General features: G+C 42.4%; 1 protein-coding gene across 2 annotated transcripts; it reads right to left on the reverse strand.

The window, feature by feature from the left end:
- Positions 1 to 45,067: 45,067 nt before the first annotated feature.
- Positions 45,068 to 59,539, reverse strand: fbxo42.L (F-box protein 42 L homeolog). Of its 2 annotated transcripts, none has more exons than XM_018224569.2 (10): positions 59,321 to 59,539; positions 56,599 to 56,859; positions 52,107 to 52,223; positions 51,530 to 51,664; positions 49,508 to 49,661; positions 48,913 to 49,023; positions 47,044 to 47,140; positions 46,606 to 46,662; positions 46,413 to 46,529; positions 45,068 to 46,253 (listed from the first exon to the last, which is right to left on the reverse strand). In XM_018224569.2, exons 2-10 carry the CDS (start codon positions 56,840 to 56,842, stop codon positions 45,213 to 45,215), a joined length of 2,073 nt encoding a protein of 690 aa, XP_018080058.1. In that variant the 5' UTR covers positions 56,843 to 56,859; positions 59,321 to 59,539; the 3' UTR covers positions 45,068 to 45,212.
- Between the last annotated feature and the right edge of the window lie 12,550 nt (positions 59,540 to 72,089).

Raw genomic sequence — 72,089 nt, forward strand, 5'->3', positions numbered from 1 at the left:
AAAAGTATTGCCCAAGGCAGGCCCTGCACTCCCTCCTAGTTTTAGTGCAGCTCTAACCCTCCTGAAATTTCCCTCCAAAGGAGAGCCGTGCACGTGAGCTGAATAAAATTTCTCCCCCCTTCCAAATAGTGAGCCTGCTGGGGGCCTATACAGGTTCCCAGCAGCCTCACTAGCCAATTCCCATAAAATAAAATTTAGGTAGTAGAGAAAAAAACTAGTCTCTTAGAGTCCTAGATGGAGTCTGTCCCAAAGCCCTAGTGTTCTCTCCCCCCTCCCACACAGTTACAGTCCATGACACACAGTTTGGTTGCAGATTTAACAAACAATTCACTGAGTAAAAGTCATTACGTTCCAGGGCAAAACAGGGGTACACTGTGAATACACCACATGGTAACCGTGAAAAAAATTGGAATGTAACCTGAACCCACAGGATTTAGGGAAGATATTTCAGGGCAGCCATCATCAATCCCCTCTCCTCCATCTGGGTTATCCAGTAAATGTCACAGTTCTGGCCTCCAGGACAATAAAGGGGCCTTCCAGGGAGAAGGGGACATTCAAAGGTGAAACAGTCTGTTATCCCCTCCCCAGCAGTCAGGCCAGGTGACTCATTTTCAGGGAACCCCAGTAACAAGTGGACCCTAGAGAGCATTCCTAAAGTTTTTCCCCCCCCGGCCTTTTCTTTAGTTCCACATTAACCCCAACCTTTCTAGGGGCCCTAGCCCATGAAACATCACACTGTTTGGGATCCCACCACCTGGGGAATGTTGAGGGGATGACACTGGGACTCACTAAACATGCACTTTTCTGTGGGGTGTTCATCTGATCCTCTTTAACCAACAGCTGCTCCTTTGGTGATGGGATATCTTTCTCTTTCTCCTCCATGCAATCTTTTCCCAATTCTTCCAGTCCGGAGATCACACAGCCACTGGACTCCACACACACAGGGTTTTCACTTGGGGATATCCCAGACTCTGCCAAGCCTTTAGATATGCAGCAACCAAGCTCAGGTTCTGCCAGTCCAGGGATCACACAGCCACTGGACTCCACACAGACAGGGTTTTCACTTGGGGAAGCCACAGCCTCTGCCAAGCCTTTAAACGGGCAGCAGCCAAGCTCAGGTTCTGAAAGCATTTCTTCCCTATGACGATCTTCAAATTGTAGGATCCCCAAATAGTCTCTTATAATATCCAGCTCCCGATAAACCCGTTCAGCTAACCAGTCCATCCTTTCCTCTGTATTATTCATGCCAATGTATCTAAACCGGCAAGGGAATTTTCAAAGTAAAAAAATTCAAAATTCGAAGTAATTTTTTTGGAGACTTCGACCATCGAATAGGATACTACGACTTCAAATTTACTTTGAGTTCGATTCAAAGTAAAATAGTTTGAATATTCGAATATTCGATAATCGAAGTACTGTCTCTTTTAAAAAACTTCTACTTCAATAGTTCGCCAAAATACACCTGCAGAAGTGTTATGTTAGCCTATGGGGACTGTCACGGTCGGCACCCAACACCAGAACAAACACAAGGCACCCTGGTCTCGGCTCGTGCTTCACCAGTAGTGTGACCGTCGTTGGCCTCGGGAGGAGCCCTCGGCTTACTTGGATGCCACCAGGACTTAAACGAGAGGTGCAAGATGAGGGTTCTGGATAGGCAGAGGGGGACGACAGTAAGGCAAAGTCTTTGGACAGAAGATCGCAGTACAAGGCGTTTAGGCAAAGGAGTAGTCAGAACAGGCCGGGTCGAGGCAGGCACAGAGTAAACGTTATCAGACAGGCAAAGGTCAAACCAGGAAGTCAATCAGAGGGTTAATCAGAAGCGGTAGTCAGTAATCAGGCAAGGGTCAGAATAGTCAAATAGCCAGGCAGGGGTCACAACAGGAATCAAACAGGATACAGAATATAGCAACAAGCTCAAAAGCACCAGGAACAAATCCTATCACGGGCAATGGTAAACTATAGGAATGCCCTTTAAATACACTTTTGAATTTGGCGCCTCTCGCGCTGACGTCATTACGTCAGCACGCCTGCGCCTTTAAATCAGAGTGCGCATGCGCGCACGCGTGCTAGGGAGCCGGCGCAGGAGCAGCGCATCGTGACAGGCGTCCCCGTCGAGGGGGGCTACAGGCGTCCCTGTCGTCCCCCCACTAGACCACCAGGTAAGTTCCTTACAGGGACTTTCTACATCCATTTTCTAAGTCTTTACACATCGAAGTAAAATCGTTTCATCGTATGCTAAAATCGCTCAATTGACCGATTTTACTTTGATCATTCGATGGCCAAATTCGGTGAAAAATACTTCGACTTCGATATTCGAATTCGAAGTATTTTAATTTGATGGTCGAATTTCAAAGTATTTTACACTTGATAAATCTGCTCCTTATTGTCCTAAATGCGAGTCAAAGAATGCTTCTCTGTTTCACTATATGTGGGAATGGCCTTTCATTTCTGAACTATGGAGTAAGCTTGCAAATTTCTTAACTACAAAATTGAACATTGACCTTGATCTCCTGAATTTGCACTGCTTGATTATCAAGTAACACCTTCTGCTATTTGTATTCCAAAGATAAAATATTGGAACAAGTATAAATATTTTGTACCTCTGCCCATTGTAGATTCCCGTAAATCTATTTTTTTCATTGGATTCAGGAAACTTCCCCAGATTTAAAGGTTATTTTATCTTATCTTAGGTCTCTTTGCATGGATAAAGCAATAGGTTTTAGAGAAAATTTCTACAGCTTAGGTCTCCCTATTTTAAAATTCTGGAGTCTGAGGATAGAGTCTTTATGGAGAAGTTTATGTATAATTATTATGAAGACTCTTCTTTACATACTCATTGAAGTTCCAAAATTAACTGATGATGTGATAACTCTGTCCTTTAATTTGGTAAATATTTTGTTTGTTTGGTCGGTAGAGAGGAAGATCTTATTTCATATAATTTCATTTCTCTTGATGAATTTTTGTTAAATTTGTTATTTAATGTTCTATTTGTAATGGATTGTTATGTAATAATTCTTTTCTTTTACTATGTAAATTGACAAACGCTATGGTGAGCTTTTGCTTTGCTGTTTTTGCTCTTACTGTCTATGCAAAATACCAATAAATATAATTGGAAAAGAAAAGAAGCAAATCCCAGAGTGACTCATTATTAAACCTAATTTGAGTCTGCTAGTGATGGGCGAATTTATTCGCCAGGCGCGAATTCGCGCGATTCGCGGCAGGCGAATAAATTCGCGAAACGCCCACGAAAATTCGCAGAAAAAATTCGCCAGCGTCAAAATTTTTTTTTCGAAAAAACGGACGCCGGCGTCAAAAACGGGCGCCGGCGTCCAAAAAAAACGGGCGCCGGCGTCAAAAACGGGCGCCGGCGTCAAAAACGAGACGCCGGCGCCGTTTCGCAAATTTTTCGCCGTTTTGCGAATTTCGCGCGAAATTCGTGAATTTTTCGGCGAAGCGAAACGGCGCAAATTCGCCCATCACTAACAGCTGCTACTAAGAGACTTTTATTCCTGAATTGGCTGAATCCACTCCTTCTCTATCTGATATTCTGTCCCTCCTAAATCAACTTTGTTGGCAAGAAGCAATTAGAATTAAATCATCAGAATTACATCTTAAACAAATATTTACTGAAACTTGGTCATTATTCTGGGATCAAATGTATTCTAGCTTCAAATCGCTTTATAATCTCTCCTTTATGGTTTATCTGGCAAACCAACATATTTCAGTTTTCACTCCTTGTTGTAGGATTGTACCTTTTAAGATCCTTGTAATATATTCACTGAGCGTTGTTTGGTAGAAAGGTTGTTTGATTTGGTTTGAATTCATTTGTTTTACCATGTTGAACAGTTCAGGTGGCATCACCAATTAAAGATTCAAATTTATATTTTATTTTTAGTTGTATTGATGTGCCTCATTGTACAACTTTGATATTTTGTTACAATCCTGCTTGTTTGAAAATAAAAAAACATTTTGAAATAAAAAAAATCTTCAACTTTTGTTATGTCTGGTACTGGCTCATATTAGATGAAAAAGATTTTTTGTTACGGAAAATTGTGTTTGAAAATGAATTGAAATGAGTTTGCTAAATCTATGTATTTAACCCTATTGGAATTGTAGGTACTGAAACAACTCTCCACGTGTGCCATTCCCCTTCCAATACACCAACCAAAGTGCACTTGATTTAATCACCCCAGCAGGGCCGGAACTAGGGGTAGGCAGAGTAGGCGCCCGCCTAGGGCGCAGTCATAGGGGGGCGCAATTTTATTTTTTACATTTTTTTTTTATTTTATTTCTTTAATTTTTACCTCCCTTTTCCCCAATGCGGCTGCCCCAGGCCCCCAGCAGAGTTCCGCTCTGCTTTCCACCCTCCTCGACTGCCCGAGACCCAGCCAGTTTCATACATGCCCTGCTGGCTGGATCCGTCGGATCCTTCTTCAGTGTCAGGGCCCGAAGACTCCGATGTAGTGCGGACCAAGGAGGAGGCAATAACACAAAGTTCGCGGTACAAAAGGATTTATCAAGAGGATGGTCGAAAACAGGCAAATGGTCAAATACAGGCAGCAAGGATCAGAGTCGTAAAACAGGCAAGAAGTCGGTACACAGATAATCAGAAAGCAGTAAATCACACCCAGGAACTATGCAAGATAGACCTATAATTGGGCAAGGAGGTAAAGGGCAGTCAGGAATAAATAGTCCAAAGTTGGCGCCAAAACTTGACGCGATGACGTCATGACGCTGACGCCGGCGTCCTCACGTTAGCGTCCTGACGCCGACGCACATTCTGACGCCGGCGTCCATTCCGTCACCGGCGACCAATCCGGAAGTGACTCATTTCTGACGCAGTCACATTGCGACCAGGAAGAACCGCATGGTGGAGCAGGAGGTCGCCATCTTGGACATCACGTGGGGTAAGTTCACCATCTTCCATTACATTCAGAGGCAGCAGCGCACATAATGCGCAATTGCGCATCCAATCATGCGCCTGCACGCTGCAGCAAGAGGAGTGCCGGCTGGCGCGGTGACATCAGGAGGGTGCTGTGCGCGACAGTGCGCCTGTGTGGTCACGGTGACCAGGTCAGTTGACCAGGCCTGGCGCGTCGTGCGGGTGGTGCGGCATTCTTTGCTCTCCTGAGGCCTGAGCTAAGCTCCTCTGACTCCTCCTGAGACTGAGTCCTGACTAAAACTATGGGTGGCTGCCTGGTGACTATTCTGCTGACTGCTGCTGCTGGTTTTGGAGTTGGAGCTGTTTGGCACACAACAGGTACAGACTTGGGGGGTGGCTGGGGGGGCAATGCATTTTTTGGCACAACAGGTACAGACTTGGGGGGCTGGGGGGAAATGCATTTTTTGGCATAACAGGTACAGACTTCAGGGGGGCAAATTTTGGGTGCTGCTGGCTGGCACAGGTACAGATTGGGGCAATATTTTGGGTGCTGCTGGCTGGCAAGTACAGTATTATTTATTTTTGTTTGTTAACATTACATATTTATAAAAAAAGAAAATTTTAATTAATTAATATGTTGTAAGGTTTCTTTATTAAAAAAAACTGTAAGTGATTAGGTGGGAAATGGTCCTACAGAACGGAGGGGGCGCTGATTGAAGTCCTTGCCTAGGGTGCCAAACTACCTTGGCCCGGCTCTGCACCCCAGTTATATGGAAGCAATGCACTATGTTGTGTTCCTGTTATTCCCTTGGTATCTGGGAGACCCTAATGAGGTGCTGATATTGGGTTATATCATGTACCCCCTGTCTCTCCCCCAAGCCAAGGCAACAAAAAAGCATTTCACTTGGTTCCTGCCTGACCCCGGGGGAAACAGTTATGAGAGAAAGACGTTGTGGGAGTTACAAAATTGTGGTTTTTGATTCTTATGAAGAAGGTGATTGTAACATGTTTACAAAGAAACCTTCTAAAGAAAAGAAAGGTAGGGGCCCCGGGTACACAGAGAGGTCAGTGTCTGCATGAATCTAGTGTCAGTGTCAGTCCAATTAGCCAATATTGTGGCCCCTGTGGCTATAGATAGAGCCCCAATGACTGTGAGTTCAGCATACACATTTTAATTAAGTGTGAGTCACCTGAAGCTACATCTTCATCTCTCACTCCTATGTCTGTCCTATACTGAATCCCCATCCAGACACCCACTGAATGAACAGCAAAAATTTGCTGCAACAAAAAAATTGACGCACATCAAAATCATTGCGACGCCCATTGACGTTAATGCATTTGGACAAAAGAGTAGCGAGTATAAAAATTGCCACAGGTGTCAAATCAGATCCAGCTCTCGTGCTGTCATGTACTTCATCATCCCCCTGTATATTTCAACTTGCGCCCAGTTATGCACTTGATGCACCAAATTGTGCCCTTGATAAAGGCAGCGCCCCCACAAACTCCTCTCTCTCCTCCGCTTCTAATCCAAGATGGTGATAGAAGCTGTTCAGTGAGTGAGTTCCACAACCTTCAGTCTCTCACTGTATTCACACACTAATGAACAAATTCTACACTTCTTGTTAGTCAAATGTTATTATTATAGAACCTTAAGTGGCATTAACTACTGTTTACTGCACAATTTTTATTTAAACTGTTCTTTATAGACAGACCAGAGGGACAACAATGGACACTAGTTTTGCCCCAAGCTATGCTGGGTTATTTATGGGCCTTTGGGAGGAACATTGCCTGTTGGCTGACTCTATACATCGCCCCCACATATTTCTCTGGAGGTGCTATATATATATATATATATATATGATATTGGGCTCCCCCTCTTGTTGGAGCCCAATAGCTGCTCATTAGATAAACTAACACTAGTGATTGATAAAGTGATAAAGTCCCCAAATGCATTGGAGTCAATGGGTCTCAATCCACCCAACAATCTGTTAGGCCGTGTGACATTTATTTTTACTTTCCACTATAGTCTATAGGTGTATTTTATAGGAAAATCCCTACCACTAACTCATTCCTAGCGAAATTATTACAGACATCTTCTATCACTAGCTAAAACTATCCCTAACTTAGCACATGCTCAAACCCAGTCCTGTACCCACCTCCCACCCACAAACAGTTGCTGGAATTCATCTAGTGGAATCTTTCTGGGAGAGCAGGGGATTTTATAGCCAAAAAGAAAGTGACAACTTCATATTAATAATCCCCTTGTGTTGGGAATGAGATGTTAGACAGGCAGGTGTGTGGGCCCCTCTGTTTATTTACCTCCCAACTGTCATTTTTTTGTGGGCCAGTCCCAATTTTGACAGCTCAACCCGGATTGTTACTGAAATGCCCCAAGTTTCTCTTTGATCTCCTGCACTGAACAGCCAGATACAAAGTTTCTAACTTAATTGGCTTTTGGCAGAGAGCCCAGAATAGATACTTAAACACTTTTGTAACAATTTAAGATAAGCAAAGAAACAATTGTATCAAGAGAGAAATTAGACTCACAGCTTAAAGGAGAAGGAAAGCTACGGAGGCATTTTATTGCCAATAGATTAGCTGCAATAGTGCAAGCTAGAATGCTATATTTATTCTGTAAAATGTTTTACCATACCCGAGCAAAAAGTTCTATAAACTCTCTGTTTGTTTAGAATAGCAGCTGCCATATTAGCTTGGTGTGACATCACTTCCTGCCTGAGTCTCTCCCTGCTCTGGGCTCAGATTACAGCAGAGAAGGGAGGGGAGGAGCAAACTGAGTATAAGGGAGGTAGAGCTGTGGGGCATCATTAAACTCCAATATTCAGATATTCTGCACTTTTCAATAAGGAAAGGGACCTGAAATGTTACCTCTGACCCTCCCCACATTATAAAGCCGAGGAGTTTAAGTTTAGTCCCTTTCCCCAGACCATAACAATGTTAAATGAGTATTTTCTGTGTATAATTTATATTTCTATAGTTCTGCACACACTTTACATATCGCACACAAGCGCAATTCTGTGTAAAATATAACTTCAGTGCCTCAGTAATGCAGAAATGTGACTCACAATATTACCCCCAGTCTGAAAAAAATTAATATTTTGCTGAAATGTCCCCAAACAAAACAATCCCCCTCTGCCTAAGGTGCCAGGCCTGGGTCTGGATGTTGGAACATAACCAGATTGGCTGCCCAGACTGAAACTAATACATTGTATTCCATCAGTTACTTGTCACAGAACAAACTCTCCCTCCTGCTGCTATAAAGGTACTTCTCACAATTATCTCCCCTATATCTCTAATTTCTGCACCCCAACCCCCCTGAGAGCCCATCCCACAGTTTGCTAATGCCTACTTTAAAGGCAAAATACTCACAAGTTATTTCATAAACATAATCTGACCTGTCAGAAATCACTTCCCAATGGAACAAAGTCAGGGAGGGGTTACATTAAAGTGGAGCTTAAAGGGATTCATGTCATGTTACAAAATGCATCAGTTCTTCTCCAGCGGCATTCTGCAATGAAATCTGTTTTTGAAAAACACAAACATATTACTTTATATTTAACTTTGAAATCTGACAAGGGGCTAGACATGTTTTAATTTCCATGGTGCCCTCATTCATGGGACGTGATTTGATGAACTTCAGTCACACTTTATGCTTACTGTTGGAGTGATTTCACCCCCTCACTTCGCCCCATAGCAGCCCATCAACAGAACAAGGGGAAGGTAACCAGATAACAGGAGAGAGTGCAAAGACTAAGTGCAACTAAACTGGTTAGAGTGAGGTTAGAGTTAAATTATGAGGGGAGACTGAATCTCCTGCCCCAATTTGCCTCGTCCCTCACAGTCATTGGGGCTCTATCTATAGCCACAGGGGCCACAATATTGGCTAATTGGACATTCTTAACTGACATTAGATGTGCCCCCTTTCCATGCAGACATTTCTTTTCTTTAGAAGGTTTCTTTGTAAACATGTTACAATCACCTTCTTCATAAGAACCAAAAACCACAATTTTGTAACTCCCACAACGTCTTTCTCTCATAACTGTTTCCCCCGGGGTCAGGCAGGAACCATGTGAAATGCTTTTTTGCTGCCTTGGCTTGGGGGAGAGACAGGGGGTACATGATATAACCCAATCTCAGCACCTCATTAGGGTCTCCCAGATACCAAGGGAATAACAGGAACACAACATAGTGCATTGCTTCCACATAACTGGGGTGATTAAATCAAGTGCACTTTGGTTGGTGTATTGGAAGGGGAATGGCACACGTGGAGAGTTGTTTCAGTACCTACAATTCCGATAGGGTTTAATAAATATTTAGCAAACTCATTTCAATTCATTTTCACAATTTTCTGTAACAAAAAAGCTTTTTCATCTAATATAAGCCAATACCAGACGTAACAGAAGTTGAAGATTTTTTTTATTTCAAAATGTTTTTTTATTTTCAAATTAAACAAGCAGGATTGTAACAAAATATCAAAGTTGTACAATGAGGCACATCGATACAACTAAAAATAAAATATAAATTTGAATCTTTAATTGGTGATGCCGCCTGAACCAAATCAAACAACCTTTCTACCAAACAACGCTCAGTGAATATATTACAAGGATCTTAAAAGGTACAATCCTACAACAAGGAGTGAAAACTGAAATATGTTGGTTTGCCAGATAAACCATAAAGGAGAGATTATAAAGCGATTTGAAGCTAGAATACATTTGATCCCAGAATAATGACCAAGTTTCAGTAAATATTTGTTTAAGATGTAATTCTGATGATTTAATTCTAATTGCTTCTTGCCAACAAAGTTGATTTAGGAGGGACAGAATATCAGATAGTGAAGGAGTGGATTCAGCCAATTTAGGAATAAAAGTCTCTTAGTAGCAGCTGTAAAGAACAAATTAGGTTTAATAATGAGTCACTCTGGGATTTGCTTCTTTTCTTTTCCAATTATATTTATTGGTATTTTGCATAGACAGTAAGACCAAATACAGCAAAGCAAAAGCTCACCATAGCGTTTGTCAATTTACATAGTAAAAGAAAAGAATTATTACATAACAATCCATTACAAATAGAACATTAAATAACAAATTTAACAAAAATTCATCAAGAGAAATGAAATTATATGAAATAAGATCTTCCTCTCTACCGACCAAACAAACAAAATATTTACCAAATTAATGGACAGAGTTATCACATCATCAGTTAATTTTGGAACTTCAATGAGTATGTAAAGAAGAGTCTTCATAATAATTATACATAAACTTCTCCATAAAGACTCTATCCTCAGACTCCAGAATTTTAAAATATGGAGACCTAAGCTGTAGAAATTTTCTCTAAAACCTATTGCTTTATCCATGCAAAGAGACCTAAGATAAGATAAAATAACCTTTAAATCTGGGGAAGTTTCCTGAATCCAATGAAAAAAATAGATTACGGGAATCTACAATGGGCAGATGTACAAAATATTTATACTTGTTCCAATATTTTATCTTTGGAATACAAATAGCAGAAGGTGTTACTAGATAATCAAGCAGTGCAAATTCAGGAGATCAAGGTCAATGTTCAATTTATTATTTTAAAAAATTTGCAAGCTTACTCCATAGTTCAGAAATGAAAGGCCATTCCCACATATAGTGAAACAGAGAAGCATTCTTTGACTCGCATTTAGGACAATAAGAAAATGTAATGCCATCTGAGTTTTTCAAAATAATTTTTAACTTAGATGGATCAATCAAAAATGCTGAACTCTCCAAACTTCACACCTAATGTTTTTATTAAAATTCTTAATAGAGAATAATAGGTGATGGGAAGTGATATTAACTTTTAATAGGGATGGCCATTTTGTAAAGAATTAAAATTATCAGGTGAGGATTGAAGACAAAAGTCACTAATATATGATATTCTATTAAAGGCAGGTTCATCTAGGACTTTCAGGATCCTTTTGCATAGAGGAAGTTGGTCCACAGCAACACTATTTTTATCTACGAGGAGGTCTAAACCACACAGGAACCTCAAATTGACTAATCGGTCACATTAAGATCAAATTTAAATTTCAAATCCTTCCACAATATAGGTGAGCCAGAGACACTATTAACTAAGTGTATCAGTTGGGACATACCTTTTTTTCTCCAGTATGGAATAAAAGATTTTCTCTCTGCTTTAGTAAATAAACACAGATAAACAAATCCCTCCATTTCTTGAAAATTTCCATAACCTTTTTAAGTTTCTTAGCATTATGGGAAAATTCTTAAAATTAAGATATGCTTTTTCTTGTTGTTTGATTAACGTATTCACCTTTTTTAAGAAAGTGATTTTAAAAGAAGTGATTTCACCTCTAATGACATATTTCCAAGTATCTCATAGTAAAAGAAAATATTATCTTTCAAGAAAGAGTCCCATCTATTTGATATCATATTAACAAAATCAGGTTTCTCAGATTAAGCAACCGGAAAGGACCAAGGAATATAAGATCTATGAGCAGAGTTTATCTTAAATTCTGCCCAAACATGTGCATGGTCAGATAAGCCAATTATCCCTATATCAGCCAATTGGACAATATTCAAAATGTCTGTAGAAGTAAAAATAAAATCTATTCTGGAATAGATTGAGGAAAAAAAGTAAACCTCAGTAGGTTCTCCAAATAATAGTTAATCTAGTATTCTTTAAAAAATTAGATATCAATGGAGATTTATTAAAGGAAGGTTTGGATTTTGGGCCACACTTATCCATAGAAGCAACATGTGCCTCATTAAAATCCCACCTACAATCAGACTATTTCTGGGTCAACATTTTATAAAATTAAATTTTGAAAGCCTATCTGTTAAAATCTTGGATAACAATTTGATGTCTTGGTTTACTAATGAAATTAGTAATATAAGATGTAGGTAACGCCAGATCTTTTCCTTCCTTAGGTTAGATAACATACTAGTTGGGAGCATCTTGCCTGATAGCAATATATCATTGAAAACTCTGTGAGAAAAGGAGAAATTTGAGTTTTAATTATTTATAAAATAACAGGGGGAAGATTATCAGGCCCACCTGCTTTTTTTTGGGTGGAGTAATCTCCAAATATCTGTAAGGCTGGATGTATTCAAAATTTTATTCATCCATTGAGACTTTTACCTAGGGTGTTTAAATTTGGGTCAGTTCTATCTAAAAAGTGAAAATGAGTTTCGTTAAAGTCCCCTCCTAGAATTAAGCTGGATTGGGGGAGAGCTGAGATTCTATGATTTAAATCAACAAAATAACTTTCTTTTGAATGATTTTGAATGATTTGGGGCATATATAAAGACAAAATGCCATTTTCTGTCATTAATCAAAACCTCTGTATACACAAATCTGCCATGTTCATCTTTATGTACCGTCAAAATTTGGGCATTTAATTTATGATGAAATAGAATAGCAACCCCTCCTTTCTTTTTAATAGCTGGGGAGAAGGCTATTTTGTCCACCCAGTCTCTGAGCATAGTATCATTGTCTACAGCATTTAGATGCATCTCCTGGAGGAGAGCTATGTCGCATTGTAATCTTTTAAGATGTTGAAGGACTTTTCTCCTTTTTATGTAGTGGTTCAAACCATTTATGTTCCAAGATATGATATTTTGTGACACGTAGTTACTTGATTAACAAGGGCATATAGATGAGTATGTTTGCAGAAACTTTAAGGGCAATTTTAAAGGTTACCTTCACTGAGCATATAATAAAACCTGTAAACCTGTAAAACCTGTAATAGTAAGAAATGTAAGTATAAGGGGCAGATGTATGAAGGGTCGAATATCGAGGGTTAATTAACCCTCGATATTCGACTAGGAACTAAAATTGTTTGACTTCGAACATCGAAGTCAAACGATTTAGCGCAAATCCTGCGATCGAACGATCAAAGGATTATTCCTTCGATCGAACGATTAAATCCTTCGAATCGAACGATTCGAAGGATTTTAATTGAACGATTCGAAGGATTTTAATCCAACGATCGAAGGAATAGCCTTCGATCAAAAAAAACTTAGGCAAGCCTATGGGGACCTTCCCCATAGGCTAACATTGACTTCGGTAGCTTTTAGCTGCCGAAGTAGGGGGTCGAAGTTTTTCTTAAAGAGACAGTACTTCGACTATCGAATGGTCGAATAGTCGAACGTTTTTTTAGTTCGAATCGTTCGATTCGAATTCGAAGTAGTAGTCGAAGGTCGAAGTAGCCCATTCGATGGTCGAAGTAGCCCAAAAAACACTTCGAAATTCGAAGTTTTTTTAATTCGAATCCTTCACTCGAGCTTCATGAATCGGCCCCTAAGTGTTTAAGTCTAAGTATACATTTCTTAACATAAAGCCTAACACAACCCATGGTTAAATACCAAACTATACAAAGTATATCAAGAAAATAATAAACCTAGTAATAGAGGTCTTTAAACCCTCAACTAAAGAGGAGTTATCGGATTAAAGAACACCACCAACCAACATATCTTATTTTGCCTATTAAGTGTCAAACACTATGTTGTCCTTGCTAGAAAGTGATGGAGAAATCTTTTTAGATGAGAAAGGTGATCTGGACCTTTGCTCTTTGAGTACCACCTAGGTCTTGTCTAGTCTCTTTTGAAGAACTTTGAGTTTGGTGACGTAACCTCTCATGTTTCTGCTCTCTTTGGTCCCTTTGAGTAATGGAGCTAGATCCTTGAGAGTTGGATGCAGACTGAGAGGATTTTAAACTATTCTGATTTTTGTTCTGCAGGTGATAAACAAAATATGTAGCTTCTTTGGGATCACTGAAGATTCGTATTCCGGAAGGTATTTTTTAGTTTTGCAGGATATAACAGAGAAAAAATTATTTTTAATGACAGCAACGATTGGCAACTTTGGGAAATGATTTCCTCTTCTGGGAATGATAAAGTGAATAATCTTTAAAGATAAGGATTTTATTCCCTTCTAGTTCCAGTCCTTTGGACTTTTAATATGCTTGAAAAAGGCAATTCTTGTCCGAATAATCCAGGAATTTGGCAATTACCACTTTCGGTCCGGTAAGGTGAGCTTCCTTGAAGGGTCTGTTCCTGTTTCCAGTGAAGTTCCCAACTTTGAGGTATAGTATTTGATACTAGTATAGCTAGAGAGTCAATTCTATGGGATTCCAAGATGCCAACAAATCGTAAGTTGTTACGACGAGATCTGTTTTCCAGATCATCCACTTTCAGGAACAGTTCTTGTGATCTTTTTTCTAAGCATTCAATTTTCTTTTGCACTTTATTAGAATCATCCTAGATAAAAGAGATGTCGGATTCCAACTCTCTTGTCATGGTCTCCCAATTGCGGGGAGATTTTGCCAATTTCCACTTGTAATTTGTAAATGGCTTCGTTAATTGACATCTCTATAACAGGATTTATTAGTCTAGCTCTATCTCTTTGGTAATCAGTGTAGTCTACACCAGAATCCGTTTTTTGTGTAAAGGATGGATGAATGGATGAACAGACAAGTAGATAGATAGATATATAGATATATAGAGACAGACAGATAGATAGATATTCAATATGCATAACTTCTGGCTCTGTGTATTATAAGCTACAGACGAACTCAGATTCATAATCAAACATATGTAGTAATACAAAAATCAGTTCAATAACACTGTGAGGTCTATTCACAAAGCCATTGTAGATAAAATAGGTTGTTTATGACATAGAAGGAAGGGAGCAAAGTGCTAAAAACTGGCGTAATGTCCCTGGTTATACACGTTGCTCTGTGCCATGTTGGATGAATTGCTGCAGGTTCTGATCTCCATCTCACAGCCCAGAGACCTGCACATGTCACCATGAATACAGAGTTCCTTGTGTTCTACAGCAATGTATTCATGATAGAGGCCCCAGGTGCCCCCCTGCCTCTTACTCATCTCTTTACTTGTGTTTCATTGTGAAGTAGCAGTTGGGGGGTGTCAGAGAGTGAGGGAGCCTGGTACTGCCCTATGGGAAGAGATAAGGTCTGGCTTGTGCCACTGACAATACTCTGTGCCCCTCATACTGGATAAATAACCAGACCCCGGACAGAAGTGATTTCTGCTTGACTTCCATCAGTCAATCTGCCTCCAACCTGCCCCTTTCTCACACTCACTGAGGACTCTTCTGTAGCCATGAGAGCAATATTGGTAGCCAACATATGGGCTTGTCATGCACTTTCATTTGTGCCCATTGGCATAATCACATGCTCAGTGATGTCTCTTCATGTTTCCTGTAAAGTAACAGTTTGTGGTTTCTTTCTTTCAAATGATTTTATCTCTGTGTGAAACTAAAGCCAAAGCAGAGATAGTGTAACCCCCATAGTGTCCCAGTGATAAACATTTCTTCCTCTGAACAAACAAACGGCCTTTGTCTCATCTCTTGTTGTGTCACTGTCTGTACCTGAAATACACCGACCCCCCGACCCTTCACTTACTGACACATCTTTCTGGGGTGTCACATGTATTTATATCACTGGTGTAACTACCTATACAGTAGCCCCCGCGGCCATGGGGTCGGCTGCATCATAGTCCCCCATCCTGACCCATCTTTTACCTTTAAAATTGTGTTTTAGTGCCGGCCCAGGAGTTGTGGCGTGAGCAGGTCGGGGCCAGGATTTATGTTTATGGGGTAATTTATTGTAAGAATAAAATCCTGAAAACAGAGACATGCCCTCCCCCCATACTATAACTCTCTCTAGAGGCACCTGCTGCTTTAAGGCTTTTGGGAGTAAGTAGGTACCAACTTTGCACTGGTAGGGGTTTTTGGGGGGGGATTTGGGTCCGTTTTTTTTCACCAGAAATTTGTGATATGTACATGTTTTTGCCCCAGGTTCTTTGGGAAGTCAGAATCTGATCTAAATCTAATAAAGTTGCAAATCATAATTAAACTGTAATGAGTGCACATGGAGTAAAATGAATGCAAAATAATTTTTAATAAAAAAAATGTTTTAATATTTTTTTACAATTCAGATAGTATAAAATGAAGCTGGAAGGTGTAGAGGGGGGTATACAAAAAATTACCAAACACTCGAAGGCTTGTGAAGCGGGGCGAACCCCTGCGTGTTTATTCACGTCAGTGATGTAATGTTTCGGGGGCGGACCCCTTCTTCGGACATACAGCTTTGCATGCTCCTCCTTAATTAACCAATTAGTGGCAATCAATGTGCAAATTTCAAAACATAACAAATATTTAAATCGTATATTTCAAATATTTTCTATTATTCTTGTATGAGTCTCATTCTTTATATAGTCCATATGAAAAAAATCAATAAGACAAAAGAGTGAAAAAGGCATAAAAATCACGTGAATTCCTTACTCGTACATAAAATATAGCAATGTCCATTCACTTTGTGGAAACCATCCGGATAATGTTCCTAGTTTGGTTAGATCCTAAAATCAGTGTATAAATTAGTGAATAATTAATAACTTTATAAATACATGAACAAAACCAAATGGCTTTACCGAACAACTTTAAATAGTTAAAATCTACAGCTTATTGTAACTGGGTTAAATATAGGAAATTCTACCTTACCCTGGTTCAAAGCTTTCCCTGGGTAGCTGCTCATTCATTGATAGAATCTATAGGAAAAGAATATGATACATATAGATGGCCTAAAGAGAAACAATATTGTTACATTTATCAGTTTATAGATAACAGTTCATATTAAACTCTTCGTTTAACCCTCTAGGTTGTTTTGTTTGTAATAACCATATCCATAAACATTCGGAAAAACAATAACCAAATACTGGGGTATTCTAAAGTCTGACCCAAAATACTGTAAACTATACAGCCAATTGCCACTGTTCTCCTATAAGAGAGGGGGAAATGTAGGGGATTATTTAAAATATAATCGACAGGGTAATAAGGAAAAACATAAGGAAGCCCCAAAAGTAAATGGCACATTTCCATGCACAAACTGCAGACATTGTAATGGTATTATCCAGGTGGAGTACGTTCAACATCCCCTTAAAGGAACGGAACACACGGTAAAAGGCTTACATGCGACAGTACCAATATAATATATTGCATTAAGTGTCCTTGTGGGCTAGCCTATATAGGCCAGACAAGTAGATGTCTAAAAACAAGATTAAATGAGCACAAATCAGTAATCCGTAACTATGCACCCACAAAGGAGGAAGAGAAATTAAGCACAGAAAGGAAAAAGAAAGAAACGACCCTGGCACGGCATTTCCACAAACAGGGACATAGAATTAGCCAACTGAGGTGGCAAATACTAGAGAAAGTACATGGGAGTAGCGAAAAGCGAACAAAAAAAAATTGTTGCAAAGGGAATGTTTCTGGATATGGTTATTACAAACAAAACAACCTAGAGGGTTAAATGAAGAGTTTAAAGGGATACTGTCATGGTAAAAATTTCAAAATGAATCAGTTAATAGTGCACAGAATTCTGCACTGAAATCCATTTTTCAAAAGAGCAAACTGATTTTTTTTATATTTAATTTTGAAATCTGACATGGGGCTAGACATTTTGTCAGTTTCCCAGCTGCCCCATATCATGTGACTTGTGCCTGCACTTCAGGAGAGAAATGCTTTCTGTCAGGCTGCTGTTTTTCCTTCTCAATGTAACTGAATGTGTCTCAGTGGGACCTGGATTTTACTATTGAGTGTTGTTCTTAGATCTACCAGGCAGCTGTTATCTTGTGTTAGGGAGCTGTTATCTGGTTACCTTCCCATTGTTCTGTTGTTTGGCTGCTGAGGGAAGGGAGGGGGTGATATCAGTCCAACTTGCAGTACAGCAGTAAAGAGTGACTGAAGTTTATCAGAGCACAAGTCACATGACATGGGGCAGCTGGGAAATTGATAATATGTCTAGCCCCACCCCATGTCAGATTTCAAAATTGAATATAAAAAATCTGTTTGCTCTTTTGAGAAATGGATTTCAGTGCAGAATTCTGCTGGAGCAGCGCTATTAACTGATTCATTTTGAAAAAATGTTTTTTTCCCATGACAGTATCCCTTTAGTATGAACTGTTATCTATAAACTGATAAATGTAACAATATTGTTTCTCTTTAGGCCATCTATATGTATCATATTCTTTTCCTATAGATTCTATCAATGAATGAGCAGCTACCCAGGGAAAGCTTTGAACCAGGGTAAGGTAGAATTTCCTATATTTAACCCAGTTACAATAAGCTGTAGATTTTAACAATTTAAAGTTGTTCGGTAAAGCCATTTGGTTTTGTTCATGTATTTATAAAGTTATTAATTATTCACTAATTTATACACTGATTTTAGGATCTAACCAAACTAGGAACATTATCCGGATGGTTTCCACAAAGTGAATGGACATTGCTATATTTTGGGGCCGATTCACTAAGCTCGAGTGAAGGATTCGAATGAAAAATACTTTGAATTTCGAAGTATTTTTTGGGTACTTCGACCATCGAATGGGCTACTTCGACCTTCGACTACGACCTTCGACTTCGATTCGAACGATTCGAAGTAAAAATCGTTCGACTATTCGACCATTCGATAGTCGAAGTACTTTACCTTTAAAAAAAACTTCGACCCCCTACTTCGGCAGATAAAACCTACCGAAGTCAATGTTAGCCTATGGGGAAGGTCCCCATAGGCTTGCTAAACTTTTTTTGATCGAAGGATTTTCCTTCGATCGTTGGATTAAAATCCTTCGAATCGATCGATTCGAAGGATTTAATCGTTCGATCGAATGAAAAATCCGTCGATCGATCGATCGCAGGATTTGCACTAAATCCTTCGACTTCGATATTCGAAGTCGAAGGATTTCAATTCGAGGGTCGAATTTCGAAGTATTTTTTACTTCGAAATTCGACCCTTAGTGAATCTGCCCCTTAATGTACGAGTAAGGAATTCACGTGATTTTTATGCCTTTTTCACTCTTTTGTCTTATTGATTTTTTTCATATGGACTATATAAAGAATGAGACTCATACAAGAATAATAGAAAATATTTGAAATATACGATTTAAATATTTGTAATGTTTTGAAATTTGCACATTGATTGCCACTAATTGGTTAATTAAGGAGGAGCATGCTAATCTGTATGTCCGAAGAAGGGGTCCGCCCCCGAAATGTTACATCACTGACGTGAATAAACACGCAGGGGTTCGCCCCGCTTCACAAGCCTTCGAGTGTTTGGTAATTTTTTGTATACTGTATTATCGGAGAGGTGCCGACCTCTTTTCCAAACACCAGGCAGGACACTTGGAGAGGCTGGGAAGATATGTATCGTATTTGCATGAGGTGTAGAGGGGGGGTCAGTTGGTTGATGGGAACAAGGAGACAGCAGAGATTCTGAATTGTTGTTTTTCATCTGTCTACAAAAATAAGGAACCAGTTAATGAAGGTTTCCTTCTAAATAGTCCGTATTGTAGTAATACAACTAATTATGCATGGTTCAAACTAGTGATGAGCGAATCTGCAAAAAAAATGTTTGCAAAACTGCAAAAATAATTTGTGAACTAAGAAATTTCACAAAATGCATTGAAGTCAATGTACATTTTTACGTGCAACAATTTTCTAAAATTTTTCTCACTCCAAATGCATTGGTCAATGGGCATTTTTTCTTATGGCGACTTTTTTGTCCTAATGCATTAAAGTCAATGGGCATTTTTACTTATGGGCATTTTTTTCTCTGCAAATTTTCGCTGCAGTTTTGTGAAAAAATTTGCACACGAGGAAATTCGGAATTTCTAAGCAAATTCATAGATGGGGAATAAATTCACTCATCACTACTAGTTCACACATGAGGAAATTCAAAAGAGACTTGAACATGTTAAGATTTAACAAAGGTCCATGGCCAGATGGTATTCATCCCAGGGTAATTAGCGAGCTTAGCTCTGTGATTGCCAAACCTCTTTACTTAATTTTTCAGGATTCATTGAGGTCTGGCATAGTGCAGAGAGACTGGCGAATTGCTAATTCAAAAAGGGATCCCGTTCTCAGCTTTAAAACTATAGGCCAGTTAGTCTGACGTCAGTGGTGGAAAATCTTTTTAATAGGATGTTGAGGGATAAGATATTGGATTTACATTGCAAATCATAATACTGTGAATTGGTACCAGCATTGTTTTATGTGTAACAGATATTTCCAGACTAATTTAGTTGCCTTTTATGAGGAGGTGATTTATTATTATTATTATTATTATTATTATTATTATTATTATTAACATGTATTTATATAGCTCCAACATATTGCGTAGCACTGTAAAGTAAATGTGATTCTACAACTAAATCACATGAATTACATACATAGAACATATGGAGTTACATACATCACAATCAATACAGGTACAAAAAGGTGAGGAAGGCCCTATGCATAGGCAGAACTTAAAAACAAATTTGAGTCAGCTCAAATTCCCCAAATTTACATAGAGATAGGTGCACGTACCATCAGTGGTCCATCCTCCACCAAGAACCGCAAAATAGAAATTCTTTGTACAGCACCACGTTGTTTAAAAAAAATGCCTTTATTCAAACATCCATGGCAGAACCCGGTCAGCAACATTTCAGGCCTTAATATGGCCTTTTCTCAGTGGTGGAACTACCAGAGGTGCAGGGGCGCACACATCCTTGACTCTGAGATGGCAGTGGATGTGATCTACCTAGACTTTGCTAAAGCATTTAGGACAACTAAGTTTTTTTATCAAAATTCCTCAAGGAACTAGATTAGTTCACAGAAAAAACACTAATTCTAGGAGGAAACATTAATTTAGTTAATTTAGTTTTCTCAGAGATATTACCTGAGCCATGAGCAACACTAAGGAGACAGCGGGAGTGTAGGGAGATTAATGTGGGGCTGAGAGATTGGTGTAGGGAGGAGGGTTTTGGGTTTTTGGAGAACTGGGCTGATTTTTCAGTTGGCTACAGGCTCTTTGCTAGGGATGGGGGCACCTCAATGATGATGGGGCAGCTGTTTTGGGAGAGAAGATGGCTAGAGGGTTGGAGGAGATTTTAAACTAGGTGTGGGGGGGGAGGGTTCAGCAGGCACATTTCAGGAGCTGCTGCTGCCTGAGGCAGCATTGCTAGTGCAGCGAGCGCTATTGCATTACCAGAGGCAGCTTTTTGCCGCCCCTGGTAACTGGCCGCTCCGTGCCGCCTGAGGCAAGATTCTCACCTTGCCTCATGGCCGGAGCTGCCCTGGGGTTCAGTAAAAGATTCAGTGGAAGACAGGTTAGATGAGATAGTGGGCAAAGAAAGGGAAAATGGGGGAGGAGCTTTGGCTGGGGGTTAAGGATAGGGAGGAGCACATGTCATATGTTCAATATGGTGCCAGTATTAAATGTATGTTTGTAAATGTAACGAGTCTGACTGGTAAAATGGGAGAACTGGAGCTGCTGGTGCCGGAAGGAAAATATGATGTGATTGGAGTGGCCGAAACATGGCTGAATGAGTCACATGACTGGGCAGTTAATATCAGGGGCTATACTTTGTTTCAGAGGGACAGAGGCAATAGAAAAGGAGGAGGGGTATGTCTGTATGTTAGGCAGGATTTAAATCTCATATAAAGGAGGAGGTTATGTTAGAAAATGAGGGGACAGAGTCGTATGGGTGGAGTTCTTCACCAATTGTAAAGAATCCAGCAAATTAATTGTAGGAGTCACTATAGACCCCCTAATGTAAGTGACGAGGATAAGCTCCTGATGCAAATAGAAAAGGCTGCTAGTTTAGGTAAAGTAATGATAATGGGGGATTTTAATTAGCCAGATATTGACTGGAGCAACAGTACTGCTAGATCAGTTAATGGGAACAAGTTTATAAACTGTTACATGACAATTTTATGGCACAGGTTGTTGAGGAGCCAACCAGAAAAAATGTTATTGTGGATCTAGTGATCTCTAATGAGCCAGAACTTATAGCAAATGTGCAAGTCATTGATCCCCTGGGTAATAGTGACCATAATGTTATATCATTTAATGTCTGGTGCAAAAAACAAATATATACTGGGGCAACAAAAACCAGGAATTTTGGAAAAGCTAATTTTAGTGCCTTGAGGGCTGCCCTACAGAGTATTGATTGGGGCATTAGGTTTTCAGCTAAAAACACAGAACAGAAATGGCTGTCCTTTAAAATGATATTAAATCATTACTGTTCTCAATTTATTCCCTTAAGGACTAAACGTAGAAGCTCTAAGAATCATCCTGTGTGGCTTAATACAGAGGTAAAGAAGTTAATGGGAAAGAAGAGAAAGGCATTTAATAACTACAAATCTGTAGGGACAGAAGCTGCATTTAATGAATATAAACACTGTAATAAATGTTGTAAATCAGCAATCCGGAAGGCTAAGAAAGGAAATGAAGAGTTAATTGCGGTGGAGGTGAAAACTAACCCTAAAAAGTTTTATAAATCTATTAATAGTAAAAAGATGCAGGTTGAGAGTGTTGCTCCATTAAATAATGGTACCAGTCTGGTTGTAACAGATACAGAAAAGGCAAATGTGCTAAATCAGTTCTTTTCTTCAGTGTATACAATAGAGGAGTGTGAGTTCCCAGGCTCACTTTATAGCTGCACTAATGGCTCAGCTCAATCTAGTCAGTGGCTGACTCAGGATATGATTCATAAAGCTTTAATACAAATGAATGTAAACAAGGCTGATTTTCTCAGATTCACTGTCATCTGGTATGGTGCCTATGGATTGGAGAAAAGCTGATGTTATTCCAATATTTAAAAAGGGATTACGATCTCAGCCTGGGAATTATAGGCCAGTAAGTCTGACATCTGTGGTGGGCAAATTATTTGAAGGCTTGTTAAGGGATCACATTCAAAATGTTGTCCTAGTGAATGTCATTATGAGCAGCAATCTGCATGGATTTATGAAGGATAGGTCATGTCAGACTAATTTGATTGCATTTTATGATGAGGTAAGTAAGATGCTGGACAGTGGGGGGGCAGTAGATCTATTTGGATTTTGCCAAAGCGTTTGATACTGTGCCCCACAAACGACTGCTTTCTAAACTAAGGTCTGTTGGGCTTAATGAAGTCGTTTGCACATGGATAGGAAACTGGCTACAGGATCGGGTACAGAGGGTGGTTGTTAATGGGACATTCTCTACTTGGAGTAAGGTTCTTAGTGGGGTCCCTCAGGGCTCAGTATTGGGGCCACTTTTATTTAACTTGTTCATTAATGACTTAGGGGAGGGGATTGTAAGTAATGTATCAGTGTTTGCAGATGAGACAAAACTATCAGCCCAATTAATTCCATCCAGGATGTGGCACTTGCAACAGGATCTTGACTAACTGGCAATCTGGGCAGCTAAGTGGCAAATGAGATTCAATGTTGATAAATGTCCTGCACCTGGGATGTAACAATATCCACTTATACCCTTAATGGGACTGCACTAGGCAAATCCATAATGGAGACGGAGCTTGGAGTCCTTGTAGATAATAAACTTGTCTGTAGCAAGTAATGCCAGTCAGCAGCATCAAGGGCAAATAAGGTCTTGACTTGTATTAAATGGGGGGCAGAGAATCACGGGAGGAGGGGGTCCCACTGTATAGAGCACTGGTAAGGCCCCATCTAGAATATGCCCTACAGTTTTGTCTCCATCACTCAAACAGGACATTATTGTATTAGAGAGGGGACAGAGAAGGGCAACTAAGCTGGTAAAGGGAAAATCTTAGCTATGAGGAAAGACTGGCCAAATTGGGGATGTTCACTCTGGAGAAGAGGCGCTTAAGGGGAGATATGATAACTATGTATAAATATATAAGGGGATCATATAATAATCTCTCTAATGATTTATTTACCAGTAGGTCTTTCCAGCTGACACAAGGTCACCCATTCCAATTAGAAGAAAAGAGGTTCCGCCTAAATATTGGGAAGGGGTTTGTTACAGTGAGAGCTGTGAAGATGTGGAATTCTCTCCCTGAATCAGTTGTACAGGCTGATACATTAGATAGGTATAAGGAAGGGTTGGATGCTTTATTCCCCAGTAGCTCCTCCCAGCAGACAGGAGGGAGCCAATGAGATTAGAGGAGGGAAAGGGGTGTTACAGGGAGAGCTGGGAAGTGAATCAGGGGTACAGGCTGATACATTAGATAGGTACAAGGAAGGGTCGGATGCTTTATTCCCCAGTAGCTCCTCCCAGCAGACAGGAGGGAGCCAATGAGATTAGAGGAGGGAAAGGGGTGTTACAGGGAGAGCTGGGAAGTGAATCAGGGGTACAGGCTGATACATTAGATAGGTACAAGGAAGGGTCGGATGCTTTATTCCCCAGTAGCTCCTCCCAGCAGACAGGAGGGAGCCAATGAGATTAGAGGAGGGAAAGGGGTGTTACAGGGAGAGCTGGGAAGTGAATCAGGGGTACAGGCTGATACATTAGATAGGTACAAGGAAGGGTCAGATGCTTTATTCCCCAGTAGCTCCTCCCAGCAGACAGGAGGGAGCCAATGAGATTAGAGGAGGGAAAGGGGTGTTACAGGGAGAGCTGGGAAGTGAATCAGGGGTACAGGCTGATACATTAGATAGGTACAAGGAAGGGTCGGATGCTTTATTCACCAGTAGCTCCTCCCAGCAGACAGGAGGGAGCCAATGAGATTAGAGGAGGGAAAGGGGTGTTACAGGGAGAGCTGGGAAGTGAATCAGGGGTACAGGCTGATACATTAGATAGGTACAAGGAAGGGTCGGATGCTTTATTCACCAGTAGCTCCTCCCAGCAGACAGGAGGGAGCCAATGAGATTAGAGGAGGGAAAGGGGTGTTACAGGGAGAGCTGGGAAGTGAATCAGTGGTACAGGCTGATACATTAGATAGGTACAAGAAGGGGTTGGATGGTGTTTAGCAAGTGAGGGAATACAGGGATATGGGAGATAGCTCATAGTACAAGTTGATCCAGGGACTGGTCCGATTGCCATTTTGGAGTCAGGAAGGAATTTTTCCCCCTCTAAGGCAAATTGGAGAGGCTTCAGATGGGTTTTTTTTGCCTTCCTCTGGATCAACTGGCAGATAGGTAGTTAAAAAAAAAAAAAAGTTGAACTCGATGGACATGTGTCTTTTTTCAACCTTACTTACTATGTTACTATGTAATCCACTAATTGATTCTTCAAAGGGGAGCTTTGATATCTCTTTTAAGAGACTAAGCCAGACCACAAAGTCTTTACATAAACTACACCTAATTGATACATTGATACTAATTGCTACAGCAGAATTGGCTATACATTTATAAATCGAAATTGGCTCCACCTGATAACAAAAGCATATATAGGCAATATTACAATATCAGATCATACCCCAGCAATTACTGAAATGGAAATACCAAACTCTACCAAAGCAGAGTATAATTGGAATCTTAACAACTGTACTACAGCAAACCATAGCTGAAAATAAGACAAAGACCCTGGCATACTCTGGGAGACTACACAATGTATCTTGTGAGGACACCTGAAAGTGTTTGGATCCAGACTAAAAAAGGAGAAACAAACTGAAATCAATATTCTTCTTAAAGAAATACAGAAATTAGAGTCAGCTCACAAAAAAATGGCAGCTGATATTATGGAGGAACTAGAAAGAAAACAAATACAGTTAAAAGCACTGCTAGACCACAATACCCAGAAAGCATATCAAAGCAAACAAAGAACATATGAACTGGGGAACAAATGCAATAGATTTTTTGTGAATAAGCTAAAAAAACTACAAGTAATACATTCATAGAAGCTATTAAAGACAAACACAACCAGACAAATTGCAATACTTCTGATATAGCAAGACAAACTACTCAAAATAAAAGACTTTATAGATAAGGTTAAGTTGGAAAAAGTTACACTGGAGGAAATCAGTCACCTGGAATCTCCTTTCACAGAACAGGAACTTAAACAGTTTATTAAATCATTCCTAAATAACAGGAGCCCAGGCCCAGATGGGTACAGAGCAGCCTTTTATAAAACTTTTATAGATCATCATCATCATTTATTTATATAGCGCCAAGATACGCAGTGCTTTACCTTAGTTAAAACAAACGGAATAAATGGAGGCTACCAAACAAGGGTTACAGATAAAATAGGATTAGAGGGCCCTACAAATTAGAATTTACAAAGTAAAGGTTAGGGTACAATTGAGACATTAGGATTTTAGAAACAATTTTGTGATTTATGATACAGCAATGATTGATTAATTAAGGTACATTGAATAAGCCTCTTTAAACAGATGGGTCTTTAAGGAGCGCTTGAAAGTTTGGAAAGAAGGAGAAAGTCTGACAGCTTGTGGCAGAGAGTTCCAGAGAAAAGCAGAAGCCCGAGAGAAGTCTTGTAGGTGAGAATGGGCAGAAGTGACCAGAGGAGAAGTGAGGCGAAGATCAGAAGCAGAGAGAAGGTTTTGTGAAGGAGAGTATTTGGAGATTAGAGATGAAATATAGGGAGGGGTTTCATTATTAAGGGCCTTGAATGTGAGTGTAAGTAATTTGAATTTGATTCTAGAGGAGATTGGGAGCCAGTGAAGGGACATACATATGGGAGCAGCTGATGTTGAGCGGTGAGATAGATGAATGAGTCTAGCGGCCGCGTTTAGATCAGATTGGAGTTGTGAAAGGTGACTTGTTGGAATACCTGTGAGGAGTAAGTTGCAGTAATCAAGGCAGGAGGTGATGAGAGACTGAATCAGTGTTTTAGTTGATTCTGAACTGAGATATGGTCGTATTCAGGAAATGTTGAGCAGTTGAATACGACAAGATTTTGCAAGTGTTTGAATGTGTGGTGAAAAAGACAGATGAGAGTCTAAGATAACTCCTAGGCAGCCTGTGTGGTGGAATGAAAGGTGGTGTTGTTTACTGTGAGTGATATCTGAGGGACAGGGGAAGATTTTTGAGGAAATATAATGAGTTCTGTTTTAGAAAGGTTCAGTTTCAGGTGGCGCTGTGACATCCAGGAGGAGACAGCAGAGAGACAGTCTGTGACTTGGGAAAGGACAGAATTAGAAAGATCAGGAGTAGACAAGTAGAGTTGGGTGTCATCAGCATAAAGGTGATACTGAAGTCCAAATGACTGAATACGTTTTCCTAGCGAAGTTGTATAGAGCGAGAACAGCAGGGGGCCAAGAACAGAGCCTTGAGGAACTCCAACAGAGAGTGGGAAAGTAGTAGAAGTAGAGTTAGAGAAGGAAACTTTAAAGGAACGGTCAGACAGATAAGATGTAAACCATGAAAGAGCAGTGTCCCGAATGCCAGATGAGTGTAGAATGTCAAGGAGGAGTGTGTGGTCAACTGTGTCAAAGGCTGCAGAGAGATCTAGAAGGATTAGAATGGAATAATGACCTTTAGACTTTGCCAATAGAAGATCATTGGTTACTTTGGTGAGTGCAGTTTCAGTCCAGTGTGATGGGTGGAAGCCAAATTGCAAGGGGTCGAGGAGGGAGTTGTGAGTGAGATGCTGCATCAGGCGTTTGTAAACAAGCCTTTCTAGTAATTTGGATATGAATGGAAGAAGGGAGACCGGTCGATAGTTAATGGGAGAGCTGGGATCAAGGGAAGGTTTTTTTGAGGATAGGAGTGATTAGTGCTTGTTTATATAAGGATGATAAAGTACCAGTAGAGAGTGAAAGATTAAATAGGTGGGTAAGTGCAGGAGAGAGTGTATCAGAGATTGGGTGGAGGAGGCGAGAGGGTATGGGGTCAAGGGAACAGGTTGTGGCTTTTCAGCAGGCTAGAAGTTTGCTAAATTCATCTAGTGTTGCAGGGGTGGATTTCAAAGTGGATGTGAGTGGACTGCACGTTAGTCTGAGATTGTTGTCAGACAGTATGCTCAGCCTAATGAGATCTATTTTTTCATTAAAGAAATGAGCAAGATCTTGGGCAGTTACATTAATGGGTGGAGATACTCTTGAAGCACCCTTGCTTGTCTATTTCAATGCATTAGGAAACACTTGCAACATACCAAACCAGGCACAAGAAACCCACATTACCATAATCCCCAAACCAAACAAAGACCCACTATATTGTGGGAACTATAGACCAATCTTTATTTTATAAATGTGGACCTCAAAATTTTTGCTAAACTGATGGCCAACAGACTAAGAAAAATAATACCAAAATTGATACACCCAGAACAATGTGGATTCGTACCCAGAAGAGAAGGGAAACAAAAAGTTCTGTCCCTGATACACTATGCCAAATCAAAAAATTTACCTCTCTTTATCCTAACAACTGATGCCAAAAAAGCCTTTGACAGGATCTCCTGGGATTACCTGAAATTAACTCTTGAGGGATTTGGCTTCAGTGAACCATTCATTTTCAAAAAATTTGACACTGTATGACTCCCCGACTGCTAGGGTCAGGGTCAATGGAACACTATCTCCACAAATAAAATCCATAACAGAACTAGACAGGGCTGTCCACTGTCACCCATATTGTTAGTAATGGAAACTTTATTAAATACTATCAGAATTAATCAAAATATATCTGGATTCATAGTTAAACACATGAAACATAAATCAGCAGCTTTCACAGACAACCTGCTCCTATTCATCACTCGCCCAGTGACCTCACTACTGAACCTAATGGAGATCTTTCACACATTTAGTAAAGTATCAAACTTCAAGATTAACTTTAGTAAATCTGAAATTTTGAATGTGAACCTAACTAAAATATTATGTAACCAGCTATCCTCCTCCTTCTCTTTAAATGGACTAAAAAATTATCTGGGAATAAATATCTGAAATGACCTCTCCCAATTATACAAGGACAACTTAAAAAAAAAAATAGAAAATAGAAAGTCATTGGGAAAAATCTTTATTTCTGGGGAACTGTCTGAAACCAACTGAACTGAAGAAAGTGTTGGATGGTGAACAACTCTAATGAGCTGGAGGTGGGCATTGTACTGTACTGTTTCTATTTGTGCAGATGAGACTAAATTGTGCAGAACTATAGGTTCCATGCAGGATGCTGCCACTTTGCACAGTGATTTGTCTAAACTGGAAAACTGGGCAGCAAACTGGAAAATGAGGTTCAATGTTGATAAATGCAGGTTATGCACTTTGGCAAAAATAATATAAATGCAAGTTATACACTAAATGGCAGTGTGTTGGGAGTTTCCTTAAATGAGAAGGATCTTGGGGTCTTTGTAGATAACACGTTGTCTAATTCTGGGCAGTGTCATTCTGTGGCTACTAAAGCAAATAAAGTTCTTGTATAAAAAAGGGCATTAACTCAAGGGATGAAACATAATTGTGTCTCTTTATAGGTCCCTGGTGAGGCCTCATCTGGAGTATGGGGGCAGTTTTGGACTCCAGTCCTTAAGAGGGATATAAATGAGCTGGAGAGAGTGCAGAGACTAAGTGCAACTAAACTGGTTAGAGGGAGGGAAGAGTTAAATTATGAGGGGAGACTGACAAGGTTGGGGTTGTTTTCTCTGGGGGAAAAAAGGCGCTTGTGAGGGGACATGATTAGACTTTACAAGTACATTAGAGGACATTATAGACAAATAGCAGGGGACCTTTTTACCCATAAAGAGAATCACGTACCAGAGGCCTCCCCTTCAGACTAGAGGAAAAGAAGTTTCATTTAAAGGAACAGAGTTCCCTACTGACTCATTTAGCAGATTGTGTTATTACAATTAATAGGAGTTTCCATTAGGAACATGACAACTGGATGTAGAGAGACACCGTAACCCCAAGATGTGTGACACTATAAATATATATACTTTTTTTATTTCTATATCTATAATATATATATTTCCTATTATATAGGTGTCGATTTGCTTATTGATTATCTGGGAGGGGATTCAATGCGAGTGAAGGGGATGGAGGTTGATTGGAGCTTGAGAAGGACTTGATCTCCTAAGCCATTTAATCATTACCAATAGATGCCTGCGGCTGTCATATACTTTACTGTATCAGGCAGGTTAATCAATACCCAGATACATCACAAGTCGCTATACACGTGACCAACCCACTCCCTCTGGTCAATTCATTTCCCTGCTACTAACCCTGTTTTTAATTGCTGATCTCTGAACAACCTTTTATTTCAATGTGGTTATTAACAGTTATGTTTTAATCAATTTTCTGTATGAGACTTGGATGTAACAGATGGGAGGGTGCAGCAATATGGGTCAGTTCTTCTTCTCTTCTTTTCACATTTAATCCTTCCCATAGAGCCTTAGCCACTGTTTAGCTTTTCCTGTACAGGTATGGGACCTGGTATCCAGATTTCCTGGATAACGGATCTTTCTCTAATTTGGATCTTCATACCTTAAGTCTACTAGAAAATCATGTAAACATGAAATAAAGCCAATAGGCTGGTTTTGCCTCCAATAAGGTTTAATTATATCTTAGTTGGGATCAAGTACAAGCTACTGTTTTATTATTACACCGAAAAATTAAATGATTTTTTAAAAATTTGGATTATTTGGATAAAATGGAGTCTATGGGAAACGGCCTTTACGTAATTCTGAGCTTTCTGGAGAATGGGTTTCCGGATATTGGATCTTTCCATAATTTGGATATTCATACCCTAAGTCTACCTTAAATAGTCTGGTTTTGCTTCCAGTAAGGATTAATTATATCTTAGTTGGGATCAAGTACAAGCGACTGTTTTATTATTACACAGAAATAGGAAATCATTTTTTAAAATTTAAAATATTCGGTTAAATTTGTAATTCAGAGCTTTCTGGATGATGGATCCCATAACTCTACCACTAATTTTCACCTTCCCCTCATAAATTGTTGTACTTGTACCTTTGCTTCTGTTCAATAAATCTCCTGGTTAAAAATCACTGGCATATCATCTTTCCATAAAGTACTTTGTTGAGCGTTACAGTTCAGCTTGCTAAAACCTTTCCTCTACTCTCTAGCAAGGGTCCAGCCTAGAAAGAGGGTCATCATATAACAGTGTTTTGCCCAGTGGTGTAACTTGACCGTCACTGCAACTCTATTTAGCTAATTGGACATTCTTAACTGACACTAGATGTGCCCCCTTTCCATGCAAACACTGACCTCTCTGTGTACCCGGGGGCCCTACCTTTCTTTTCTTTAGAAGGTTTCTTTGTAAACATGTTACAATCACCTTCTTCATAAGAACCAAAAACCACAATTTTGTAACTCCCACAACGTCTTTCTCTCATAACTGTTTCCCCCGGGGTCAGGCAGGAACCATGTGAAATGCTTTTTTGCTGCCTTGGCTTGGGGGAGAGACAGGGGGTACATGATATAACCCAATCTCAGCACCTCATTAGGGTCTCCCAGATACCAAGGGAATAGCAGGAACACAACATAGTGCATTGCTTCCATATAACTGGGGTGATTAAATCAAGTGCACTTTGGTTGGTGTATTGGAAGGGGAATGGCACACGTGGAGAGTTGTTTCAGTACCTACAATTCCGATAGGGTTTAATAAATATTTAGCAAACTCATTTCAATTCATTTTCAAACACAATTTTTTGTAACAAAAAGCTGTTCCATCTAATATGAGCCAGTACCAGACATAACAGGAATTGAAGATTGTTGGAGGATCTCACCTCTCAACAGGATTTCATCAGAATAACCGCCCTCCTTCCATCAATGACCCCCAAGTCTTTAAAATACCAACACCAGGGTCTTTGTACTGAAAATAGGATGGGCCATACTGACATGGATGGAGGGATTCATAGCATTGACTTCCCCTATGGCTTAGAATTTCCCTATTTAATATTTCCAACTATTCTGGACTAATGGGATCCGGGTGGGTTAGTATCCCCATTGGCCTAGGGAATGTATGACTGCTTCCTGTTAAACTTTAACTTAATAATTGCCTGGTTCTTCCTCTTTGGCTTCCATCTCTCCTACAGGTTCCTTGTCTGCTGAGGAACCGGGGACAAAAAGGTAAAGAGTTCTGCTCTAAGGGAACTGTTAGGCTTACCGATGGGATCCAGTGAGGAAGGAGCAGCAATCTCAGAAGCAGGCAACACACAAGTGCCTCACACAAACCCACCTGAAATGTGGAAAGGAGGCTGTGAAGTGGAGAGTAGCCTCTGAGACTAACTGGAGCAAAGTACCAAGCGGTCAACCAAAAGAGTCAGGATTGGAGGAGGTCAATGAAGTCAATAGGCAGACAAGGGTGACAACAGGAAATCTCAGGATTAAATCAGGCTAGGTCTCAGGAAACAAAGCAAATAACCAGGCAATGTGCAAGACTTCTCAGCGTCTTGAAATAGGCACAATTGGCTCCAAAAATGGCAGGGTGCATCAGGACACAGCGTTCAGTCACTGGCATTTTGACACAGGCGTCAAAACGTCCCCGCATGTAACCGACCTTTGCGCGTAGTCGCACATTGGTTCACCGATTCATACGTCTGTGCATGCACTGGAAAGAATGCGGAAGTTGAACACTATAGCGCAATCAAACATGACGCAGCGGGTGAGTAACCTCACAGGGAATCAAACACTTAAAGGCCTGAAGGCTCAGAAATAGAGCTTCTGGGCATGTGGGTCTAAAATTGGCAAGTTTGACTTTGCCCTGGAGAAAGTCTGTTGGCAGAAAGAAGCAAAGTTTCGATTCATTCCAGAATGCACAAACATTCAACTGATTTGCAAAGCCTCAAGTGTCTCAAACGTGCCAATAACAGATATGTCTAGTTTTATGATCAAAAACTCCCAGCAGTAAATTACTGAATTTCAAAGCACTGCAATAGAATATGACATATTTGAGATTCCGAAGCCAATAAATCCTGGAACAGCAGGTTTACCCCCAGAAACCCCATATTTTTGAAAAGTAAAGATTCTGTCAAATTCAAATTGGGTAACTATGTCTTCCTACTCCTAATTACTAACATCAAAGCTTTTCTCAACTTAGAAATTTCTATAAAAATGTATGAAAATTCTGAAAGATCACCTCAAAACGTTCACTCACCCACATATCATAAGGTACCAAGAAAAAACATCCTAAATATGAAGCCACGGGCCACAGTTTGATGCCCATTGGGCATAGGATTACTGAGGTATCTGCCATTTAGAGACCCCAAAATGAAGTTAGCGCATACGACTTGTCTTGGATGTCACTTCAGCTGCTGAATAATCATCACATCATGCATTTTTTGAGGGGTAAATCACAAAACAACTGTTGACCCCACAAAACCATATATTTCTTAAACTATACATTCAGATAAATCCAAAATGGGTAACCATGATTTCCTATTTGTCACAAAGCTTGCATTTTACCCAATTATATGCCTCACATTTCATAATGTAACAGCATAAATCATCCTAAATATGAACTACAGGGGTCTAATGGACATGTTGATGCCCAATATGTATAGATTTACCAAACTATATGGCACACAGAGACCTCCATATGGAAATATAACTACATTTAAATATGCAAAACAAAGTAACATAGAACAGTGTGAAATGTAATAAAATCTCCAAAATCCAAGAAAAAAAATGTATGTTTTTTTTGCCTAGTGTAATTAGCAGTCAGAATCACAGTTTGAGTATTTGGCCAAATAGGTTTTACAGATAGAAACAAGCAAAACCTATTGTTACGGTCAGCTCCCTAAATCCAGAACCAATACTAAGCTCCCTGGTCTCAGCTCTTGCTTCAGCCTTTAACAGTCGCCTTTCACCTCGGGAGGAGCCTCGGCTTATTGGATGCCGCCAGGTCTTAATAAGAGAGGAGCCAAGTGGGGGGTTCTGAACAAGCAAAGGGGCACGACGGTAAAGCAAAGTCTTTTGGGCAGACAGTCACAGTACAAGGCATAGACAAGAGGCAAAGTCAGATCAGGCCGGGTCGGGGCAGGCAGAGTACAAACAGAGTCAGGCAGGCAAGGGTCATACCGGAAGATCAATCAGAAAGGGGTACAGAAACAGCGGAGTCAATAATCAGGCAGGGTCAGGATTCAGAAGTCAGGATCGTCAGGCAGAGATCACAACTGAGAATCAGATACAAAAAGCTAAACAGCACAGAGGCACCAGGAAGCTCAGGAACAAGATCCTATAACAGGCAATGTGAAAATGTACACTGTGGCTTTAAATACTGAAAGTTTGTGCCACTGCGCGCTGGTGTCATAACTCCATCATGCATGCGCTTATAAATAGAGACGTTGCACACCTCGTGCCCTAAGGAACAGCAGCGGCAGAAGAGCAAGAGCGCGGCAGGCGTCCCCGCCGAGGGGCTTCATGTGTCCCTGCAGACCCCCTCCCACTAGACCACCAGGTCTGTGTGTGTACACTTGGCTAATTGCATGTTATGTGTGTGTCTGTGCGTATGCAAGTCTGTGTGAGTGCTGTCAATGTGTGTGACCCCCCCCCCGATCCCCAAAAATGTATGTGTGTGTGCAAGTGTGAATATAAGTTTGTATTAGTGTAATAAGTGTGTGTTTGTTTGTGTAAGTGTAACACTAACCTGGGGCAGAGGCTGCAGATCTAAATTATTTATAAACAACAATTACCAGACAGCTAATCACCCACGATAAGAAATTGGATGAACTTGATTCTACAGTCTGTTTAATACAAGAGGATTCTTTCGATTCTCAGTCTAAGATGAATCTTTTGCAAAAACAAAAACAAGAGTTGAAAACAGATCTAGAAAAAGCAACTCCAGATTCGTCTGCACAACTGTATAATTTAACAAAGACGCTTTATTCACTTTGTTCTCTACAATGATCTCTCAAAAGCCAGGCTTTGCTACTGAGCTGAACAATTATAAGATTGAAAGATTGTACAGGATTGGTTCATTCCTTGATACTCAAAAACCAAGAGTTGTCATACTCAGATAGTATTCCAGGATTATTCTTCTCTCCAAACACAGAAAGAAATCTTTAAATCTTGCCAAGCTTTGGTGTAACGTAGGTTACCCCAAAACTCAGAACTTACTCCAAGGACCCGGTCTCGACTCACTCTTGTGTCTATAGCAGCCGCCTTTGGCTTTGGGAGGAGCCCCCTCTACTCCGATGCCATCAGGTCTCAGTGTGAGAGGACCAAGGAGAGAGTTCTGGGCAGCGAAGGGAACCGAATGTGAAGTAGTAGAATGGGAAACAAGAAGTGTAGTTGATGACCAGGCCGGGTCAGTAACAGTCAGTCAGGCAATGCAGTAAAATATCAGGAACAGAAATGTAGTCAAGGTCACAGGCCGGGGTCAACACCAAATATGAACGAGATACACAATCAGAATCTGAAGATTGGTCAGAAACAGGCTAGGATCAGGTCAGGCAGCAGACAAGAGAAGGTCAGGGACAGGCAGGGTCAAGAAAAGAGTCAAACAGACTTGAAAAGCACCAAGAAACTATAGAAAATAGACCTTACATTGGGCAGCATGTTAGCAACTGCAAGCCCTTTAAATATTTGAAATTCACGCCAATGGGCAATGACATCACACATAGCGCTGAATAAGGACAAATATACCCGAGCGTCGTGCAGACCAGAAACGGCAGAAAAGATGTCTCAAAAGATAGATAGGTAGATAGATAATAGATAGAGATAGATAGATAGATGGATAGAGAATAGATAGAGAGAGAGAGAGAGAGATAATAGATAGACAGACAGACAGACAGAGATAGATGATAGACAGATAGATATGTAATAATACAAAAATCAGTTCAATAACACTGTGAGGTCTATTCACAAAGCCATTGTAGATAAAATAGGTTGTTTATGACGTAGAAGGAAGGGAGCAAAGTGCTAAAAAAACTGGCGTAATGTGCCCTGGTTATTCACTTTGCTCTGTGCCATGTTGGATGAATTGCTGCAGGTTCTGATCTCCATCTCACAGCCCAGAGACCTGCACATGTCACCATGAATACAGAGTTCCTTGTGTTCTACAGCAATGTATTCATGATAGAGGCCCCAGGTGCCCCCCTGCCTCTTACTCATCTCTTTACTTGTGTTTCATTGTGAAGTAGCAGTTGGGGGGTGTCAGAGAGTGAGGGAGCCTGGTACTGCCCTATGGGAAGAGATAAGGTCCGGCTTGTGCCACTGACACTACTCTGTGCCCCTCATACTGGATAAATAACCAGACCCCGGACAGAAGTGATTTCTGCTTGACTTCCATCAGTCAATCTGCCTCCAACCTGCCCCTTTCTCACACTCACTGAGGACTCTTCTGTAGCCATGAGAGCAATATTGGTAGCCAACATATGGGCTTGTCATGCACTTTCATTTGTGCCCATTGGCATAATCACATGCTCAGTGATGTCTCTTCATGTTTCCTGTAAAGTAACAGTTTGTGGTTTCTTTGGAAAGATGTTTCAAATGATTTTATCTCTGTGTGAAACTAAAGCCAAAGCAGAGATAGTGTAACCCCCATAGTGTCCCAGTGACAAACGTTTCTTCCTCTGAACAAACAAACGGCCTTTGTCTCATCTCTTGTTGTGTCACTGTCTGTACCTGAAATACACCGACCCCCCGACCCTTCACTTACTGACACATCTTTCTGGGGTGTCACATGTATTTATATCACTGGTGTAACTACCTATACAGTAGCCCCCGCGGCCATGGGGTCGGCTGCATCATAGTCCCCCATCCTGACCCATCTTTTACCTTTAAAATTGTGTTTTAGTGCCGGCCCAGGAGTTGTGGCGCGAGAAGTTCGGGGGCCAGGATTTATGTTTATGGGATAATTTATTGTAAGAATAAAATCCTGATACAAATAAAAACAGATTTGCCCCCCTCCTACTATAACTCTATCTAGAGGCGCCTATTGCTTTAAAGGGATACTGTCATGGGAATTTTTTTTTTCCAAAATGAATCAGTTAATAGTGCTGCTCCAGCAGAATTCTGCACTGAAATCCATTTCTCAAAAGAGCAAACTGATTTTTTTTATATTCAATCTGACATGGGGCTAGACATTTTGTCAATTTCCCAGCTGCCCCTGGTCATGTGACTTGTGCCTGCACTTTAGGAGAGAAATGCTTTCTGGCAGGCTGCTGTTTTTCCTTCTCAATGTAACTGAATGTGTCTCAGTGGGACCTGGATTTTACTATTGAGTGCTGTTCTTAGATCTACCAGGCAGCTGTTATCTTGTGTTAGGGAGCTGCTATCTGGTTACCTTCCCATTGTTCTGTTGTTTGGCTGCTGGGGGGGTGATATGACTTCAACTTGCAGTACAGCAGTAAAGAGTAATTGAAGTTTGTCAGAGCATGACTTGGGGCAGCTGGGAAATTGCCAAAATGTCTAGCCCCATGTCAGATTTCAAAATTGAATATAATAAAATCTGTTTGCTCTTTTGAGAAATGGATTTCAGTGCAGAATTCTGCTGGAGTAGCACTTTCAACTGATGCATTTTGGAAAAAAATTTTTTTCCATGACAGTATCCCTTTAAGGCTTTTGGGGGGTAAGTAGGTACCAGCTCTGCACTGGGAGGGATTTGAGTCTGTTTTTTCTCACCAGTAATTTCTGATACAGGTTTTGGCCCCAGGTTCGTTGGTAAGGGACCAGTTCATGAGACAATAAAGTCTAGAAGGAAATTCTGGGCCAAGAAACGTCATGTGGATTTAGAGCAGTGACCCCCGAGCAGTGACCCCCGAGCAGTGGTTCATAAACATGTTCCTCACTGACCCCTCGGATGTTCCTCCCAGTGGCCTCACAGCAACTTAATGTGGAATCTCCAGCCTGGAGGCAAGTTTTGTTGCATAAAACCCAGATGTCCTGCAACTGCCAGTCCTCAAAGGGGCCGCCAACAGCCAATCACAGCCCTTATTTCACTCCACCAGGAACTTTTTGCCTGTTTGCGTCGCTCCCCAACTTTTCTCCGATTTGAATGTGGCCCATGTTCAAAAAAATGTCGGCGACCCCCTCTTTAGAGAATGAGAATCTCCCTGAAGGTTGGGAAACCCATACAGCTCAAGGGTGTTACTCATCTTGTCTCTCTATAGGATTAGAATCAGATTGATCAACGGACTCGAGCAGCACTCGGATCTTCATCACAACTGAGCCCAGAGTGTCACACAAGTGTCTTTACTGACAGGGTTTTAGGTGCAACTCACTGCCCACGGCCTCTGCACATCTAAATGAGTCTTAATCATTTTATTATACACTCATGTCTGGACTGGGACACTGCTTGTAATGTACTGGGGGAGATTGGATTCACTTACCCAGGGGGAGGTTCCTGTCTGACCATGGGAAAGAGAACAGCCCAGGAGCAGGAAGTACAGAGAATCAGAGCTCTGTACCTGGGTAAGTACTGGGGGAGATTGGATTCACTTACCCAGGGGGAGGTTCCTGTCTGACCATGGGAAAGAGAACAGCCCAGGAGCAGGAAGTACAGAGAATCAGAGCTCTGTACCTGGGTAAGTACTGGGGGAGATTGGATTCACTTACCCAGGGGGAGGTTCCTGTCTGACCATGGGAAAGAGAACAGCCCAGGAGCAGGAAGTACAGAGAATCAGAGCTCTGTACCTGGGTAAGTACTGGGGGGGATTCACTTACCCAGGGGGAGGTTCCTGTCTGACCATGGGAAAGAGAACAGCCCAGGAGCAGGAAGTACAGAGAATCAGAGCTCTGTACCTGGGTAAGTACTGGGGGAGATTGGATTCACTTACCCAGGGGGAGGTTCCTGTCTGACCATGGGAAAGAGAACAGCCCAGGAGCAGGAAGTACAGAGAATCAGAGCTCTGTACCTGGGTAAGTACTGGGGGGGATTCACTTACCCAGGGGGAGGTTCCTGTCTGACCATGGGAAAGAGAACAGCCCAGGAGCAGGAAGTACAGAGAATCAGAGCTCTGTACCTGGGTAAGTACTGGGGAAGATTGGATTCACTTACCCAGGGGGAGGTTCCTGTCTGACCATGGGAAAGAGAACAGCCCAGGAGCAGGAAGTACAGAGAATCAGAGCTCTGTACCTGGGTAAGTACTGGGGGAGATTGGATTCACTTACCCAGGGGGAGGTTCCTGTCTGACCATGGGAAAGAGAACAGCCCAGGAGCAGGAAGTACAGAGAATCAGAGCTCTGTACCTGGGTAAGTACTGGGGGAGATTCACTTACCCAGGGGGAGGTTCCTGTCTGACCATGGGAAAGAGAACAGCCCAGGAGCAGGAAGTACAGAGAATCAGAGCTCTGTACCTGGGTAAGTACTGGGGGAGATTGGATTCACTTACCCAGGGGCAGGTTCCTGTCTGACCATGGGAAAGAGAACAGCCCAGGAGCAGGAAGTACAGAGAATCAGAGCTCTGTACCTGGGTAAGTACTGGGGGAGATTCACTTACCCAGGGGGAGGTTCCTGTCTGACCATGAGAAAGAGAACAGCCCAGGAGCAGGAAGTACAGAGAATCAGAGCTCTGTACCTGGGTAAGTACTGGGGGAGATTCACTTACCCAGGGGGAGGTTCCTGTCTGACCATGGGAAAGAGAACAGCCCAGGAGCAGGTACAGAGAATCAGAGCTCTGTACCTGGGTAAGTACTGGGGGAGATTGGATTCACTTACCCAGGGGCAGGTTCCTGTCTGACCATGGGAAAGAGAACAGCCCAGGAGCAGGAAGTACAGAGAATCAGAGCTCTGTACCTGGGTAAGTACTGGGGGAGATTCACTTACCCAGGGGGAGGTTCCTGTCTGACCATGAGAAAGAGAACAGCCCAGGAGCAGGAAGTACAGAGAATCAGAGCTCTGTACCTGGGTAAGTACTGGGGGAGATTCACTTACCCAGGGGGAGGTTACTGTCTGACCATGGGAAAGAGAACAGCCCAGGAGCAGGAAGTACAGAGAATCAGAGCTCTGTACCTGGGTAAGTACTGGGGGAGATTGGATTCACTTACCCAGGGGGAGGTTCCTGTCTGACCATGGGAAAGAGAACAGCCCAGGAGCAGGAAGTACAGAGAATCAGAGCTCTGTACCTGGGTAAGTACTGGGGGAGATTGGATTCACTTACCCAGGGGGAGGTTCCTGTCTGACCATGGGAAAGAGAACAGCCCAGGAGCAGGAAGTACAGAGAATCAGAGCTCTGTACCTGGGTAAGTACTGGGGGAGATTGGATTCACTTACCCAGGGGGAGGTTCCTGTCTGACCATGGGAAAGAGAACAGCCCAGGAGCAGGAAGTACAGAGAATCAGAGCTCTGTACCTGGGTAAGTACTGGGGGAGATTGGATTCACTTACCCAGGGGGAGGTTCCTGTCTGACCATGGGAAAGAGAACAGCCCAGGAGCAGGAAGTACAGAGAATCAGAGCTCTGTACCTGGGTAAGTACTGGGGGAGATTGGATTCACTTACCCAGGGGGAGGTTCCTGTCTGACCATGGGAAAGAGAACAGCCCAGGAGCAGGAAGTACAGAGAATCAGAGCTTTCTCACATGGGTTTTTTCTGTTTTTGCAGCTTAATGACGACTTGTTTGACCTGCATGGAGAGCTCCTGTGTCCTCATGTTGTCTGTTCCACATACACCCCCCCCCCTCAAATCAACTCCAGGGCTTTTATCTGCTTCATTGATAATGACATAACCAAGGAATTGCCCCACCTGCCCATGAAATAGACTTTGACTCATTTGTACAATTACTTTTGAGCCCCTGAAATGAAGTGAATGTGTTAAAAAAAAGGCTTTAGTTCATCACATTTTTATATAATCTTTTTGTTCAACCCACTGAATTAAAGCTGAAAGTCTGCAGTTCAACTGCATCTGAGTTGTTTCATTTAAACTTCATTGTGGTCATGTACAGAACCAAAATTAGAAAAAAGTTGTCTCTGTCCAAAGATTTATGGATCTAACTGTATATGATGGATTAATAAATGGGGTAAGCTCCCCCAACTATATTTAAGTACGTGTGCAGCTCTGTTCAGTTTTTCACTGTACAACAAGGAGAACGGATTTGGTCCATCAGGTTGTTGGGCCCTAATGAAAACAAATGGTGCAGGTTTAATGGCAAGTTGTTACATTATGACAATGAAGTTGTCCCCAACATTTTTTACCCCAGGGACCAGTGTAAAGGCCTAATTTTTTGTAAGGACCAGGGGGCGTCAAATTTGGACTTGGCGGCCCAGTTCAAGTATGTTGGGGTTGGGGGACCCCTGGTTTAGTGAAGAAGCAGTAACATTAAACACTAATAACACAAACAGGTTATTTAGTGGCTGATTATTTGCTGTAAGAGAGAGTGTTGCAAGGGGAGGGGGGTCAGAGCATCATTTCCAAAGAAATGTCACAAATAAATGACTTTCCGTGGGTGTAGCTTTATATCAGTAAATGTCAGTCTGGGGGGGGGGGGGTTTATCACAGAGGGAGCAGCTCTCGGCACAGTATAAATGAGGGGCTGAGGGACCCAGATATCACTTCACTACTGATCTCACAGACAGAACCACTCACTGAAGCACAAGATGAGCTCTCTGCAGCTGTTTGAGTTCCCAAACTTTAAGGGTCAAACTTTGACTCTAAACAATGACACCCCGGACTTGTCTGCCGTTGGATTCCTGCAGTTGGCGCAGTCCCTAAAAGTCCATGGGGACCCCTGGATCGTCTTTGATGAGCTCGGCTATAAAGGGAAACATCAGGGATATACTGAAGGGGGTCACAGCTCCATCCCAGGCTTTGAGAAGCAAATCAGCTCCATTCGAGTGGTTCCCGGGGGCTTTGATAATCCCAGTCTCGCCCTGTCCCCCGAGGTCAACTATGGTGGATTTTCTATTTCCTTGGAAAAAACTGTAAATTCAGTGAAACCTCAGGGGATGCCGGACATGGCGCTGTCTGCCCAGGTGCATCGCGGTGCTTGGGTCCTGTACCAACAGGAGAATCACAAGGGGAACAGCAAGGTGGTCGTGAAAGGAGATGAGATCCCAGATTGTGATCCAGTCGGCTGGGGAGATAAAATCAGTTCAGTGAAAGTAATCCCTAAGTGAGAAGATTCTGCACCTACTCCCGGCCTGGCTGAGAGACCCCCGAGAGCTGCTTGATTCCCAGCTAGAGATCCCCCTTCTGCTGATCCTGCCATGATACTAATCCCACAGCTGCAATCAGAGGAGATTCCCTGCACCCACTAAGCCAGCAATCCCTCCCAGCTCCGTCCTGTTCTGCTCAGTGACCCGCCCTGCCTGGGACATGGAGGGACCTGGGTCAGACTGGCACCACTGAGAGGGCACATATTAAAGGGACAGTAACGCTAATGGACTCTGGATGAACATGCAAGTCCTGATATCATTCTCTCATGTTACTGTGTCTGTTATTCTGATTATTCTGCTTTATACTGCAATAAATCCTTCTCTCTGCACCTACATCTCCCCTTCAACTGGGTGCCTGTGAGTGCAGCTGGGACTGGATGCTGAGTGTGAGTAGAGCTGGTGCTGGATGCTGAGTGTGAGTAGAGCTGGGACTGGATGCTGAGTGTGAGTAGAGCTGGGACTGGATGCTGAGTGTGAGTAGAGCTGGGACTGGATGCTGAGTGTGAGTAGAGCTGGTGCTGGATGCTGAGTGTGAGTAGAGCTGGGACTGGATGTTGAGTGTGAGTAGAGCTGGGACTGGATGCTGAGTGTGAGTGCAGCTGGGACTGGATGCTGAGTGTGAGTGCAGCTGGGACTGGATGCTGAGTGTGAGTGCAGCTGGGACTGGATGCTGAGTGTGAGCTGGGACTGGATGCTGAGTGTGAGCGGGGACTGGATGCTGAGTGTGAGCTGGGACTGGATGCTGAGTGTGAGCTGGGACTGGATGCTGAGTGTGAGTGGGGACTGGATCCTGAGTGTGAGCTGGGACTGGATGCTGAGTGAGCTGGGACTGGATGCTGAGTGTGAGTAGAGCTGGTGCTGGATGCTGAGTGTGAGTAGAGCTGGGACTGGATGTTGAGTGTGAGTAGAGCTGGGACTGGATGCTGAGTGTGAGTGCAGCTGGGACTGGATGCTGAGTGTGAGTGCAGCTGGGACTGGATGCTGAGTGTGAGTGCAGCTGGGACTGGATGCTGAGTGTGAGTAGAGCTAGGACTGGATGCTGAGTGTGAGTGCAGCTGGGACTGGATGCTGAGTGTGAGTGCAGCTGGGACTGGATGCTGAGTGTGAGTGCAGCTGGGACTGGATGCTGAGTGTGAGTAGAGCTGGGACTGGATGCTGAGTGTGAGTGCAGCTGGGACTGGATGCTGAGTGTGAGCTGGGACTGGATGCTGAGTGTGAGTGGGGACTGGATGCTGAGTGTGAGCTGGGACTGGATGCTGAGTGTGAGCTGGGACTGGATGCTGAGTGTGAGTGGGGACTGGATGCTGAGTGTGAGCTGGGACTGGATGCTGAGTGTGAGTGGGGACTGGATGCTGAGTGTGAGCTGGGACTGGATGCTGAGTGTGAGCTGGGACTGGATGCTGAGTGTGAGTGGGGACTGGATGCTGAGTGTGAGTGCAGCTGGGACTGGATGCTGAGTGTGAGTGGGGACTGGATGCTGAGTGTGAGTGCAGCTGGGACTGGATGCTGAGTGTGAGTGGGTAGTGGTGTATAATAATGAGCCATAAAGAGCAATAGAGCAGGATCCAGTGACTATAGAGGAGAGAGTAAGAGACGTGTATATGGGGAAAGACACAGGGATACAATGAATCTAAACATAATAGTTACACACACATTCCATATACACATGATATTCCCACAGGCAGATATTATATGTACAGTCACTCTACATACACTGATCTACTTACACTGATCTACATATAGTGACATCTTGTGGCTGCAGCAGGTACTACAATATTTGGGAATATACAGGGAGCACAGGTGAGTAAAACAAGGGCTGTACCTGAGAGACAGGTGAGGTGTCGAGTTTCTATGACAATTAGGCCCCCAGGGGCCACTGTATGAGTGAAGTCTATGGATGAGGCAGGTTGTTACAAGGCTCAGCATGACATAAAGAAGGGACATGTCAGACTGGGGAGCTCGAAAATAGTCATCCAATTGGTCACCCCAAACTGTGTGTATAGGGGTGGGGCCTGGGCAGAACCTCCTCAAACAAAAGTACTTCCCAGTATTCCCATTATTTTATATATAGTTTATGCGCTACATCCTATAAAAGGCGAGATTGCCAAACATGAGTTTTAGCCTGAATAATACAGTGTAACTGTTAAGGCAAAGTTAGGGTTGTCACAGAGGGAGATTTGGGGTATTTTGGCCCCTCTGGGTTTGGGCCACTTATAAAGGGTGATTTGAAATAGGGGGCGGAACTTTCTCTTGTCCATTAGTAGCCAATGAAAAGAAAGAACAATAATATTTCTCCTGTCAGTCTTTACAGAGCACCACCCACAGGGTGTGTCCAAGAGTAAGCCCCGCCTCTGTTATGGTGACAAACACGGAGAAGCGGATTTTGGGGGGACTTCATGTTCAGGAGTGAATTATTGCCAGTGTAGGGGGTTCAATGATATAAACACAGAAGTGACAGTTGGAAGAAGTGGATTAGAGAGATTTGGGCTGATGTACCAGTGGTGGGACCTCACTCAGCAGGCTAACGCTCATTCATACCCACAAATTCCACAGTCTGGGCACAAGCACTTTTGGCACAGACCCCCCATTTACTTACACAGACCCCAATAGACTCTTTGCTGCAGTGTTCTGGGTGTAATTAGACTAGGAGATTAGTAATAAGGGGCCATAGTGAGGCTGACCCATACTGTACCCCAACTCCTCAGGCCCAACAGATAGTGATCGAGGGGTCCTACACGTGCCCAACATGTTCCCTATTGCTCCGGCCCCACTTCAGCCCCTGGACTGGTCATACACCCCCCCCCATATGGTGCCACAGTTTGGTCCAAATGAGCCAGAGTGACCAACAAACTAACGGCAGTTTTACCCAGAGATCAACACTGGCTGAGGTCAGTCCCACCATAAAGCGCTTGGGCAGAGGGTGGCAGGAGTTGGCAGTGCATGAGTTAAGCCACATTTCAACATAATGATATGCTAAATATGAATACACCAGAGACTACAGGATACGTTTAACCCTTCTCCTGCCATGGATGCTCACTCTCTATAGGGAACTGAACCATAACATACATTTTCGGTTGGCTTACGGCATATGAAAAAGCAAATGCAACACAAGTGATTTAGGGGTATCCATAGTTCCAAACCAGAACTCACCCCTATTGGAATCCTCACCCACTACATTTAGTCCACTCCTTTAGATAGTGGGGGAGGGCAGTCTGTCCCTGCAGTCAAGCAGCTTAATATCCTAAACCATTGACAAGTGGGGGGCATGCTTTCTACTCCAGCCCTTGCTCCCCAAGTCTAATGAGTCTGGGGCTCACAGCAGGAGTGAGTTTTTTTGCAGCAGGAGATAATGTTGAGGTTGAGGGAGAGCGCAGAAAACCATAATCAATGTACAGAAAAGAGAGCAGACAATACACTAGGGGAAGAGTGGAGGACAGATCCTGGCCTATTAAGTACAGCTGTTATTTTCTTTATTGGCTCGTGTCATCATATCGAGAGCTAAAAACACAAGGGAACAAGTAGTGTAAAACAGTATAAAGGAAACAAGCGGGCGGGGCAGGGAGAATGAAGAGTCTGATTGGTTAGCGATTCCATGACATTATCTCTTGGCTCGAACAAAATACAAGGCGTTGGTTTTGGGGTAATATTTGACGTTCTGTTTCTTGTCCATGAGCCCACCAAAAATGATCAGCTCCCCGCGCCCCTGTACCACCGTGTGCAGACTGGTTTCCGGGGGTCCCACCACAGAGCTGCTGTTAAAGACTTTCCACTTTACTCGGCCCCGCTCCCGGGCCCCCTTAATGTCCAAGGCGTACATTTGCATGGGCTTGCAGTTCATGCTCTGATACAGCGGCTTGCCCACATTCAGCGACTGAGGCGGGTGATGCCCTAAACGGCGGGCTATGGGGGGCAGGGAATGTCCTTCATTCTGGGCCTGAACTGGTCGGGGTGCAGATTCCGCTCCACTACTGGGGGAGACGGGGGAGGAGAGGGCAGGGGGGCTCAGAGGGGAAGTGCCACTTTGTGATGAAGAGGGGGAGGAGGTAGCCATGGCTCTGACAGCTTCCAGTCCCCTCCGTAGTGCTCCGGGTGAAACAGCACCAGAGAGTGTAGTAGTGATGTGCGGGGGGCTGTGAATCCCGTTGGTTTGCTCCAAATGGGTCCTACCTGCAGAGTCCAGCTCAGAGTCCCTACGTTTCCTTTCCCACTCGTAGTCCGAGGCTCCCAGGCACAAGTCTTTCTGCTCAGGGAGGGAGCTCTTACTGGCCCCTCGTGCCTCACACACCTCAGCGGCTGGTGGGGAAATGACCTGGAGGGGACTGTCCAGTGCTGCACCCGGAGACACACCACCCCCATTAAGTACAGGAGACAGGCCATCCCCCCGGGCAGGAGAGAGACTGCCCTCCCTGGATCCACCTGTATTCGGTCTCTGAGCCCGGGGGCGCAGTGTCCCCCAGCGGCCATTTACACAGGGGGCCTCATCTGGGGCCCGGACTGGGGAGTGGGATCTTTTTTCTCTGGTTTCAGGAGCCAATGCAGAGGGAGTGGCGCTGATTGGAGAAGGACGAGAGTTCAGACTCGGGCTGAGAGGAGCACGGCCGCTGGGAGCTTGGCTGAACACAACCACACACTGTCCCACCTGCAGAGAGCAGACATATATATTTATATATAACTACAGGCATCATGTGGCTCACAAACCTCTGCATGGGCCCAGAGTATTCCTTCTCTTTATATTCATATTAATACATATAGATAGGATCTGCCATATTGATATATTGCCTTATTAAGCTTAACTTACCCTGCACGCAGGGTGGCACCACAGTTCTGGGGCACCATGCTCCTCATTCTCTACCTTGAGCTGCTGCCAGGTCCAAGGGCTCTGGTGCATATGTAGTAGCCATGCGTCCTTAAACAGCTGCACAGACACAGACATTAGTTCATGGCTCAGTATTTGTATTAGTGGAACGGACAAAGGAGCCCCGAATACTCACAGCGTTTGGGCCTCCGCAGCCTCCCAGGATAAGGATGGCCTCACTATCAATCACAATCTGCAAGAAGGAGACACAAAAACACGAGGGGTTGGTTATTCAGCGAATCTGCTTGTGGCTCAGGGTTCTGTATGAAGAAGATTGAATATCTTATAAACGGAGGGGCATATTGCACTTAGCTGGAGTGTTAGGGGACTGATCAGAGTTCATGAACCAAAGTTTCATCCCAAACTGATAGCAGCACTCACAGTATGGGCTCAATATGCTGATCCTTGATCCAGTATGTATTTTAAGCTTTCAGAAGCGTATAGGCTACATTCTCTCTTTCCACCAAAATTTCCCCAAATAAACCCCAAACCTATTCACTGCTCAAGGTTCATCAATATATTTTCGGATCACCTATTCATTCTGTGATAGATCTCGGCCAAACAGGCACCTCACCTGAGATTGTCCACCGCGAGGATGGGGGCAGGTCCCAGTAATAGTGGGCTTAGACCATAACCAGTGCTCCAGGTCCAGCACCCAAACATCATTGCTCCTGGGAAGGGGAACAAAAATAAGCAAATGGGGTGCAGTAAATAATGACCAAAAGCCCTGCTACTGTAAAAGCTTGGGACTGAGACCCAGTATCTGCTACAACATGGATATTATAAGAGGACGGAATGTCGCCATGTGCCCTACATAATGTGCCATGTGTTTATTGTAAGATATTTTATTGTAAGATACAGTCATGAAGCACAAAAAGTGCAGCTTAATAAGTGGGAGTGACTTACTGAGTGCAGCAACAAGTATATTTAAACTTGTTTATTTAAAAAATGCCCTTTAGTGGCCAAATTAGTATGGCATCTGGCAAAAGGCTTGTTTGGCATTACTAGCCAATAAGATGTGACTTAGAAACCTTTGATACATGAGAGCCTTCAATCCACCCAGAAAGAACAGCTAAACCCTCTACTGGTTTCTGATTTTAACTACTGTAAAGCTCCTTTCTAACTGGCGACTGTAGTTACTTGCTGATTGGTTGTTATATTCTAAGTAGAATATACCTAACTGCTTACTGGATGCTATGGGTTCATGTAATGTTAAGTGCTACCTGGCTGTTGTAGGATACAGTAAAGCGAGCAGCTGATAGGTTGCTGTGGGTAGAGTTAACTTTCAAGTATAAGGAAATCGGCAAGCACTTCCGGACGCCACTTCAGATAGGTAAAATTTTACTTTTATTTCAAATGCATTAAAACCATAATGTCCTGACGCGTTTCGTATCTATGCGATACGTAATCATAGGCATAAATTCACACAAACTTCCAACGGCTTTTTAAAGGGTTATCAAGGAAATGACATCACTCGATAGGTCACAGATTGTTGAGATCAAGTCAGGTGTTTGGTCAAAAACCGTGTGTTCTAGAAATTGGGGTCAATTTCTAGGACACACGGTTTTTGGCCAAACACCTTTTTTTATTTTATCATAATGAATTAATTGAGTAGTTTCAGAAATTTTGTATTTATTTGTTTATATAAAATTTTATTGGCGAAAAAACGTAATCATTTATACATATATATAAAAGATTAATTGAAATTTATGGAGTGAAATTGAGGGATCATTTAGATATATAGCTCTCCTAAGGCTTTTCTTTACAACGCCGCTTTCTATAGCATTTTTTCCATTTTAATAGAAGTTTTAATGAAAATTTTGGTTTCTGAACGGCACGGTCTCAAATTGAGCTGTAGTATTGTTAAGGGTATTGTTAACACCTGACTTGATCTCAAACAATCTGTGACCTAACGAGTGATGTCATTTCCTTGATAACCCTTTAAAAAGCCGTTGGAAGTTTGTGTGAATTTATGCCTATGATTACGTATCGCATAGATACGAAACGCGTCAGGACATTATGGTTTTAATGCATTTGAAATAAAAGTTGAATTTTACCTAATTGAAGTGGCGTCCAGAAGAGCTTGCCGATTTCCTTATACTTGAAAGTACACACACCCCTTGCTATGGGTTCGGGGCGATGCACCCGGACCACTCACAACGTCGGGTGAGTGTTTTTCCCTTTTTTCATCAGCGACTTTCATTTGAATTCTACGTTTAAGTGTCGGACCTGGGGTTTTTACACCCAGGTCAAGTCCGTTACAGGGTGAGAGATGTTTTCCCACTCATCCAATGAGATTATACATTTATTAAAATATTTCATTATAGGACTGTGCAGCTTTAAATTCTGTTGTAAATGTGGGTAGAGTTAAGCTAACTGCTGGCTATTGGTCAGTATAAGATCTGAAGGGACACACAAGGAAGAAAAAAACACATTTACTCACATTTGCCGAGAACCCAAGGAACCCCCAAAGACGATCATTTTATCTCCAATGACACAGGACGAGTGACCGGCCATAGGTGGGGGCCCATGAGTTGTTACTATACAATTCCACCTGTAAAGCAGAAGAGCAATTAAGCCATATTCTTACTGGCCCACATGCTTTACAGCAATGATGTGAAACATGCGGCTGCCTCATAGTCACTGGCACTGGCACCAGAAGGAAATTCAGAGGCAGAATAAAAAATAGCTGAAGAGGAAGTACAAGAGGGGAACCCCATACTAAATGGAAGGAAAGGTAATGGTCAGAACTTAAAAATGGCTACGAAAAAGGAAATGGTAAAAAAAAAATTCAGGTAATATTTTTTAACTCACAAGCAGGTCACAATCAGGTGTTTCCATGGCCTGCAGCAACTAGCAGGGTTATGTCTAAAGCAATTGGATCTGCTCAGCTGCAAATGTGTTACTCAGCAGGCCCAGTCGCTTAACACTTATCATTACCAGCTCCTCTAGGTTCTACTTGAAACCCAAAATACTACTGCTCTGGGCCGTGACCATGAAAACATATCAGGCTCTTTGTTCCTCAGTTTCCCACTTACCAGTTTTTGGAAGGCGAATAGGTGTGTATTTCATCAAAAAATCGCTCAGGTTGGTGTAATGGATACGGACTGGGTCTGGTCCAGCCCCCGAATAGAATCAGCAGCTCCTTGTACACAACTAGTGTGGCTCCAGCCTTGGGGGAGGGATAGGAACCTGCAACATCATAGTATGACATTTACTAGTAATTCCACTGCTGTACCTATGACTCTGCCCAGCAGAATATCAATGGAGCAGATACACATAAACACTGTCCTTATACATATTGTGCTTCATGGTGTGCATGTTAAAGGGTAAGTGTACTTGGCTTTTAGCATTTGTCTCACTGGAAACCCCCTGCCTTGGTAAGAAAAGTCGATCTCCTGTAGCAGAATGAAGAGCTCCAGGCTGATGAGTTGAGTAATCAGGAAGCTTTAAACCCTGACTGGTGAATTTGAGTATTGGAGAGTATTTACATTCAATTTAATTCAAGAGATTTTTAACAAGAGATGTTTACATAAGGTATCCAGTATAGTGGATGATACTTCACGCTCTTTTAATACTTTTTTTGATCTGCTTTGGTCATCTAGAAGGAGATGTCGTAGCATTCGTGCACGTTCAACCAGGTTTTGGAACAGTTTTATCCCTCAAGCTGTAAGACTTTTAAATGAGCAATTGCTCGCTTAAAATTGTTTGTAAATATCTGGTCTTTTTATAGAAATTCAATGTTTTTAGGCTTCTGTTTTAATAATGTCCGTCATAGACTAGATATAAAGATGTTCTACATGGGAGTTGAAGGTAAAGGTGGATCGTTAGGCACAATAAATGCACTTTATTATCGGTTGAGAGAAGAGGTAACACTTTATTGCACAACATAGTGATGGAAATAAAAAAATAGATAATGTGAGTTATGGTTATAGGTACAATCAGGCACAATTATTGCACCTTATAGTAAGGTTGGTAGTAAATGTTAGATAAGGAGTGATTGCACAAATAACTGTCACAAAAAATAAAGAAATACTCGTGTTAAAAATGGAGTGGGAGTTAGAAAAATTTGTTTTTTTTTTTTTGTATTTTATTAATATATTCTTGGCTTGAAAGAGTATACTGAAATACGTGTATGTCTTAGATTTTTTAACACAGTATATGTTTGTTTGGGAGTATGTGTAATATGTATGTGCTCTGGGACAGGGACATTGTAATACCGTCTCATTTTGTATGTATTTCTTTTTTTGTATGCAGAAGAGATGACAATAAATAGGACTATGAGAAAGGATAAAGCAGGGTGGGATTGGAGAAGCAGCCCCTCCCGTGGGATCTCAGACTGCAGCTCATTCTCAGGATGGGGAGCTGGGAATGTGCCTCACAGGAGTCTAATCCTAAATATTTCGGGACACATGGGAGAAGCCTATGGCTGCAGCCTATTGCCGGCCTATCACTGACTCACCTAGAGCAACAGCCAGGCCATTCTATACATATTTACTATATACTCCTGTTCTCTACACCTACACAGTGACAGCATTGCAGGCAGCAGCAAGCATGCCACAAGATCAGACACAACTTCTGGGCACTGGGAAAGGAGATACATGGAATTAAAGTGAGAAAGGTGCAAAGAACCAATTCAAATCCCATTAATTAAGGAAACTCATTTGTTGCATTTAACATTAGTCTGGTAACCGACAGGCCCTTGCATTGTGGTGCCATGGAACACATACCCAGTCTATGGGGCCTGCATAGGGTTTCCAAACAGCTCCGTCATTAAATGGAAGTGAGTGTTGCTCAGGAGAGGGCACATACTGGAGCACAGACAAGATGGCAGAGTGCCATTGAAGTAAATAAAAAGCCATTACTCTCAATGATATCCCTGCCTGTGTATGAACACAAGAAGTCCAGCTTTACTCTAAACACCAGTGGCCAGATCCCTCCTCCAGTAAAATTACAGGTACAGTCATTAATACCATGCAGGGGAACCGGCAGGGATTATAGTAAGGACAAGTACCCAACATTTCTGTGCACCCCCACCCTGTACCCCCAGATCCACTCACCAGAGGCCAAGGGTCGGATCCACTCTTTGCTGTTCAGATCCAGCCTCCATAGGTCATTGAAAGCAGCATTGCAGCTACTCTGAGTGCAGCCCCCAAACACATACATGGACTGGTTAGCGTCATAATAAGAGGCACCTGGATAGGGGGGCACAATGAGGAATGGTTTCAGCCAGAGATGCAAAGCTTGAGACTCATCTCTATACATATATAGACTTACAAGGGTCCATCATACACTTATAATGAATAGAAATGAGTAAAGACATGGTGTGTAAGTAAATGTATTTGAATTGAAGTGAATTCATGGAGGAAGGGTCCCCCATATTGTATATTATCTGCCAGGGGTACTATACACATACACTCAGCTGACACGCAAAAAAAATGAGACTGTAAAATATTTGTATTTATACATAGGGGAGGGAGGTGCCTGTGGCCCTGTAGCCTCCAATGAGATTATATGGATTTACAGGAGCTCCTACTGGAGGGAGCAAAATCTGTGAGAATCCAAAGTGCACAGAGAGGGAAAGCAGGCATCATCCTCTAAAGCCGAGGCACAAGTATGTGAACCCAAGGTACCTACTGTGGGAGAAGCGCTGAGTGATTGGCGTCCCTGGGTACGGGTAGGTGCGACTTTCCCATTGGATGTTTCCTTCTTGCACTGCTTTGATAAAGCCATGGTAACACTGGTGGGCAACCCCTGAGAGAGGGAGAGAAAGAAAGAGGCATCAGCACAGAAAGGATTTTATTACAGAGATGTTAATGTCATTCCGAGCAGCTTCCCAGGATTCTTTCATTCATCTTGAAATCATGTACCAAAAGTCTTAATTGCTTCTTTAGAGGTCTGTTAATTAGCTGGCTTCTGATACATTGTTAAAAGTCAGATCCAGCAGTGCACAGAATATAAAAAGCTAGAGAGACACTGACAGTTACACAGAACTATAAACCCAGTGAGAATGAGGAATGAATAGATATTGGGAAGTTGTATCAGGAGTCAGAAGCAGCAGTGCAGAGAAAGGGACAGACACAATGACAGTTACACAGAACTATAAACCCAGTGAGAATGAGGAATGAATGGATATTGGGAAGTTGTATCAGGAGTCAGGAAGCAGCAGTGCAGAGAAAGGGACAGACACAATGACAGTTACACAGAACTATAGAACCCAGTGAGAATGAGGAATGAATGGATTTGGGAAGTTGTATCAGGATCAGAGGCAGCAGTGCAGAGAAGAAGAAGGGGACAGACACAATGACAGTTACACAGAACTATTAAACCCAGTGAGAATGAGGATGAATGGATATTGGGAAGTGTATCAGGAGTCAGAAGCAGCAGTGCAGAGGAAAGGGACAGACACAATGACAGTTACACAGAACTATAAACCCAGTGAGAATGAGGAATGAATGGATATTGGGGAAGTTGTATCAGGAGTCAGAAGCAGCAGTGCCAGAGGAAAGGGACAGCACACAATGACAGTTACACAGAACTATAAACCAGTGAGAATGAGGAATGAATGGATATTGGGAAGTTGTATCAGGAGTCAGAAGCAGCAGTGCAGAGAAAGGGACAGACACAATTGACAGTTACACAGAACTATAAAACCCAGTGAGAATGAGGAATGAATGGATATTGGGAAGTTGTATCAGGAGTCAGAAGCAGCAGTGCAGAGAAGAGAAGGGACAGACACAATGACAGTTACACAGAATTATAAAAACCCAGTGAGACATGAGGAATGAATGGATATTGGGAAGTTGTATCAGGATCAGAAGCAAGCAGTGCAGTGCAGAGAGAAAGGGACAGACACAATGACCAGTTACATCAGAACCTATAAACCCAGTGAGAATGAGGAATGAATGGATATTGGGAAGTTGTATCAGGAGTCAGAAGCAGCAGTGCAGTGCAGAGAAAGGGACAGACACAATGACAGTTACACAGAACTATAAACCCAGTGAGAATGAGGAATGAAATGGATATTGGGAAGTTGTATCAGGAGTCAGAAGCAGCAGTGCAGAGAAGAGAAAGGGACAGACACAATGACAGTTACACACAGAACTATAAACCCAGTGAGAATGAGGAATGAATGGATATTGGGAAGTTGTATCAGGAGTCAGAGGCAGCAGTGCAGAGAGAGAAAGGGACAGACACAATGACAGTTACACAGAACTATAAACCCAGTGAGAATGAGGAATGAATGGATATTGGGGAAGTTTGTATCAGGAGTCAGAGGTCAGCAGTTGCAGAGAAAGGGACAGACCACAATGACAGTTACACAGAACTATAAAACCCAGTGAAGAATGAGGAATGAATGGATATTGGGAAGTTGTATCAGGAGTCAGAAGCAGCAGTGCAGAGAAAGGGACAGACACAATGACAGTTACACAGAACTATTAAACCCAGTGAGAATGAGGAATGAATGGATATTGGGAAGTTGTATCAGGAGTCAGAAGCAGCAGTGCAGAGAAAGGGACAGACACAATGACAGTTACACAGAACTATAAACCCAGTGAGAATGAGGAATGAATGGATATTGGGACGTTTGTATTCAGGAGTCAGAAGGCAGCAGTGCAGAGAAGAGAAAGGACAGACACAATGACAGTTACACAGAACTATAAAACCCAGTGAGAATGAGAAAGAATGGATATTGGGAAGTTGTATCAGGAGTCAGAAGCAGCAGTGCAGTGCAGAGAAAGGGACAGACACAATAACAGTTACACAGAACTATAAACCCAGTGAGAATGAGGAATGAATGGATATTGGGAAGTTGTATCAGGAGTCAGAAGCAGCAGTGCAGAGAAAGGGACAGACACAATGACAGTTACACAGAACTATAAACCCAGTGAGAATGAGGAATGAATGGATATTGGGAAGTTGTATCAGGAGTCAGAAGCAGCAGTGCAGAGAAGAGAAAGGGACAGACACAATGACAGTTACACAGAACTATAAACCCAGTGAGAATGAGGAATGAATGGATATTGGGAAGTTGTATCAGGAGTCAGAGGCAGCAGTGCAGAGAAAGGGACAGACACAATGACAGTTACACAGAACTATAAACCCAGTGAGAATGAGGAATGAGTGGATATTGGGAAGTTGTATCAGGAGTCAGAAGCAGCAGTGCAGAGAAAGGAAAAGGGACTGACTGACTAATGGTGCCCATGGAGCAGGCTCAGTAAGGCCCAATCAAGAAAAGCATTACAGAACATATCAGATTGTCAGTAAATCCCCCCGTCTATGTTCCTGAGCCGCTCCGGGGCACACAAGAAGGTGGAAATAAAACTAAACTTCAGGCTTATAAAAGGGTAAAAAAAAGCAACTGGAAAACAATCGAACTTTTTTGGAAGGTGAACTTCCCCTTTAAAGGGAGGGTCCAAAAAATGCCTTACAAAGCAGCAAATACCAGTGATGTTATGGGGAGAGATAGATTAAGGCAACAGAAAAACATAAATGATGGGCAAGTGCAAGGGTCTGTCCATGCAGAACATTCTACAAGCAAATATAAAGGGTAACTTTCCTCTCAGTCGCTGGCAGGAAGGGAAAGTATTCCAATTATTTCCTATTCATTTGAAGGGAAGGGCCCTGTACTATTTCCATATTCCCACACTGGGCAGCAGTCTGAATCCATGAGATTTAGTGCAGCAAAGCTTTCCCTTATCTCCCGCACTCACAGATATGGAACTGCCTCTCTGCCCTCCATATAAGGCCATGAACCTGAACTAAAGGCCTGGGAGTCATGTGATGGGCAAGAGAGCAATACCCAGTATAATAGTGACATCATGGCCCTGCACACTTCATGTTATTTCTCCTCTCATCAGAAAGTACTGTATAAAGAATATACAGAATATACAGAGTATAAACCCATGCACAGCCGCTGAATAGCAGCCACTTTATCATTTATGCCATGGATTCAATCACTACAATATTTCTCTCCGTACAGACAGGAAGGGGAACCCCACCCCCCCAGACAGGAAGGGGAACCCCACCACACACAGACAGGAAGGGGAAGCCACCCCACGCAGACAGGAAGGGGACACAGACAGGAAGGGGAAGCCACCCCACACAGACAGGAAGGGGAAGCCACCCCACGCAGACAGGAAGGGGACACAGACAGGAAGGGGAAGCCACCCCACACAGACAGGAAGGGGACACAGACAGGAAGGGGAAGCCACCCCACACAGACAGGAAGGGGAAGCCATCCCACACAGACTAGAATGGGAACCCACCCCACACAGACAGGAAGGGGAAGCCACCCTGCTCAGACAGGAAGGGGAAGCCACCCCGCCCAGACAGAAAGGGGAACCCACCTTGCACAGGCAGCCTGAAAGGAGCACACAAGGGAGGCCCATGCTGCCCCAAAAGTGAAAGCCAATAGGGGGCCATGCTGCAAAGCCAAGGTATAACAGTGAAGACAACGGATGCAGCCACCAAGGAGAAGTCATTTATCCTCAAGCTCACGGGTGCAGAACTAACACTTACTGATGCCACCCCTCCCCCAATTAGCCTTTTCACCCAACTACAGGAGCAAGGGGGCCATATCAGTGCCCTGAATTTCAAGAGACTGTAAACCCAATAATGCATAATGTCCCTTCTAGGCACCCATGGAAAGACTATGTAAAAAATGGCGGCTCAAGGTAACCAGCTGCTCAGCACCCCGGTGTGTTAGAGCCCATCCACTGCTGTTCTACTGACAAAGCTGCAGCAGCAGAGAGAGCCTGTGAGACAGTATGGCAGCGGAGATATAAATACAACATATAATGTAACAATACTGGAGACTAACAGCTGCCCATTTATATGACATGAAATCCAAAGTCCTGTTACCCTGGGAAAGACTACACAGTATATAAATCAGACACAGTGTGGCAGGGGGTGGTGCTGCTCAGCAGGAGGGCTGCCAACCAATACCCAACTGCCAAGTCAAGAGGCAAATCTCAACCTGGGTTTATCTATTTCATGTGCTGTGCTTCTAATAATAGAACTGGAGGCTCCGTGTAAGACATGAAAATGTCCCTGGCATTTAGGGACTGGCAGTTGTAGCAGTAGTGCAGGAGAGAGCGTAGGAGGAAGGACTCAGGAGTAAACTTACCCTTTATGAGGCGGTACCACTGCTTGCACACTAGGGCGGCGCTCTTGTGCTCCTGGTAGGGAGAGAGGAAGGACAGTATATACTCCAGCACCTCCTCCGGCATCTCCTCCATCACCCGGCTGTGCCCACTCTGTAAGGTCTCCCCTTGTGGGGGCAGCTCTTCCCCCTGTTCCATCCTTCCTTCTACTTCTTCAGAGTCAATGGCCATGAATCCATCGTCTTCACTTCCACAAGAGACGGCCATGGCCTCGCACACACTCCCTGCCACAGACAAGATGCTCATTTCACAATAGAGTAGAAATTAAAGGGTAACTTGGGATCAAACCTCTACACATTTGATATTAAAGGTAAACACTCACAGGCACATTTATCTTGAGAGATTTTTAAAACTCCCATAAACTCAAAATTCGACCAAAATTTATTTAAAAAAATTGAATTTTTAAAACTCGGGTGAATAGAATCGACCTGAAAACTCGAATCGAATTTAAAAAACTCCATTCGAGTTTTTTTCTGAGACTGTCGGGAAGGCTGCGAACAACTCAAAATGAATCCCTGGACGTCTCCCATTGAATAAAACAGCAATTCGGCAGGTTTTAGGTGACAAATAGTCGAATTTGAGTTCTTAAAGAGTTGGAGTATGATAAATCTCGTAAATCAAATTCAAATTTTTTAAAAATTTTGAATCGAATTTGAATAACTCCCTAGTCGAATTTGACAGTTTTGACCATAAAAAAAACTTAAATTCGAGTTTCGAACTTTCAATTTGACCCTTGATAAATCTGCCCCTTATTTGTTGCCCTAAATTTTCTTGGAACCGTTTCAGTCCACTGGCCGATTCTGTCACAATCAGGAAAAGGACCTGGCAAGGACAGACACTGTAGCTATAACCATGGCAAGAACTGTTCCTTATCTGTAACACCGAGACACAGGCAGATAGACTATAGCTCAGGGGCAAACGACGTTGCATGTTACTCCCATACTTGAAAAAAGCCCTTTAATTGAGAGAAGGGGGAGACCTTTTCACACACACAGTCCCCTGACAGTCAGATGGATACGACAGTCAGACACACAAATGATGGATATGACAGTCAGACACACAACCGATGGATACGACAGTCAGACACACAACCGATGGATACGACAGTCAGACACACAAATGATGGATACACAGGCAGACAAAAACAACAGTGGGTACCAGTCAGCCAACACATATATAACATAATAAAGTGTAAGTACAGCCCTGAACACATTATATGGCAGTATCTGAAGACCCAGAGCACCCCAAGGAATAGATCATTTCTTTTAGCACCCTCACCCCCCCCCCTGTATGTCTATATTGGGAGTATAAGCTGTGTCTTCTATCAACTATCTAAGCTTGGCACAGACACCGGAAGGTGGCAAAGATGCTGGAGGGCAGCACAGATACGGGAGGGTGGCACAGATACGGGAGGGAGGCACAGATGCCGGAGGGCGGCATAGATGCTGGTGGGTGGCACAGATAGCGGAGGGCAGCACAGATCCCGGAGGTTGGCACAGATACTGGAGGGTGGTATAGATACCAGAGGATGGCACAGATGCCGGAGGGCAGCATAGATGCCGGAGGGTGGCACAAATGCTGTTAGATGGCACAGATACCGGAGGGTGGTACAGATACCGGAGGGTGGTACAGATACCGGAGGGTGGTACAGATACCGGAGGGTGGTACAGATACCGGAGGGTGGTACAGATACCGGAGGGTGGTACAGATACCGGAGGGTGGTACAGATACCGGAGGGTGGTACAGATACCGGAGGGTGGTATAGATACCGGAGGGTGGCACAGATGCCGGAGGGTGGCATATATGCTGGAGGGTGGCACAGATGCCGGAGGGCAGCATAGATGCCGGAGGGCAGCACAAATGCTGTTAGATGGCACAGATACCGGAGGGTGGCACAGATACCGGAGGGTGGTATAGATACCGGAGGGCAGCACAAATGCTGTTAGATGGCACAGATACCGGAGGGAGGTATAGATACCGGAGGGTGGCACAGATGCTGGAGGGCGGCATAGATGCCGGAGATACTGGAGGGTGGCACAGATTCTGGAGGGCAGCATAGATGCTGGAGGGTGGCACAGATGCCAGGGGCACAGATACTGGAGATACTGGAGGGTGGCAGAGAGGCAGAGGTTTCTCCTGGCAGCAGGTCAGTGTCAGACAGTCAGAGCTGATCCATTAAGAAGCAGAGGAGGAGGAGGAGGAGGAATAAGAGCAGATCCAGCAGTGAATAGTCTGTGCCAATGAAATCTCCTGACTAACTGGGCAGAAGTTCAGGGCTGGGCACAACCATTATGATAAAGTCCGGGGGGGGGGAGACGCCAATGCAGCACAAGAATCAGTTACTCGTCAGTTCCGGGTGTCACTGACTCTCCCCAAGTGCCCGGGGGGCGGGGCTCACACACTGGCACCTTCACTTCCTGCTGCCCCTGAACTCTCAGCGACTGTCTCTTCCCTCAGGCCCGTGTGTCTCTTCCCTCCCCCGTGTCTCAGTGTCACGTGTCTCGGAGTCTCATTCGTTGGGTTCAGAGCGGACTGACATTATAGTTTAATGGAGACAAAACGCTTTGTTTGTGCTGTCTCTCTCCCCCATTGCTACAGTCTCATCCCCAGTCAGTCTCTGTCATATTTCCCTCCTCTCACATATTCCTTCCGTCTCACGTCCAGCCCTCGGGCCCTGCGTCTCACCTGCCTCTCTCTGCGCCTCAGGCCGGGCCCGGTCACTCCCGGTATCTTCCCAGTCACGGAGCCGCCATCTTCCCTTCAGCTGCAGCGGCCGATGGGAGAAGAGGGACCAGACAACGCGAGAGCGCACACGCACCAAGCCCTGTCACGCGCACGTACAATTTAATAACCAGCGCGGAAGGCGAAGGCGCCATGTTATGAAGGTCACAAATAAACCGATTGGACGCGCCGAGGCTGACGTTTACGCCATGTTGCGTGGGGCACAGCTGCTATTGGATAGACTGCACAGTTGAAACACTATGTGGGCGGAGCTTGACGCCTTTAAAGGCACAGCACGCGCCCGTTATCAACGTTTCATTAAGACGTTTGTCTTGTTTTTGTTGTTTCTAACGAACTAAACAGGAATATGAAGCCAGTTTCACTTTAGCACTTCCTGTCCCACACAACTTCCAGAGCTGATAAAAAAAAAATCAAATTACCAGTCTCCTGAGAAGCCCCCGATAATGAGCTGCTGAAAGACTGAGAGAAGGGAGGGGTCAGTTTTAGGGATGAAGTGAAAAGTCGCCAGCGATGACACACATAACGCAGGTAACGCGTCGCACGTCCCCAATATAACGACACGGAATAAACAACGTATCCAACTGTCACATGAAGACGCAGCGGTCACATCCGACTGTCACATACATGGACTTTATACCTGTGATTTCTCAATCATATTCTGGACACACGTTGTCGTCGCCTGGTGACGAATCAGGTCTCAACGCCCCGCGGAGCCTCGGCCCAAAAGCGAAATACGAGACTCAGAATAAATTGCCCCATTTATAAAGAAGGGAGGAGCTCAGTGAAAATGACACAACTTTTAAATCACTGCATTAGAATGGGGAAAAGTAGGAAGAGATGGATTGTTTTTTAGATTAAAACAACGGGCAGAATAAATGTTCCCCCCGGATACAGAAATGTCTGAAAGAAATCTAATTGGTCCTCGTCGACTCCATCAATAAGTTCTCATCAATATGTTGTTACTGTATATTTATATGTATAAATATATATATATATGAGTATATGGTGCCAATGCCCCAATGCTGTCACATTTATATAATGATTACAAGTGTTACTATTTAATACTCAACAAATCCCTACTCAGTGGCCTAATTACATTTTATTGGGCCCCACAGCAAATTATTCTTCAGATCCCCAAAATGTCTAGATGTGACTTGTTTTACCAATATTGTATATGAATTAGGGCCTCATGGGACCCCGACATACCTCCCAACTGTCCCATTTTATGCAGATTTTGACAGCTCAACCCACAGTCCCAGATTGTTACTGAAATGTCCCGACTTTCTCTTTGATCTCCTGCACTGAACAGCCAGAAACAGATACAAAGTCTCTAAAACTCAACTGGCTTTTGGCAGAGAGCCCAGAATATGTCCCAGGCCGGCCCGGACTGGCAATCTGTGAATTTGGGCAAATCCTTGTTGGGTCGCTGTCTGTGCAATGTAAATGGGCCTCTCTGCAAAGTCTTCTGTCCCAATACTGGAGAAGTAATGAGGCTGCTGTTGCTGACACTCACCACTAGATGTCGCCTATTTCTCTAGTGACTGCAGCGCCTCTGCACTTCTTCTCCACTAGGTGTCAGCACTTCTGCAACCTCTAACTGCCAAATTTTGAAAGTTTCCACTGAACATCAATCATCTTTTGACCACCTGACCACCTTTTTATTTTTAATGGGGAACCCTGGCCACCGATGTTTTTGTTTTTTTTTACATGGCAACCAATGTTTGTTTTAACTTGGAGGGAGCGGGCCACCAATGTTTTTTTTAACTGGGGGCTGGTCTACAATTTTCTTTTACTTTTTATCTGAGGCCCTGACCACCTTTTTTTCTCCAAATTTTATTGGGGGGAGACCCTGACCACCAATGTTTTCTTTTTAGCTTGTGTGGGTGGGGGAGCTTGGTCACCAATGCTCGAGACCTGTTGTTTTCTCATACCTCCCAACTGTCCCTTTTTCGGAGGGACAGTCCCTCTTTTGACAGCTCAACCCGCAGTCCCTCATTTGTACTGGAAAGTCCCTCTTTTCTCTGCACTGAACAGCCAGAAAAAGAAACAAAGTTTCTCACTTAATTGGCTTTTAGCAGAGAGCCCAGAACAGCCAACAGGTGCAAATAAGATACTTTGTAACAATTTTGAGACACAAAAACACAGTTTAGATAAGGAGAAATATTTTCAAACTTTCATAACCTGCCAAATTTTGTAAAACGAACATGGTAATTAGGGGGTGTGGCCACAGAAAAGGGTGTGGTCCAAAAAATTGCTGCGCTACATGCGGGAAAAAAATTTTTGTCCCTCTTTTTACTTCCAAAATGTTGGGAGGTATGGTTTTCTGTATAACAGATGTTTCCATAATGTAGATCTTCATGCCTTAAGTCTACCAGAAAATCATATCAATATTAAATAAAGCCAATAGGCTGGTTTTGCTTCCAATAAGAATTAATTATATCTTAGTTGGGATCAAGTACAAGCGACTGTTTTATTATTACACAGAAAGAGGAAATCAGTTTAATAAATTCGGATTATTTGGATAAAATGGAGCCTATGGGAGACGGCTATTCCGATATTCTGAGCCTTCTGGATAACGGGTGTCCGGATAACCGATCCAATACCTGTACTAGAAAATCATATAAACATGAAATAAAGCCAATAGGCTGGTTTTGCCTCCAATAAGGATTAATTATATCTTAGTTGGGATCAAGTACAGGTATGGGACCTGTTATCCAGAATGCCTGGTACCTGGGGTTTTCTGGATGATGGATCTTTCCATAATTTGGATCTTCATACCTTAAGTCTACTAGAAATTCATATAAACATGAAATAAAGCCAATAGGCTGGTTTTGCTTCCAATAAGGATTAATTATATCTTAGTTGGGATCAAGTACAAGCGACTGTTTTATTATTACACAGAATCATTTTTAAACATTCGGATTGTGTGATTATTACGCAGTCTATTGGAGACGGCCTTTCCATAATTTGGAGATTTCTGGATAATGGGTTTCCTGATAACCAATCCCATACCTGAAGTGGGCTGCTTTGATTTTTTTTTTTCAGGGCTGCTTTTTTTTCTCCCACGTTCCAGATGCACTTGTAACCATTTAAGATAAGCAGGTCTCTTGGGAGACTTTCAACTTAAAGGGCAAGTCACCTTCATGTGTAAAACTGTAAAATCACATAAGACCTGAACCCTAAAACCCCCAGAAATGTCTTCAAACTTTTGATAAGAAACAGAAAAGAGAGACGGCTCAAGCTCACTGCTATTTCCTCCCTCTGCCAGGTGCTCAGTCTTCAGTGTCCCCACTGTATCCAACGACAAAACTCAACGTAGACGGCACTCGTGGACAAAATTTAACATAGCAGATTGCTGGAGAAAGACCTAACTTGTTTCGGGATCTAATGCCGTCTACATTGAGTTTTGTCGTTGGATACAGTGGGGACACTGAAGACTTAGCGGTGAGCTTGAGCGGTCTCTCTTTTTTCTTTCTTATCAAAAGTTTGAACACATTTTTGGGGGTTTTAGGGTTCAAGGGATTAGATCCCAAAATGCGTTAGGTCTTTGTCCAGCAACCTGCTAGATTACATTTTGTCCAGAAGTGGACGTTGAGTTTTGTCAAACTTTTGATAGCAAATTCATGAGATAGTTTCAGAGTTTTCCCACTGATAGACTCTCACTGTCCCCTCAGGGTTACACTCTTCAGACCCCCTAGTCATAACCTGTAGGTGCCGCACTGATCTCTTTGACCTCCTGTGCTATTTGCCATTTACATGTGCCCATTGGGCAACGTCAGTAGAAGACATGGTCCCAAGTGTCACTGTCACACTGATCTTCTACTTGTCCCTTTCTAAAGGAATCCAGGGAACACCATAAACACAGGCTTAGATGAGCTACAGAGGAAGAAACGATATGAAGAGAGAAGAGAAGGTGCATGTCAGGACTTACCCTGGTGGTCTAGTGGACAGCAGGGTCCACCGCCGCTCCTTCGGCGTGGACGCCCGCTGCGCAGCTCCTTCTCTCTTCCTGGTGCCGGTTTCTCCTAAGGCGCGCGCGCCGCGCACGCTCGTTTCTTAAAGGCGCAGTGACGCCAGCACGCAATGGCGCCAAATTCAAATGTATTTAAGGGGAATTTAGGTTTCAGCAAGTTGCCCGTTGTTAGGTTCATATTAGCTTGTTCCTGGGTGCTTATTCATTGAGATTCCTGATTGATCTACTGTGTTTGACCCTTGCCTGCCTGATTTACTACGCTGATCTCTCTAATCCTGACCTTTGCCTGTCTGTTAACTCCGAACTCTCCAATCTTGATCCTGCCAGTCTGTGACTATTCTGACATCTCTAATCCTGACCTCTGCCTGTCCATTGACCATTCTACGCTTTCTCTATCCTGATTTTGGCCTGTCTGATTATTCTACCTGCTTGTGCTGGCCCGGCCTGCCGGTTCCTGTGGCTTCCTATCTTCCAGTATCCTTGTAAACAGTCGTGCCCCATTGCCTGCCAGAACTTACACCTTGCACCTCTCGTTAAGTCCAGGTGGCATCTGAGTAAGCCGAGGGCTCCTCCCGAGGCCAAAGGCGGTCACTTAACTGGTGAAGTCGAGCCGAGACCAGGGTGCTTGGCTTCTGTTCTGGTGTAGGGTGCCGACCGTGACAGTGCAACAACCCATAATATCAGTACAGTTTCCATATCTGTGAAAATTAAATGGGGTGACTTGGGGGACAGACTGAGTAGAGATAAAAGAGCAGAAAGAGATACAACAAGAAGAACATGGAAATGACTGGAATGTTACAAAATGCCAAACAAATTCTTGTCTCCATGCAAAAAAAAAAGCTGAAGATCTAAAGAAAGATTCTTTCATTCTCCAATTTGTCTGTTTTTATCTCAATCACTAGCCTTTTTATGGAAAAAGCCAGGGAAAAATCATTTGATCAAAGTGTTGAAAAAAAACTTAAAAAATCAGTCACTTGAAGGCTACAAATCCTCTCCCAGTAGATGTCTACAGAAGCTCAGAAGGTTTTTGTGGAAGCTTATTTCATTTGAATGGTGAGGGACTCGATTTCTAAAAGAAGAAATCCAGATTGAATTTTATTGTGATTTTTTTTTTTTTTGCATTACAGAATTGAGATGTGAAATTCGGTTGGTGCTGGAGCTATACATTTATTTTCTTATTTCCCTGCCACAAAGAGAAGAAACAGAGAAAATAAGGAAATGATATGAAGACAAAGTGAATTTTAGGTTTTGTAAAGGTTTATTGAAGAAGAAACATCAGATCTTTGGTGGCTTTTTTTAGAAGATGAGAAACATAGTTGATGGAAGACAAGACCCAAAGGTAATGGGGAGCCACTGGCAAAGTTTTTCTTCTTTTTACAGGGAAAAGAAATATTAAAACTTTCAGAGAAATGGAAGAATATGCGACTGTTGGAGGACGTTGCCAAGTTTATGTTTATGGGGAGCACAGGACAAATGAAGTCAGAGAGAAGTGGGACCCAAATAACAAGGACAGAACCATCAGGAACAAGAAGCAGCTTCTGTCAGGCAGGAGTCAATTAAGGGCACATCCGTAGGCAGAACACAGGATTCTGGGAAAAACAATGAATGAACTTCCCAGGATTGATTCCCATCTCACTGATAAGGGGAAGCAGCACCAAACCAACAGCCCTGAGTTCAAATCCCACTCATTGGAGATGCAGATACCCAAACATTATTCACATTGGATCAAATAATGTAGGACAAAGAATGAGGCTGTTATTTGAGATATTAGAGTGAAACCCCAAATATACTAAGAGGAACCCCAAGAAGACAATGGGGAAGAGGCACATTCATTTTCCTACAGACGTAAGGAGCTGGGATTTACCTGTATTTATAAAGGGATAGTGGGTTTCCATGGAAGGATCTTGCCCTGTGCAAGTGACTCATAATAACAATGGGTCGGCATCTGTAATGTTTCTACCCTCATCTTACTATAGCCCCAGTATTAAGTGCTGCACTAGAGTGAAACTAAAGACTCTGTGTCTCATTTGTCCCTGGGTGGAGATACAAAGTGCAGAAAGCGGGTGCTAACTGACCCTAAAGCTAATTTGTGTGCCCCCCCCCCCCCATGGACTGTAGAATAAAGAGCAGCAACTTGTGGCAATAACCTCCCGTGCCCCTTTCTTGTAAGTCAAGAAGTGTAAAGTAATAAAGTAATGAGGAGATGAATGGTATTAACTAAGTACAGACCCCCTTGTGTTAGTGAGTGGGGGGGCTCTGCACATTTAGCAGGATACGCCTAAAAATGGGAATATTTCAAGGGGGCAAATATAATTCAACACCTCTTGATGGTCAGAGGACTCTTAAAGGGTAACTCCACACAAACATAACTTTTTGGAAAGTAAACATCATTTCAAGCAACTTTGCAATATACATCAATTAAAAAATATACAGACTTTTCATGATTTTTAATGGTTTCTGACAGTTCCCTAAGCCCAGCCCCCTGCTCTCCTGCTCATCTGTCTGACTACTTTGCTCATCTGTCTGACTACTTCTGGGAGCACCTGGATAACATCTGAACTGGCACTTATATATCAGTGTAACAAACTGTAACCAACAGCACCTTAATACCCCTCTGAATTGTGTCTGTATGTTACCCTCCCATTTAGACTGTAAGCTCTACGGGGTAGTGTCCTCTAGCCTTTTGTTTCCTTGACACTGAGCACTTAATCTGTATTGTAATTATATTTTATATTTATTGAATTGTATGGACCCCTTGTTTGTTACTACTAATTTATTGTTTTGTTGTACAGTGCTTTGCCCTCAAGGAGCGCTTTACAAATAAAAATATACACACATACATACATACTACTTTGCTGATCTGTCTGACTACTGTTACTTTGTATCAACAGCATCTGTCCTCAGCCTGTATCCTCCAAACCCCACAATTCCCTGCACATGTGATTTCAATAAGGAAAGGAACATGCCAGTGCAATTTCAAATGATGCAGAAAGAGAAGAAATGTTACACAGCTGGATTTCAGCATAGAAAATGCAATTTATTTAGACTTTTTGAAGAAACCGGTAACTGTGATGGGAATATTAGGGGTTTCTGTGTTGTGTGGCCTCTTTATCTAATTTTGGTTTGGAAGCCGGAGTTCCCCTTTAACCTACTGTTTAGAGTGGGTCCCATGATCCCCATTGATAACGTGAAGAAATAGTCATTATAAGGTACATGATTTATTTTTGGGTCATGAAGCAGAGACATGGAATTAATTTGGATTCCCTGTGAAAACAGGTCATGAAACACTACCTCCACTGCAGTTTGCTGGGTATCAGGGAAATAATTGAATTACACACTCCCAATGTGACCTTTCTATTTGCATTTTCTGCATTTTTATAATAATCTCCTGTTATGTTCCTGTAACTCTTTCCTCGTTTGGTTCTAAACTTTCCTACAACTCTCCATCTTTCTGCAATCCAACATCTGTATATCTGCCATCTAGTGGTGATCATGTGCACTTCACCTTCAGTTGGAATAGTATTGGGGCTCATTGATCAACACTGATAATCTGCCCATGGGCAGTAACTCGCAGCAGCCAGTGATTGGCTTATTTCAGACAGCTGCAGGTAGAACAATAAATGCAACAAATTGATTGGTTGCCATGGGTTACTGCACACATTTGTCCATTGTTGATAAAAGATAGTTCTAAGTTTTATTTCTAGAAGAAATTACAAAGAGATTTTAATTGTGGAACAATGATTGTAAAATAATAAAGGTTTGAATATAAGACATCACTAAAATGCGGTGATAATGTGATAATGAGATGTTATTGGTTAAGGGGGTTATTTATCAAAGGTCGAGTTTTAGAGTTATGTGAGCTTTTTAAAACCTTTAATGAACCCACAACTCAAATGGTTTCTTATTTAAGAGAAAACCCAAATCAGCAAGTTTGGGGTTAACAACTCAAATCAATCAAGTTTTCCGCAGGAAGACACTTGAATCACTCGAATTATTTGAGTTTTAGAGCGAAATCCTCGAAATACATGAAGGCTATTAAAGGGGAGGTTCACCTTCAAACAACTAGGGGGGCACATGTACTTTGCTCGAGTGAAGGAATAGAATAAAAAAAACTTCAAATTTCGAATGTTTTTTTTTGGCTACTTCGACCATCAAATTGGCTACTTCGACCTTCGACTTCGTATGGAACGATTCGAACTAAAAATCGTTATAATATTCAACCATTCGATAGTCGAAGTACTGTCTCTTTAAAAAAAACTTCACCCCCCCAACCCCCCCACCTAAAACCTTTCGAGCACCATAGGAAGGTCCCCATAGGCTTTCCTATGTTTTTTTGGTCGTAGAAAAATTGTTGATCGATGGATTAAAATCCTTCGAACTAATTGCGGTAAATCCTTCGACTTCGATATTCAAAGTCGAAGGATTTACATTCGGCAGTCGAAAATCGAGGGTTAATTAACCCTTGATATTCGACCAATATGTAAATCTGCCCCTCGTTGTTTTCAGATCGATCAACAGAAATAAAGACTTTTTCCAATGACTTTATTTTCTATGTGTGACGCTTTTTCTAATATTGAAGTGTAAAGTGTAATTTCTCTCCTTCTGAAGCAGCCCTGGGAGGGGGGTCGCCGACCCTGTAAACTGATCTAAATGGATACATTTAGTTGATCCATTTGGTATGTTTGTCCCTGCTGAGCAGAATCTCTGGGTTTCATTACAGGCAACTGTTAGACTTTATACAATAGTTACTGATATTCCAGAGATGCTGCTGAGAAATGGATCAACTAAATGTTGTAAAATTGTAAATACAGAATCTGCCCCTGAATTACTGAGCTGTCACTCAAACACCAGAGACACCAACATTCAACTTTACTCTTAGATTATGGAAAAACTGTAAAAAATATATAATGGAAAGTTATTGAAAAAAGTCTTTATTTCTGGGGAACAATCTGAAAACAACTGAAAAAAGTGTTTGGAAGGTGAACATCCCCTTTAACATCATCAAATGGTTCAAGGGACATCTCTCATTGACTCCTACATAACCCTGACAGGTTTTAGATGGTGTCTTTTAGGATTCAAGCTATTTCCAGGGTCAGTTATAATAAATGTAGAAAAATCTGAGGTTTTTTATACAAAAATACGAAAAAGTTTGAGTTTTTTTTTTTTACCTGAAAAAGTAGAAAATGAAAAATCATCTCAAAAACTCACATTTTTCATGGAAAACACAACTCGACCCATTATAAATCTGCCCCTAAGTGTATCAGTGGAAAAGAAAGCGCACCGAGGGACAGCAACAAGAAATGTCTTTCATATGGGAAAAAAAAACTTGAAAAGAAATTACCGTGTGTGGGGGGGGTGAGTATGAAGTTATTTTAAGGAGAAGACACAAAGATATTTTGAAAAGAAGGTCCCTCTAGGTAACCAATGGTATTGAGAAGATAAAAGGACTTGCTGGTGGCACTGATGGGTTAGAAGCAGAGAGCTTTAAAGTTTTGAAAAACGGTCCGCACACACCAATATTGCAGTCGGGGATTATGCCCCTTTTATTAATGCCACCAACAATCAACGTTTCGGGGGGAACACAGCCTCCCTTCTTCAGGATAAATTCACAAAGTGCACAGTGCTATATTTTTATACCCTTAACTCCTCCCATCTCATCTGTGTAACATCTCATTAGTGCCATTAATACAATTAACTCATAAAGTTCATCCAAGTCCAATGCATATCCATATAAATCATGCTTTAAATAATGTTGTAAATAAACATATATTTCTTCAATTAGTAAAAAACATTTTTTACTCACTGCCCCTGGTTGAGTTTACTTTAGCTCAAATATTTGGGATATCTTAACACCTCTCATGTGTAATTGGGCTATCATGATACTTCATCTGTGAAGGGAAAAGGGTGATTATATAAATTATTAAATAGTGTATAAATATCTAAAAACCTACAAAACCACATATACTACAAAAAACATGTCAAGTTAAAATCTTCATTGAGGCCTTTAGGCGAAAGTGTTTTCAAACGCCAAATCCAGTAAGCTTCTCTCCTCAATAACGGTCAACGGAAGACCAGCACCACTACGCAGATAAGTGGAAGGAGGTGTGCGGTAATAGAAAATCTCATTGTACCAGATTCAGCTTAGAAGCAGAGAGGACACTTCAGATATAACAAGAAAAACCTGGTTGAATGGAGGGGCTTTCTGCTCCTGCTGGAGAAAAGATACAAGTGGAAGATCACAGGGGGGATTTTTTGGTGAGAGAAGACATTGAGATAAGTTATTGGCAGACAAGGCAAATAAAAGATCAACTGAAAATAGAACCTGTTGGGTTGTCACTGGAGGGGACACTGGGCAACTGCAAGAAGTTTTTAGTAAAATGAAGATACAATAAAATATGGAGAGTAGTGGCACATGAATTAGAAGAAGAATGAAGAGAAGGTCATCCTGGGTGTAGCATACAGTATCCCAAACTCACAACTAACACCAAGGTCTCGCTCATGGCTCACACTTCTGCCTATAACAGTATAACACATTTGGCTTTGTGACTGCAGATACTCAGATGCCTCTAGGTTTTAATGTAAGAGGAGCAAGGAGAGAGTTCTGGGCAGACAAGGGAACGTGTCCAGAAGGGATGGGGGAGCAGGCAGTGTAGTTGTGGAACAGGCCAGGGCAATATGAAACAGTAACGTAGTACAAAACTAGGATCTGAAGAATGGTCAGTACAGGCAGCAGATTAGCAAAGTCAGGGACAGTCAGGGACAAGGATCACACAATATAAACACACCCAGGAACTATGAAGATAGACCTACATTGGGCAATGTAAAAAAAAGGACATGTGCCTTTAAATATTTGAATTTCGCGCCAATCTCAATGACATCAGATGCAGCGCTCGTGTTGTTGGAGCACAGACTGACCTTTCTAGCTAACTCTCTCTGTCTCACTTCCCTAGAAACTGCTATTACATGAAATAACCTGTACCTGACTAAAGCCTCATTCCCTGAACCCCAACTTCACTAAAGGGGTTGTCCCTCTAGGGTAGCACTGCTTTACTGGGTCTTGTTGTCTCCAGGTTTCCCAGAACACGTTCATCAGGATCAGCAACTGAAAGCCAAAGAAGAAAGACCACCCCTTTTCCAAATACTATACAGTATTTTCTAAAAGATATTTTGAAGATAAGATGCTGTTAGTGTAATATTTCAAGGATGATGATGAGAAGATGTGTTGAACAGAAAACCCTTTTTGCTCCTTATTAAAAAGAAAGGAAAAAGAGAACGTTTTGTGTTAAGACGTAGAAGACATGAAGACTACTTGAAATTTAAATGTCTCAAGAAGAGCAGAAGAAGATGAGCTAAAGAGAACACTTTGCTAGGCTGCTAGTGTAGAAGATACTGTGGGACAATATTTAAATTTACATAAGTAAAGAGAAGTTGGGTTTTATCCATCAAATTCAGGTACAAACTTTCAAGGTCAAGTCAGACCCACCTAACTAGAAGGTCACAAAATATCACATATGAAGCCAACTCCAATTTGTCTCAGAAGAAAATTCCTTCTTGACTTCAAAAAAGCAACTTGACCAATCCCAAGCTCATATGTTTTTTAAAAAACCAATAAAATGCCAGTAGAAAATCAATGATATTTAAAGTGTTGAAGAGGACACCCCCTTTGGTAGGGGCCAACAGAAGTTTTTTCTTATATTACTTACCCAATGCAATAACAAATAATAATAATGAAGCAGATTATTTATATATAGGATAGGTCACAAGTGTTAAAAACATTTGATTGAAGAGAAAGTGCTGCTGGGATTCCAGAAACGACATTATTAGGGGGCATTTTTTTAAAAGTAGGGGCACATTCTAAACATTTGTTTTTAGTTTTGTAAAATGATAACCAAGATATGAGATAAGTCTAGAAAAACACGGGGAACACTTTCCAGATGAAGATGCAAAGACGAGACACGGCTAAGAAATTATTGTGGGAATAGAACTGACTAATAAAAGTCCAGGTCCAGTTCCAATGATCGGCTCCTACTCACCAGTGTTACAGATAAAAAATACATTTACTTGTCCGAACGTTAAATGGTAGAATGAATTATCTGCAGTGTAAACGGTGTCATTTAGAAATAAAAACAACATCATAAAATCATGATGAAGATAAAAAAAGACCAACTGCTGCTGTCGCAATGGAGAAGACACTGGTGTATGTTTAACAGCAATAACATTTTTAATAATATGAAGATAACTAAGAATATAGACAGAAGAGGCATATAAATAATGAAGAGAAGATATGGTGAAGAGGAGGAAACGTTTAAAAAATATCTAGAAAAGAAGTTACATAGAGGACGGCAGTAAAATAAGAATCAGCTGCTGTTCATGGTTTAAATCAAATACTGTAGATGAATAGAAGAGAATTTTCAGGAATATATACAGTAAACCAGGAGATAATTTATGTGGAAGAGGCTTTGTTGGAAACAAACATCTCCCATCACTTGCTGTTCTTTTTACTAGATTGCCTTTCACTTGTCCTTAAGAGAAACTACTTCAGGTTCTCTGGAGAATTTCACTGGCAAAAACAAGGGACGTCGATGGGAGCAGCGGTAGCTCCATCGTTTGCCAATATTTTTGTCCACAAAATAGAAAAACAGTTGTTTTTGATTGAACCCTATTTACAATACATTGTTGGGTATTACAGGTTTGTGGACGATATACTAGTCCTGTGGGAAGGTCCTGATCTGGCTTTTG

The sequence above is a fragment of the Xenopus laevis genome, chromosome 7L, assembly GCF_017654675.1.
Source record: "Xenopus laevis strain J_2021 chromosome 7L, Xenopus_laevis_v10.1, whole genome shotgun sequence".
In the NCBI taxonomy this organism is placed as follows: Eukaryota; Metazoa; Chordata; class Amphibia; order Anura; family Pipidae; genus Xenopus; species Xenopus laevis.

Bases quoted from the DNA above. Each gene is read 5' to 3' on its own strand.
- fbxo42.L (XM_018224569.2), bottom strand. From the start codon at position 56,842: ATGGCCGTCTCTTGTGGAAGTGAAGACGATGGATTCATGGCCATTGAC. The intron at 49,662-51,529 runs GTGAGTGGATCT...ATGATGTTGCAG, and splicing joins GATCCGACCCTTGGCCTCTG to GTTCCTATCCCTCCCCCAAG. The intron at 46,663-47,043 runs GTGAGGTGCCTG...TCCTTCTTGCAG, and splicing joins CTCGCGGTGGACAATCTCAG to ATTGTGATTGATAGTGAGGC.